General features: G+C 33.4%; 1 protein-coding gene across 1 annotated transcript; it reads left to right on the top strand.

The window, feature by feature from the left end:
• The first annotated feature begins 13,243 nt into the window (after positions 1 to 13,243).
• Positions 13,244 to 46,926, top strand: RASSF9 (Ras association domain family member 9). The gene is made up of 2 exons (XM_079141189.1): positions 13,244 to 13,650; positions 44,626 to 46,926. The coding sequence occupies exons 1-2, from the start codon at positions 13,604 to 13,606 to the stop codon at positions 45,884 to 45,886; spliced, it is 1,308 nt and encodes a 435-aa protein (XP_078997315.1). The 5' UTR covers positions 13,244 to 13,603; the 3' UTR covers positions 45,887 to 46,926.
• The last annotated feature ends 25,163 nt before the right edge of the window (positions 46,927 to 72,089 follow it).

Below are 72,089 nucleotides of genomic sequence, written 5' to 3'. Positions count from 1 at the left end.
GGTAAATGAGAACAAAGAAACATCATATCAAAATCTTTGGGACACTATGAAAGCAGTACTTAGAGGAAAATTTATTTCATGGAGAACATTCAATAAAAGAAGTAAAACTCAACAAATAAACGACCTAACACTACAGCTCGAAGCCCTAGAAAAAGATGAACAGACCAACACCAAAAGTAGTAGAAGACAGGAAAGAGTTAAACTCAGAGCTGAAAGCAACGGAATTGAAACAAAAGAAACAATACAAAAAATTGACAAAATAAATAGTCCGTTCTTCGAAAAAATAAACAAAATTGATAAACCTTTAGCCACACTAACTAGAGAATACGAGAAAAAACCCAAATCACTAAAATTTGGAATAAACAAGGTAATATCAGAACAGACACGACTGAAATACAAAACATAATTAGAAGCTATTTTGAAAATCTATATTCCAACAAAATAGAAAATTTCAAAGACATCAACAGATTTCTAGAGACATATGAATTGCCAAAACTGAACCAGGAAGACATACACAATTTAAATAGACCAATTTCACATATGAATTGCCTAAACTGAACGAGGAAGACATACACTATTTAAATAGACCAATTTCAAGTAATGAAATAGAAGAAGTCATCAAAATCCTACCAACAAAGAAAAGTCCAGTACCAGAAGGGTTCTCATCCGAGTTCTACAAAACTTTTAAAGAAGAGCTCATTCCAATACTTCTCAAAGTATTCCATAAAATAGAAGAGTAGGGAACCCTCCCAAATTCATTCTATGAAGCTAATATCACCCTGATACCTAAACCAGATAGAGACACATCGAGGAAAGAAAATTTCAGACCAATATCCTTAATGAACGTCGACACAAAAATTCTCAACAAAATTTTAGCAAATCTCATACAAAAACATATTAAAAAGAGTGTGCACCATGATCAAATGGGTATCATCCCAGGGATGCAAGGTTGGTTCAACAGCAGGAAATCAATAAATGTAATTCATCATATCAATAGACTTAAAGTCAAAAATCCATGATTATTTCAATAGATGCAGAAAAAGCATTTGATAAAATACAGCACCCCTTCATGCTCAAAACACTAGAAAAAATAGGGATAGTGGGAACATTCCTTAACATTGTAAAGGCCATCTATGCTAAGCCCATTGCTAATATCATTCTAAATGGTGAAAAATTGAAAGCATTCCCCCTAAAAATTGGAACAAGGCAGGGATGCCCTCTTTTACCACTTCTATTCAATATCGTCCTTGAAACTCTAGCCAGAGCGATTAGACAGACCAAAGAAATTAAAGGGATACAAATAGGATAAGAAGAACTCAAACTATCCCTATTTGCTGATGATATGATTATATACTTAGAGGAACCAGGAAATTCCACCAGAAAACTCTTAGAACTCATAAGTGAATTTAGTAAAGTAGCGGGATATAAGATCAATGCACATAAATCTAATGCATTTTTATACACAAGTGATGAATCTTTGGAAAGAATAATTAGGAAAACTACCCCATTCACAATAGCTTCGAAAAAAATAAAATACTTGGGAATCAATCTCACAAAAGAGGTGAAAGACCTCTACAATGAGAACTACAGAACACTAAAGAAAGAAATTAAAGAAAACCTTAGAAGATGGAAAGATCTCCCATGTTCTTGGATAGGCAGAATTAATATTGTCAAAATGGCCATACGACCAAAAGTGCTATACCGATTCAATGCAATCCCAATTAAAATACCAATGATTTACCTTACAGAAACAGAGCAAGCAATTATGAAATTCATCTGGAAGAATAAGAAACCCAGAATAGCTAAAGCAATCCTTAGCAGAAAAAGAGTGAAGCAGGGGGTATCACAATACCAGATCTTCAACTGTACTACAAAGCAATAGTAACAAAAACGGCATGGTATTGGTACCAAAATAGAAAGGTAGATCAATGGTACAGAATAGAGGACATGGACACAAACCCACATAAATACAATTTTCTCATACTAGACAAAGGGGCCAAAAATATGCAATGGAGAAAAGATAGCCTCTTCAACAAATGTTGCCGTGAGAATTGGAAACCCATATGCAACAGAATGAAACTACACCCATATCTCTCACCATGCATGAAACTAAACTCAAAATGGCGTAAGGACCTTGGAATCAGACCAGAGACCCTGCAGATTATAGAAGAAAAAGTAGGTCGAGATCTTCAACATGTAGGCTTAGGACCAGACTTCCTCAACAGGACTACCATAGCACAAGAAATAAAAGCAAGAATCCATAACTGGGATAGATTCAAACTAAAAAGCTTTCTCTCAGCAAAGGAAACAATCAACAATGTGAGGAGAGAGCCTACAGAGGGGGAGAAAATCTTTACCAACCATACTTCAGATAGAGCACTAATCTCCAGAATTTATAAAGAACTCAAAAAACTGTACACCAAGAATGCAAATAATCCAATCGACAAATGGGCTAAGGAAATGAACAGACACTTCACAGAAGAAGATGTACAAGCAATCAACAAACATATGGAAAAATGTTCAACATCTCTAGTAATAAGAGAAATGCAAATCAAAACCACCCTAAGATTCCATCTCACCCCAATTAGAATGGCAATTATCAAGAATACGAGCAACAATAGCTGTTGGCGAGGATGTGGGGAGAAAGGTACACTCATACATTGCTGGTGGGGCTGCAAATTAGTGCAACCACTCTGGAAAGCAGTGTGGAGATTCCTTAGAAAACTTGGAATGGACCCTCCATTTGACCCAGCTATCCCACTCCTTGGCCTATACCCAAAGGACTTAAAATCAGCGTACTACAGAGATACAGCCACATCAATGTTCATAGCTGCTCAATTCACAATAGCTAGATTGTGGAACCAACATAGATGTCCTTCAATTGATGAATGGATAAAGAAACGGTGATATATATATATATATATATATATATATATACACACACAATGGAATATTCCTCTGCCATAAAGAATGATAAAATTATGGCATTTGCAGGCAAATGGATGAAATTGGAGAATATCATGCTAAGTGAGATAAGCCAATCTCAAAAAACCAAATGACGAATGATATCGCTAATAAGTGGATGATGACACATAACTGGGGGTGGGAGGGGTTAGTGTCAGGGTTAGAGTTAGGATTAGGGAGGGGGGCAAGAATGGAGGAAGGAAGGACTGTATAGAGGGAAAAGAGGGGTGGGAGGGGTGGGGGGAAGGGAAAAATAACAATGAATCAAACAGCATTACTCTATGTAAATTTATGGTATGCCTTTATGCCATGTACAGAGAAACAACATGTATCCCATTTGTTTACAATAAAAAAAAAATTCCTACAGAATCCTATTTTAAACTCCATCTCATGTAATGCATTTCCAAAAAGAACACCCTACATAAAGTTATAATTTTTGTGTTAACATTAGAAGCAACCCCAGAGTTTTAAACCAATAAATATAAATCCTTTGTAAAACTTTAAAATGTCCAGAATTGAAGAATGTTTGAATTATTTCTGCACTGCACAGATACTAGCTTCCAACATATTCTTTCTGGCACCTTTGTTTCTGATTCTGATTCTTTGTTTCAGCAAATCTCTCTCAGTATGAATTACTTAAAATACTGTTTAATATCTTAACTGAAAACCTGTTCCATATGCATCTTTATTTATTAAAGGAGAATTCTGAACCATAAAATCAGTCTTCAAAACATCAAACTGGGAAGAATACATTTCTAGTGATAAGAACACCACACCTCTCTATAAGACTTCTATGTTTTCGAGAGAAATTCAGTAGTGTTTTCCGGTTTCATAAACTTTTGATTAATTTTATTTTTAACTGAAAAATTATAATTTCACAATAACAGAATAAATTTCAAAAGTCTCATCATAAAAATTATAGGTGAATATGGTGAATAATAGCTTGATGTAATCATTACATAATGTATGTCTGTCAAAGCATCACATTGTACCCCATCATCAAAATTTCTTGACATTGAATTAAAGCTGTATTTTTTCCTTATACACTATGAAGTAGTGGTGAGATTTGAACCTCAGGAATTTCAATATCACAAATGAACTGAGCAGATACAGAGTTGTATAATTTTAAAAGAGAGGACCGCCCCAGGAGAGCTATGTATTAATCTTAATAAGATATAAAGTTTGGAAATTAATTTGTTCCCTTCTGGATTCAGAATCCTTGGTAGAAACATGAGACCTTGAATGGATAAATTCTAAAGTCTGCTTTAGTCTATAGTTTTTTTGTATTGTTCTACTTCGTGAACTCAAAGTAAGCTATAACTGATTTATGAATTCAGTCAGCCAGGTCTGTTCATGTTTCTACTCTATGCAAACACATGTCCTTGAGGAAGTACATTTATCTCTGGGTCCCAGGTCCTTTATTTATATAATGAAGGATTTATGGGGAATGTGTCTATGATTCTTACCAACTTCAAAATCACCATTGATTCTAGTTTGGCTCTGATTTTGCTTTGAATAAATTTTCATTCATCACATGGCCGTCAACCTCAATTTTCTTGACCATAAAATTCTGATAATATTTTCTTTGCTACTGACCACACCAGGATCAAGTAAGATATCACATGGAGAAATATCTTGTATAAAACACAAGATGACATTATGGTATTACTTACTATGGCAGGTGAATGTATATTTAAAGGTATTTATATATTTGTATGCCCATATTTAATTTTATTAAGCATCTATGTTTCACAACTTTCAAAACTTTCTTGGTCGTTGAGCAATTTCTAGCAGAAGTCAGCCTTATATGGATTTGTCACTTTTATCTCATTAGATTTAACAACAACTGTGGCTACTAAGTGAAGAAATTTGGCCTTTTATTTAGGACACAGGTATCTGACCAACACCCAACGAGTCAGCTATTCAAATACCAAGTTTAATTAATTAGAAGCTATATTTAATGGAAGTACCTATTGAAGCTGGATGAGTAATTAGACACACTGGCTATGTAAGTCCTACAAAGCTTAGGAGTGTCATTCTAAACTTTTATAGAGAATCAAAAGAACACTGCTACTCTAGAAACCTAGAGCTGAAATGGCATCTCTGCTTCTGGGCTTTACCCAAAACACTCAACTTCATTATTTTTCCCTTGCTTAAAACCTCTTGCATTGTTCTTTTTTATTGTGTTAAGTTTTTTGAGTTCTTTATATATCCTGGAGATTAGTGTTCTATCTGAGGTGCAGGAGGCAAAGATTTTCTCTCACTCTGTAGACTCTCTCTTCACGTTATTGATTGTTTCCTTTGCTGAAAAGAAGCTTTTTGGTATGAATCCATCCCCATTTATTGATTCTTGATTTTATTTCTTGCACTTTAGAGTCTGATTAAGGAAGTCAGGTCCTAAGCTTGCATGGTGGAGATTTGGTTCTACTTTTTCTTTATTAGGTGCAGGGTCTCTTCTAGTGCCTAAGTCTGATTCACTTTGAGTTGATTTTTGTGCAGGGTGCAGTTTTTGCTACATATTGATTTCCAGTTTTCTTAGCACTATTTGTTGAATAGGCTATTTTTTTTCTATAAGGTATGTTTTTGGCACCTTTGTCTAATATAATATAACCATATTTATGTGGGTTTGTCTATGTGTCTTCTATTCTGTACCAGGCCTATTTTGATACCAATATCATGCTGTTTTTTTTTTTTTTTTTGTTACTATGGTTCTGTAGTATAATTTAAGTTCTGGTGTTGTGATACCTCCTGCTTCACTCTTCTTGCTAAGGTTTGTTTTGGCTATTCTGGGTCTTTTATTTTTCCAAATGAATTTCACGACTGCTTTTTCTAGTTCTGTGAAGAATGCCATTGGAATTTTAATAGGAATTGCATTAAATTTGTATAACACTTTTGGTAGCATGGCCATTTTTACAATATTAATTCTGCCTATCCAAAAGCATGGGAGAGCTTTCCGTCTTTTAACGTCTTCGTCTTTTAACATCTTCATCAACTTCTTTCTTTAATCTTCTGTAGTTTTCATTGTAGAGGTCTTTCACTTCTTTTGTTAGGTTGATTCCCAAGTATTTTAATTTTTTTGAGGCTATTGTGAATGGTATAGTTTTCCTAATTTCTCTTGCAGTGGATTCAACACTTCTGTATAGAGATGCATTTGATTTGTAGGTATTGATTTTATAACCTGTGACTTTGCTGAATTTATTTATCAGTTCTAGAAGTTTTCTGGTGGAGCTTTTTGGATTTTCTTTATATAAGCATGTCATTGGCAAATAGTTACAGTTTGAGTTTTTCTTTTCCTATTCATGTCCCTTTAATTTCTTCTTTCTAATTGTCTGGCTAGAGTTTCAAGGAATATGTTGAATACAAATGGTGAAAGAGGGCATCCCTGTCTTGTCCCAGTTTTCAGAGGGAATGCTTTCAGTTTTTCTCCATTTAGAATGATGTTGGCCCTGGGCTTAGATAGTAAAAGCTAGGATAGGTAGCTTTTACAAGTCGAGGTATGTTCCTACTATCCCTGATTTTTCTAGTGCTCTATTTTGTTCAGAGATTTTTCCGTGTCTATTGAGATGATCGTATGATTCTTGTCTTTAAGTCTATTGAAAAAATAACCCAATCAATAAATGGGCTAAATAACTGAATGGACACTTCACAGAAGATATACTTATGAAAAAAAAAAAAAAAACTGTTCTCTAATGATGAGAGAAATGCAGATCAAAACTACTCTAAGATTTCATCTCACTCTAATTAGAATAGCAATTATCAAGAATACAAGCAACAATAAATGTTGGCAAGGATGAGGAGAAAAGGTACAGTCCTTTGGTACTGCAAATTGATTCAACCACTATGAAAAGCACTATGGAGATTCCTCAGAAAGCTTGGACTGGAACCACCATTTGACTCAGTTATCCTACTCCTTGGTTTATACCCAAAGGACTTAAAATCAGTCTACTACAGTGACACAACCACATCAATGTTTATAGCAGCTCAATTCACACAATGGTTAAACTATGGAACCAAACTAGGTGCTCTTCAATAGATGAATGGATAAAGAAAATGTGGTACATATACACAATGGAATATTACTCAGCCTTAAAGAAGAATGAAATGATGGCATTTGCTGGTATATGGATGGAGCTGGAGAATATAATGCTAAGGGAAATAAACCAATCCCCATAAACCAAAGGCAGAATGTTTTCTCTGTTAAGAGGATGATAATCCATAATGGGGGTCATGAATGAACTTTGGATTGTGTAAAGGGGAGTGGGGAAGAGGAGGTGGTGTGGGGGTGGGAAGGACTGTGGGATGAGGCAGACATTACTACCTTATATACATGTATGATTACACTACTACAGGTGTGACTCTGCACCATGTTCAGCCAGAGGATGGAGAAGTTGTGCTCCATTCGTGTACAATGTGTCAAAATGCATCCTACTGTTATGTATAACTAATTAGAGCAAATTAATTTTTAAAAATCTTGTTTTTTTTCTTATTTCACAGCTCATGATGCAGACAGTATTTCAAAGGTTTTGTGTTAAATGCCACATCCATTATAACATTTAGACACAGTTTCTCTTGTCATGAGAAAATTTAAGAAGGAACTGCAGAAGTTATATACTCTTTGCAGGTAGAAATAGTAGCTCTGTAATTCAACTGAAGTATTCATTCACCACTAACTTTTGATTTTTTCCTACCTTCTGATATAGACAACACTGCTTTCCTTAATTCCTTTGTAACATCCTGATTGTCTAAGGATTTTCACACAAGTTTTGGTCCCAGTGTTCTTGCCAGCTCTGATTTCTGAGTTCTTCCCTTGTATGCAAACAAAAGAGGTTATTTATTATTTTTCTTTTAATTGGGAATGGGGTTTTGAGTAAATCAGATAAACTGATTTTAACAAGCTATCTAGTTTGTTATTTCCTCACAGATCACCACATAAGTGGTGACAGATTGGCTCACAGTCAAGTAACCGTGTAACGCAGAATCCCAGCTCTGCTGTTCTTTTTTACGCAGGCCCTGGGGAAAACTGGCTCATACCAGCGCAGATGCTGACGATAAATATACTAGTGAACCAATTTAATCATTAAAATGTGCAGAGGAATTACTAGTAATAAGAATACATCATATCTGTATAAGACAGATTTTTAAAAGGAAAAAAGTCCTATTAAACTTGCTTTTAGTGAAAAAGATGCGTTATTTTTATTTTATTTTTATTACTTTTTGCCTTTTTCAGATCAGAAAACTGAGACTGAGAAAGTTAAATAATTTACCCAAGGTCTCTACTAGGAAATGGCATGGCTGTGATGTGGATCTTCAGCCTCTCATGCTTTAACTCCTGTTCCCTGTCACATGTTTTTTGAGAAGTACTGCATGCCACAGCCCAAATTGGTAAAGCTCATATAATAAAGAGCCTTGAACACCTCTCTACTTTGTGCTTATTCTGAAAGAATCTAAAAGGATTATATAAATATGTATACATATGTATATATATGGGAATGAAAATGACATTTTTCATTTTTATCATGTATATTTACGGAGACAACATGATAAGATACACATGTCACAGGAAAGCAGGGAACTGAAACGCCAAACCTTGCTTCTTGTGTTCCCACTAAAGAAACTTTAAAGTCAGGCACCAAAAGCCATGCAAGAGAACTTTATTCTAAGTGAAAGTAAAGAGAAAGTGAGGTGAAAGTAAAGTAAAAGCAAAATGAAGGTTCAACTCCTTCTTCATGTTGAGTGGTGGAAGTTTTGACTTCCGTTGGTTCTTCCTGGAACTGTCATGGTGGCCATCCTATTTAGGAGGGCTTCATCTACAAGTTAATCCCATGTTAATGTAGGCACTGGAATCAATAGCTAATCAGAAGTTACTTTAGTGCACCTGTGCTACTAAAGGAATCTTCCTTCCCACATAAATAGAGACACCTTTAGCCATAATTCCTAGCTTCACAACAACATCAATGGACCCTGTTAAGAGTTAATCCCAATAATCCTTTTCTTTTGATGTATTTTCCCATTAGCTCCTTTGCTTCTGTTTATTTTCTACAAATTAACTACCACCCTTTGCTTTCTCATCTACTTTGGAAGTAGTTTAAAGAAGACCCTAAAGTATTTTAAAGAACACATGTGACCTTGCCATGCATTTCACTGCTCAGTGCCAGCTACTACCAAACACACATATAATAAAACGATTACTAAAGTGGAATGAATAACATAAATATCATTTCACATAGTTACACATGTCTCCCTCCATGGCAGGAGCAGTTATAACATACTTATGTAGCAAAATTCTGAATGTAATACACTGACTGTAGACTTCTTGTTGTACACAAGATCTCCAGGCTTATACAGTCTATGTGCTATGTAATGGATGCCTTGTGTTCTTTGTTTTACCTCTTCCCATTCCACCCCTACCTTTTTTTTTTTTTTTTTTTTTTTTTTTTGTGGTGCTGGGGATTGAACCCAGGCCTTGTGCTCAAGCACTCTACCAACTGAGCTATATACCCAGCCCTCCATTCCACCCCTACTGGTAACCAGGAGGGGTGTTTTTAAAAGATTACTTTTCATAACATATTGGAGGAGGAAGAAGAGGAAATGTTGATGTAAATGGTGAAAGTCTGTGTTAAGATCGTGTGCTCTATATTGTGTATGCATAAGATCTGGTCAATAATTTTGCAATTGACTTGTCTGAAAGGAAGTCAACTTTTCTTAATAGAAACAGAGGTTAGAACCATGCTGTAAAAAATGAACTAGTCTAAGCTGGCATTGTGGCTCAGTGGTAGAGTACTCCCCTAATGCTTGAGGCCCTGGGTTGGATCCTCAGCACCACGTAAATATAAAATAAAGGTATTGTGTCCATCTACAACTAAAAAAAAATACGTTAAAAATGAACTAGTACAAGAATTTACACACTTATTTTCTTGGCTGTATGTGCTTCTAAAGGATTTTCTATCAGAATATGTTTTAACATTGTTTAGTTTTTGATATCAATTCAACTACAGATTAAATAGTCAATTTAATCAAGGAGAATGTTTACTTTTCATTATTAAGTGTAATATACTGTCTTCCATTTTGATTTTTTAAATGTTAATCTAAATATGTAAAATAATATTTATTTTCTATCTCTTATACTCAGAGATGAGCAAAAGGACATTCTAACCATATTCTGTCATGAAACGGTTTAAAACATTTTGTTTTGGAGAAAGTAGGAATCATATAGCTGAATAATCATCATTTTTTAAGAAAGATTTCCTACTGTTTCATAAAGGACTGAACTAGTCTCATAATTTTCAAAGTGCAATTTACCAAAAGCTGAAATGTGTGAATGTTATGTGAATATATGGTGGAAAAGTGTCAGAAATTGACTTATTAATGAAAGATCCAACAACTGTAAAGCTGTGAGATATAATGCATAGATATAATGCATAGATAACAAAGAGATATAATGCATAGATAATAAAGACTGAATGCTGAGATAAAATTATTAGATACTATGAACTTGGTTGATATTATACATGCAAACAAAACCAAAACATTTTGGATTAACTTTTCTACTGCACAAAAATCATACATATTGCTCCTGAACAAAAAATAACTTGGATCTTAATCATTCAATAAATGGTTGTTTTACAACTTAACATCATTCAATAAAGAGTTTAAAAATGCAGTATTTTAGAGTGCTGTATAATCTTTGAGATAGACTATTAGACAACACTCCACTCCACCATTCAATCCTTTATTTACCTTATTTTCAAGTTTCAGATAATTTTTCTTAACACCCTGTACCTGTAACAAAATACTTAGTATTCAGGCTAATTCTATGTGTCAGCATTTTCTATGAATTATTTCATTTAGTTATTAAATGAATATCTATGAACATAATACTTTTATGAAATGAATTACTTCTTTGGGAAAAATGCTTGAGAGAAAAAACTTGAATAAAAGTTTGACTATTTTGAGGTTATTGCTGTACCGGACTAAAATGTTTTTCTTAAAAAAATGACATGACAACTTATACTCCTTATACCAAGCATTATATTCTGACCAACATACTGACAAGAGATGAGCATAATCTTTTTTCAAAATCATCATGTTTGATTTTTAAAATTCTCATTTCAATTTAATTGCATAGTATCCAATTACTAGTGAAATGTGACTGTTTAAAGCACAGTTTTCTTACTTTCTTTGAAATTGATGTTTGTTTATTTTCTATTTAGGAATTAGTGTCCATGTTTTTCATTTCTTTCTGATTTTAACATCTGAAGGACAATAACCATTTGTGTTTTCCCCTGCTTTATTGAGGTATAATATGTACAATAAAAAGTGTATAATTTTATGTGTATAAACCCCTCTGTGTTTAATTCTTACACATCAAAGAGCTGGTCATGAAAAGAATTAATAGGATATATTATGTGAGGGATAACAACATCCTAAATGAACCTTATTTGTGATAAGATGAAACTCAAACCAATATTATGCTAATAAAGATGTAATACTGTTTCCTCTATCTCCATTAAAACTCTTTTATTGAAAAATTCAGTACACATAACATATGTAAATGTGTTAATTAGGGTGGAAACCCGAAACCAGAGAAACAAGGATATTTGCAAATGGAAAATTCTTTGCAAACTAGTGAATGCAATAATTACCTTCATAACTAAATAATATAGCTTTAGGGGATTTTATTTTGAACAACATAAGAATAACTGGGCAAACTTCCATAATAGCTTAAGTCATTTTTTGTAATGTGCTAGCAGAATTAAATGTAGAATTGAAACAAAAGTACAGCCAAGATTATGTGGTTTTGTTGCCTATAAAGATACACATGTATATATGTATACAGACACATATATATGGTATGTAAAATGCCTATGTTTTGTTAATATGCTCATATACATAAACATAAAATGTGATTACTACTTCTGTTACTGTAAAGGTTTTCTCTGGTACCACTGACTATAGGTCTATCTTAAATGTATATGAATTTGTAGACTTATTCTGCCAGGAATATAAAAACATAACAATTATAACATTTGCTTTTGTAATTTAACTCCTAACTAGTTGGTCATATAGATACATATATATGTATATAAAATTATAAAATAATGGATTTTTAAATAATAAAATCACATATAAACAAAGATATATTAAGAGAAATGTACAAAATACAGGGAACTAGAAAGGAATTATGATAATAATGAAAAATTTTTTTTCTGAGGTTCTGTAGACTCCTGTTTGAATCAGTGATTCTAAGAATTATAAAAGACTTTGAGGTCACATTTCGTTTCTGTTATTTTGGTTAGCGTGGGTGGGGGGTGGCTAGCAAGGAAAGTGTGAGCCATTTAGGTGCTTTGCAAGGTCCGACAGCCTCACCAGCTTGAAGTGTTGCAGAGGAGCCCAGACCCTGGGTTTCCGTCCCTCCCTCCTCACCATCAGCCACCGAAGCCCTTGATCAGAAGCGCGGCTGGGCTGGGAGCAGGGGCTGCGGGGGGCGTGGGGGAGGCGGTATTAGCAGGGGCGGAGAACTAGAAGAAAAGTCCTGGGAAACTCTCCGGGGCTTGGCGCCTGGACCACGCTTTCCCGCGCGTCGCAGTCTAGGGCTCCGGGTGCGCGCTGCGCCGGGCCTCTGGCACCCGGCCCTGGCTGGTTCTGCCCTGGCTTCGCAGATCGTGGGTTCGAGCACGGGAGAACCAGGTGGAGTCCGCGCCCCTCCACCTGCACTGCGCACTTGAGTTCCTTGAAGTCCTCTCTCACTTTTCCATTTGAGAAGCAGGAACGAACAGTTCGCTTTTTATCAAACTCCCAGGGGCCTAAAAGCCCATTAAATGCCCAGTCGGACGGAACCCCCCTGCGGGTTCCTGTGGCAGGACTATGACCAGTCAGCCCTGCGCCCTTTGGTCTGTCAGTCTTTGGAAGATGAACTTAAGAGAAGTGGAGTTGAAGGAACTCCTGTAATCATGAACTCAGGAGCTTAAAATCCCAAGTGGTCTGTGAGTCCACCTTGATCCATTCTCCAGCAACACTCCACTTTAACTTACTTTATTGGCACCGGGGCAGGGGATTTTTGCATGGAGTGCACAGGCAAAGACTTTTTGGCCCTCGCCCCTGCCTGCCATGATCAGATTACATTTCACAGAGGGGAGCTGACTGAGAGGTGGGGGTATTTACTTTTAAACCTTTTATGTGTGTTCACCTTGTGTGGTTGGGTGTGGAAAGCGGGGAAAGGGTGTTTCCAAATCGAGTGAATTTCCCATTCCATGGGTATTACCATGCCTGTGGGGTTGGCAGTTCTTAAAGTTTAGCTAGTCTGCAAATAACTACAGAACACAATAGAATTCCCCTCCCTTCCTCTCTTCTCTTTCTCCTCTCTTTTCCTGCTTCCAAACGCCTTCTTCAAGGCTGGAGCTGGGCAGGTCTCCAGAGGTGCAGCAGCCACAACAATCCCGCAGTTCAAAGTTAAGCAGCAGTTGCACAACTTCCAGCAACTCTCTCAGCCGACTGCTAATGAGCTGAAAGCCAGGAACTTCTGAGGAGGTGAAGAGGAAGCTTCCAGACCTCCTCCCTTCACCCTAGAAATCCAGATACTCCCACCCCCAGCCCCAGTTCACTGAGATACAGTTCTTGTTTTTCCCTTGCCGGATAGATCATGGCTCCCTTTGGAAGAAACTTGCTAAAAACTCGACATAAAAACAGGTAAAGTCGTGGGGTGTGTGTGTGTGTGTGTGTGTGTGTGTGTGTGTGTGTGTGTTTTCATTTAATTTCTGAAAAACTGCTTTTGTAGCACAAAACGCTAAGGACTTAGATCTAGTACAATACCTAGCTGGTAAGGATATTTTTCCAGTATTGATGATTGCAGTAGTCAGCATGAACTAATAAGTGAGTGTTTTTTACTCCCTTTTTCCCTTTTGGTCTTTTAATTCCACAGCTAACATCAGTATTATCTCTTCTTGCTCCCTGAACATTTGAGGGTAGTAGAATGACGTTTCATTTGGCCTGAACTGTAGAATATTATAGAAAGGGTTAAAATTTTAAGGTAGAACTAGGATTCATAGCCACTTATTAGAATGAGAAACACTGCTGCTGATATAAATCCTGAAACAATGCTTTGGTTTCCCCTGGGAGAGGGGCATTCCTGAAGCCTGGAAAGTTCCCAAGTGAAAATAGTCTGTAGAGAAACTTTTTGTGAACTGATTCTCTTGAAAATCTTCAAGAAGTATAGGTGGTTTTAGGCACTAAAAGGGGATTCCAGTAGCTGTTTGCCTTAATCCTTATTATTACTAGTTTACTTTGATTTAATTTGATATTTCAAACCTGCAATGCCCACAATATAAATATGTACTTAAAACAAGTGTTTGTGTGGGCGGGCGCGTGTGCGCGCACACACACATACACACGCACATACACACACACGCACATATACATACACACACACACACACACACACACACTTTTCTTGGGTCAATATGTGCATTTAGGTCCTATGAAACAGTTTAACTATGACTCAAATACTACACTTTTATGCCCAAAAAAGTGAGAATAATTTTAGAGATGAGTTTTATTTTTCAATTCAATTTGTTTTGGCACAGGGGCTTTGCTGATATGCTTCTCTCAATCACGCCTGTCTGTACTTGTCATAATTTGCCTAGTGTAAATTTAAAAGGATACAATTACATCGTAGGAAATGATATAATTATTTTAAAGTATCTGCATGACAATATAGTGAGACACTTTAAAGTAAATCTTCATATTTTATTTTGTACACAACTATCTATTTTAAAAATTCTGTTTCTTCTAACCCGTTCCAAATGAAATGATCATTTGATTGGTTAAATTTCCTTAAAAACTCAAATAGCCATAGTGAATACTGTAAAACTTTCTAAAATAGTATTATTTGATAATAACATGATCATATATATGTTATTTATGGAATAATGCTTTGTTATGCATTTTATAATGAAAAGGTTTGAGTATTTTCAAAAAATTAATAGTGGTTACGCAAATATGTTTGTGTTTTAATGGTGACAATGTACTAAAAAATATTCCAGAATAGTCACAACCAAAAAATTCTTTTAGGTGATTTTTCTGTAGTGCTGTTATTGTAGAATTATTTTAGCATCTGGTTAAATGCCATCAAGATATGTAAATAGTTACTTTGAGAAGTTTATTATTTTATAAAGCAAATTGTTTTTCTGGTAAATTGGGTGCTCAAAGTTTTATTTGAGTTTTTTTTGTAAAGTTTTGAAGAATTGTCATTGGTATGCCAGAGAACAGTGCGATAAATTTTGCATGCTACCCAGTGACTTTCCCTTAGAAAAAGTACGTAACTTCACTTTCATTACATCAGTATTGCCACCCACCACCTATTCTTCCCATAAAACTAGCTATCATTCAAGAAGGTGAGTACTCAAACATTGTTAATCTGATATTTTCTGTGCAAAATTATGAAAAGGTAGAAAGAATGAGTTTCTCTGAGAAAACAGAAGGTGATGCTTGATAACGAATGCAAGTATTTTGGCAAAGGTGGTTGATAATATTGCAGATATTCTTCAACCACTCTAATAAGTGGTTACATTCCTTTACAGATTTTTACTTTCCTAACCAGTAAGAAAAAAAAAACAATCCACAGCTGTGGCCAAGAACATAAATATATAAATATTTCAACTTAAGCAATGAATAATTATTAGGATGTATTGAAATAGAATTAGTGTATTTTTGTTTGCTGGTATTTAGTATTGCTATCTATGAGGTCCTTTTTTTTTTTTTTTCTCACCTTCTCAAAGTTAAAACTATAGACCAAAATTAGTTACATTGTTCGTTTATCCATTTCGGTTACCACATTCCATGATAACTGAATAATCCTACTTCAATATAGAGAGCCAAACATTTTTTCTGAACAATGAATTATTTGCTCTTTTACCAAAAATGTAACTGATGATAAAACAGTCATTTGATAAGTGCTAATGCATTTCATTATATATAATTTGTTATAGAATACCAAAGAAGATTTTGAGTAATATATTTGTACTCTTGTGATACATAACTTGATAAAAGAACACTTTGTATTTTATATTTTTATATTTATCAACTGGAAAAGTGCACATTGATGAAAGGAATATTGGAAATTTGAGATCATAGCATTTAGTTTACTGAATTTTTTTGCTTGTCATTTCATTTTCATTCACTTTTGGAGTGATATAAATTCCCCAAGATTCAACTTCATGAGATAGTTCTGTAATTGTTTTTATAATAAACAGATGTTTGAGAGTTTTGGAGATGAACAAGATGGAAATAATACTTCAAGGATGAGGCATGAGAACTCTTAAAAACACAAACTAGAAGGCTTGCAGGGAGGGTGGGTCCATATGTCTAGACAAACCTATGTTTTCATGCATAGGACAGTGTCTGCATGTGGAGGATCTGTAATACAGTTGTTTATTTAATTTTGTAAGTGAAAATTATAATTTGCATTCAAACTAGAACATAGTAATTATTTTATTCCTTAATCATCATGTGATGCAAGCTGGCATTATATAAAACTGAATGTTTTATGAAGTATTGATGGACATTTGATATAATCCAAAATGTAAAATGTGATCAAATAATTAAATGAATTTGGACATATGGTGAATCTTACACTATCAGATATTTTATTATAAATTTTAGAGGCATTTAATTTAAAACTACAGAAAATAATCTTCAGGAGACTAATTTTTGATCCCCAAACATGTTGAGAATAATACATGGACCCAAAATAATTGTATTTGAGCATTCAAACTTTTTAGGCTTTTTATTTCAAACTTTCATATAAATAAATGGGAGCCAACCTAAATTTTTTTGTTTATAATCAGAGTTAATCTCTTAATAGTTTCTAATTATAGTAATATTTAATTGAAAGAGTACAGTTTTAAGAGGGTCTTTTGGTCGTAGGAGATAAGATTGTTTACTGTGGTTCTAGAATATTAAAATATTCTGTCACTAAAACCTGAACAGATTGGTATATACCAACATATTGGTTAATCAGTCTTTTGTTCAGCAAGAATAATAAAATAGTGGAAACCTAGATATCATTTTCAACAAACTATTTGAGTTTCTGAAAGTGTATTGTAAGTCACTAAGCAGCCATTGTTTCCTACCTGAATGTCAAAGAAGTAAATAATGAAGCACAGATTCATTTGATACTTTACATTCGTGTGAACATTCAATAATTGAATTGATTATTAACCTATTTAGCTATTCAAAAAGACTCCATTTGCAAATGTGATTGTTTTTATGTTAGATTTTATTTTCAAGATAGTAGTTGCCTCACAACTTAATAAGTCTCAAAAGCAATCACAAACTTTTCTTAAAGTTAAGAAAACTGCAATGTCACTATAAAGCTTTTTGAAACACTTAGTGATGACATATGATTCCCTGGTGTCTTAACTAATAAAATGGCGGGGTGGGGGGAGCAGGTGGGCACAGAAAATTGGTTAGAACTTTTGCCAAGCTTTGCTAGAAACAGAAAATTAACATAGTGAAACAATGTCTCATATATTTGTCAGAAATTTGAAATTAATTTATTATGTGATTAGCAAGATAAAAGAGTCCTGACTACAAAAAGATGTAATCTAGTTTTAAAAGGCCTCCATAATAATTTTAAAGTACTATTTCAACTTCTGTAGGCTTTGGCTTCTGTAACATCATGTCTTTCCTTGACTTTTCCTTAACATAAGGATATATCTGTCATAGGCTATACCAGATGTCCTCATAATACCAACCCCAAATTAAAAGGACCCCCCCAAATGTACTTGTTATTATCTTATAATGAATATATTTGAAAAAGGTATTGCAGCTGCATTATTTTATAATTAGTGAATAAAGTTTGCATTAAAATTTCTTTTTGAATGTATTTGAACATATGTGGCCAGTTTTTCTTTTTTTCTTTAATCCAGGTACATTATAGCGTCACCATAAATAAATCATGTAGTGACTGCTTCATCAGAAGTAAGAATTAACTTTTGCGGTTAGGGTAAAAGTTTTTGGCAAGAGGAATCTCTTCTCCCTGTAATTAGAAGTATGGTAATTTATGAATTCCACAAAAAAGAAACATCATGTACTATTTCATGTATGCTTCAAATAAAGATTTAAAGTGTTTCCAAACCTGGATTAAGAAATGCTACATATTTTAGTATGTAAAGATTCATACTTCTCTGGAGTTCTTGAAAGATATTTGCCCTGATGATACCTAGTGATTTAAGTAGTTATTAGTTGGCAGCAGACAGAACCTTTGGGGATGATGACTAGAATGCTTTATCCCTGGCAAAAATTATTCCAAGAACATTGGCAGGGGTGAGATTGAGCTCCAGATTAAAACTCGAGTTGCACTCAAAAATACCGAAGTCAGCTGAAAATCTACTATGTAAGATGTATTATGTGCCATACCAGTGCATGGGACTTATCAAGGAAAGAAGTTCTTAGATCAATTTTTTGGAAACAAGTTTCAAGAAGTTTGTAACTGTTTAACAATTTAATTTAGAAAATGTTTTCTGTAACTTAGGAAGTTTTGATGTTATTTGATTGTTACACAAGTCCAGGAGACTTATTGATAGCTCTAAGTAATTCATAAAAGTGTAGCTCTTTTTTACTTATTTTTTTTTAGTTCTGAAAATAAGAGAAGTTGGAAGTAGGGGTATGTGTCTGTCTCTTCCAGATATTTGTGGATACCAGGTTTTGACAAGGAATCTGTTGTCTCTAGCACATTGGCCTTCAGTAAAGAGTTCTCATGATATCCAAGCCCTGCATATGTCAAAGGGAAAAGTTTGACACACTTATGTGTTCTAATCTTCTTTAACATATACTTGCTTATGGTGTTTTTAAGTACATTCAAATGCGGCATTGGTAGAATACAATGTTTATGTCTTAAGAGTTCATTGTTTACTATTTTTAATAGATTTTTATTCCTTTACTGTGAAACCAATTGTAATATACCTTCTAGAGAAAGTTCCTGTATTTGTTGTGAAGCAATTACAAATAAAGGTGATCATCCAGTACAAAGTAATTATTCTATCTAAATGGAGTTGGTTTCAGTAAGGTATTTAGTATTCCCCATGGTAAACAAGATTTTCAAGAATAAGAGTTTCAATGGGAATTAAAAGTTCTAACAAGGAACATTTTCTTTAAAGGTTTATATCTGCAAGCTGGAATACCTTCTGTTTTTATAAATAAAGTAACATAAGATTCCTATAAAAAATTCTCATTAAGTTGCATGGCATGGTGATGCATTGCCTATAATCCCAGAAGCTTGAGACTGAGGCAGAAGGATCCTGAGTTCAAAGCCAGACTCAGTAACTTAGCGAAGCTCTAAGCAACTCATTGAGACCATGTCTATAAATAAAATATAGAAAAGTGCTGGGGATGTAGCTCAGTGGTTAAGTGCCCTGAGTTCAATCCCCAGTACCTAAACAAACAAACAAATAAACAATCAAACAAACAAAATTTTCATTAAGTATAGATAAATGAGAACAAGGACCTTACCTGTCTTGTTCTGGGCTAGATAACCAGTGAATAGGTGCTTAAGAAATACTTGATAAGTGAATAAAAGGATTCAATATATACTCTCAAAATATAGCTGACCCCATACAGTACTTGAGTCAAAGCGGTAGATCAATATACTTTTTATTAAATGGGAGCTTGGGTAACTTTAAGGATGAATCCATAATTGCAAGACTGACCTCTCATCATCTCTCTTTCCAGGCTCAACTCCTTACCTTCAAATACTAAAGGTCGTACCTGACAAAAAGATGCTATGGGAAAGTTTACTGGGTTTCTGATTAGAAAAAAGAAAAAAAAAAGATTCAAACAGGAGAAATGTTACTAGTTCCAGTCTGGCAATGTTCTTACCTTATTTCAGGAAGACTTGGATAGAGAGCTATGTGTGTACGAGTGAGGTTTGGTGGATGCAGTGTGTGGCCACCACAGACCCCACTGCTGCACGTGGAACATCTACCCTTCTTCTGAGATAAGAGGAAAATATGATCAGGAAATATCTATTATCTCACATGAAAGGAGGATTTATATTCTCCCTGTCAGATTTTTAGTTATAGAACAAAGGAAAAGTGTTAGAAATAGGCAAAAAATTTCTGTCTAAGAAGTTGAACTCTCTAGTGGCCTTGACTTCCAGGCAAACCCCAGCTGTCAGTACTAGTTGTGTGCCCTGGGGCAAATATTTAATCTTTCTAATACAATAACAACAATAATTATAACATACAAAGGGAAGCCCAAATTTTACAACATTTGTGTGTGGAGAGGGAGCTTGTATTCTTGTAAAAGAATATACAAGTATCAATTTTTTTAAAAAGTCTAAATACATTTTGGGGCTGTAGAAAGTGACTATGAAAATGAAGATATATAAAGAGCTAGACTGTGAAAATGAAGCAGCCTCATTAATTTCAGGCTAAATATACCTTGACCTGCACTTCTTATAACATGTATTATTCTTGTGATTTACAGAAAGCAACTCATTTGATGTTTTAAAAAGTGCTGTGGGGGTACTATGATTTCTCCTATTCCACTTAGGAGGCAACAGTGCCTTAATGTGACCCAGAGCAAGTGCAGTAATTAGTAAGCGGCAAAAACAGGATTCGAATTCATGCTCTAAGTCATTATCTTCTTGTGGTCTACTTAGGATTTAGTTTTCTCACCTTATAAATAGAGTTACTTCTAAACCATTAAGTGTTTGTAATAAACCTGATTATGTATGAAAGCCTTAGCTTAGTCCTACGACATAATAAAAGCTCAATAATAGTAATTCATTATTCAGGTCTGTTTTGATGCAAAATGCTATGAAATATAGCTCAGTTTTTGATACTTAATTATACTCTGATATCTGGGCCTTTGAAATCCAATGTTCACTCGCTAGAATTTCTCTATCACCACTGATATCTTTAAACTCTAGATATAAAGAGATTGTACATTTTTTAGCATAATTAGAAGTGAGTCTACAAATATTCTACACATTTCTTTTAAAATATTTTAGTTTCATATTTATATTATAAAATGAGAATGTAAATATTTGGCAGGGTCCCTTTCATGTCTAAGATTCTATGATTTTAAAATATCCTTTGCTGAATTGACTTAAATTTTATTTTATCACTTTTTTTCTTTCTGAAAAGAACTAAAGAAAAACTGGAATTAGAAACAGAAAAACAGATTTTTTTTTTTTGTAACTTTACCAAAAGCACTGATTATTGACACGTAACCTCCACCAAGAAAGTTAGCATTATGGTGAAAGTCAAACATGTTTATTTACAGGCTTAAAAAAAGGTGTAATTAGTTTATAAATGATAATATGTGAGAATTGTTCAGTATTTAGTATTTGCTAAATCCTATTCTAAGTTCAGCAACATAAGTATATGAGTTTTATGGAACATAAAATTGTTATTTTATTTCTTTAGGATTGGTAAACTGTGTCATGTGTACTGTACCAGACATGCAAAGACATAACCCCATTCCTAAGAGATTAAACTCCTAATTGGAGAAAATAGCATTATAGTTAAATAGCTCATGCATAAACTTTTTTTCTCAAACTCACTCTTCCGTGGGAAATGGTCTTTGACAAGGTCCATAAAATCATAATCTTTACAGTACAATTAAGAAAATGAGAGTATAATCTCTTGGAGTATGGAAGGCTGCTCCTCTGTAGAGTAGGTGCTCAGTAAGTGGTGGTGATAAACTCTAACTCAAAGTCTAGGAGAGAAGACTAAATGGAAGTAAAGAAAAATAAAAGGTGAATCGTCATAATTAGGAAGTATTTATTAGACACCCACAGGTGACAGGCTTGGACAAGAGAAGGGAACACAACGAGGTACACAAAAATATCTAGGAGGGGGCTGAATCACACACAGCAAAGACTGACTCAGATAGGATAATCAAAAGAGAAAACCTAGGAACTAGGTAACAATACGGTCAGTTTGGCAAGCATCCATAATCATGGTTGGGTGGAAAACCATGTTGTACAATTGAGGTTGCAATGGAAGTGTTTAGGAAAAAATTCAGAATGTCTTTATATAACAGTGTCAGATTTAAAGTCAACTGTAGTGGACTGTTCTTCATTCCAATAATAATATTAAATTGTTCAGTTTATCAGACCAAGGAATTAAGTTATTTGATCATTTTATGTATGAATCTTTTGAATTTTAACTTGTTAATGTAGATGGTGGACCAACTTAAGCAAATTTTCATGCCCACCAGTTATGGTGCATGAGTGATAGAAGTTTGGTGTTTGAAGCTTATTGATATTCCTCATGGTGATGAATGGAACATTTTATGACCACCTCAAATATCTTTAGTTACTTGTATATTGTTTATTTTGATCTCTTTCAATTGCACTGGGATTCCCTACAGTTATGGTTAACTGAGGAAATCTGGAAACCAGTAGGAGAGCATTAGTTTTGAAAGACCAGTCTCTCAGCAGTGGAGCCTGAAGATCTTTATTTTTAACTATGCAAATAAGACCTCACAGTTGCCTGGAAGCTTGGAGAGATGCTATAGAAAAACCATAGATAAATTTCATGGAGCAGACCTATAGTATCTACATTTACTTATGAAGAAAAGAGTGCACAATTAAAAAAAAAAAAAAAACATGAAAAGCTGTAGAGGACCTTTGAGATTCTAGCTTTACTAATAGTGCAGGAAGCTTGGCACATTCTAGTGGAAGTTGGAAAGTATTTGTCTTTTTTTTTTTTTTTTTTTTTTTTTTTTACTTCCTGTCCTACTCTCATAAAGTCATTTTTCCCCAGAAATATTAGAAATAGTCATAAAAGTTTGAAAAAGTTACTTTTCTCTAAAGTTTGATCATAGTAGTTTTACCTGTAATTAGAAGAACTTACTATAATCACACTTTAGAGGATTAAGTTAAATGGTGACTTGTGCAATATAATGCTTTACATAGTCCATGCATACTTTGGTTTTGTTTCTGAATATATTTTAGCATCTAAAAGAAAACGGTTATAAGCTATCCTGTTTTCTCAGATTTGTGATCTACGTGTATATTTAAAAGTACATACATATGCCTACATATATAATTATATATATATATTTATATTTCCCTTGTTATGATGCAAGATTATGACTGATGATCCAAAAAATCTAAAAAAATTAATTAAGCACTACATTTTGGAGTAATTACAAAAGGTTAGTGATAAATCCAACATGGAATATGTTTTTCATCACCTTGATGATTAACATACACACAAAACATGCATAAATAATTTAAAAATAACTTTTTTGAAGTGTCATCATAAAATTCATGTATTCAGTGCCAAATATTTATTTATTTTGTAATATACACCACATTATTCTAGATGCCAGGAATAGAGACAAAGACAGTTGAAGTTTCTACTCTCATTGAGTTAAGTATATAGTGCAGTGGTTGATGGACAATACAAAAACAATAAAGGTAAACAATAAAGGTATGAAAGTATTTAGATAGCGATGATGGCTACAAGGAAGGAAACCAGAGTGATATAATGAAGAGTGCAAACTGGTCTGAGTACAGGGGACTTTTCAGTTAAGACTTGAATGAGCAGAAGGAATCAGTTTGTAAGGCTCTGGAATGAGATGGTTTTAGGCAGATGGAACAGAAAGTCACTGCTATGGAACCAGGCCTGGAGTCATAGAAGGAAAGAAGAGCAACAAGTAGAGAATCTAAGACTAGGAGGGGGAGTTGAGGACCTAGATGAGGGTATGGTTATTTAGCTATTTGTGAAACACAAGGAATGCTGATTATACTTTAAATGCAGGGAAATCAACCAATGGGTGCTTAGCTGGGGGAGTAGACAATTTTTTGATTTTTAAAAACTCAGCCTGGCTACTATATGGAGAGGTAACTACAGTGGGACCAAAAGAGGAAGAAAGGAACCCAATCTAGAAGCTATTGTAGTGGTTTCAGCAAAGGATGACTCCTTGTGGGATGACAGTAGAACAGAAAAGAAAGTGGCAAAATGGATGAATCCACTTTGGAAGTAGAACCTACAGGATTTTTTAATGAATGAGAAAAAAATTTAAAACAAAGATGATCTGAAGTTTTTGACTTCAACAACTGTGAAGTTTACCAATTCTAAATAGGGAGACATTAGTACCAGAGCAGATTTTGGGAAGAATGGGTGAGAAATTAATGATTCTACTTCAACTTTGTTATGTTCTCAGATGCTTACTAAGTATCTAAGTGGAGGTGTTTAGTACAATATTGCTGGCTGAAGTTCAAGACCAGAGATATAAGTACACTGGTATGTTAGGCAACAAAGATGGAGTAGTATCTCTCTACAGGTTTCACAAAACAGCAGCAGATTTAGACCTGAATGAGATGCAAGATTTGCATACAAAAAGATGAGAAAAAGAACATTGCACAAAGAAGAAATAGGAAAAAAGACAGTGTTTGACACTATCAGTGTAGTTTATGGAAAGCCAGACATTATTTTATTTTGCACTAGAAGCCCTAAAGAGCTGTGAATGAGAAAATAATATGATTATTATATAACCTTTTAAACAATTATCTGGATGAAATATATAGAAAATATTTATACAGTAGAGAAAGAATATGAGTAGACCAGTTAGGTGTAATTTAAAAAGGTCTCATATAAAAACTGAAGAAGATTAGACACAAGAGTCAACATGGAGGCAGAATTTATAAGAATTCAAAATTTATTGGACAGGGTTAGAACCAGGATGGAAAAATGAATCAATGATAACTACAATTTTGGTTCTGAATAACTGAGGATATAGGTGTGTCATCATGAAGAGCACGGAAAAAAAATGGCAAGGATAATATTTGTAAGAGAAAAACATTGAGGTGACGAGTGAAAAATTTAAGGTGTCTCTTGAATGTTTCCAAGTATTCCACCTTCAAACACCTGGTGTTTGGACATGCTGCACCTGAGATGGGACTTTGAAAGCTGCCATTCATCCAGCCTACTCCTGTCCCTACTCATATCCATATGGGGCTGATTAATATGGAGCACACCACACCTGTAGTGGGGCTTTAAGGGCAAAACACACTGGTTTCCAGTCAGGGCCTACAGGCTGACTAATCCTGTGTTAATCCCACTCAATGGACATGAAACAGCCTTCCTTTTAATGATTCTTTAATTATTACCTGTGGTTGAAATTGCTTCTGCATAACTTCCATTAGATTATAAGTCTCTTTTGTGTAAACATTGTTATTTTTACCTTTTTTATCTCCTAGAGAACCCTATATAGAAAAATTTTTTATAAATACTTAAGTTCAAGAAAATGTTTTATTATTTAAAAAATAAAGTGTATGGTTTTGGTGCAGATAAATGATCAAAACCATGAATTCTCAAATCTGGGGGGTTAAAGTTCACATAATAAGTATTTTATGTTTTGCTAGCAATAATGTCACCATCTCAACTGCGCACTCTGTCATTGCAGTGTGGAAAAAAAAAAAAAAACAGACAATCCATAATGAAATGGGCGTGGCTGTGTTTCAGTAAAACTTTATTTACAAAAACAGTTGGTGGAACAGTTATAACTAGGTATAATTTTTCTGATCCACTTGATGTAGGTTAATCACAGTAGATTTAAACTATGTTTATCTAGACTTTTATACTGAGAAATTTCCTTTATTTACCTCTTTAAAACTCCTCTCATCCTGTCACTCTCTTCCAAATTACCAAAAAAAAAAAAAAAAAAAAAAAAAAAAAAAGAAAGAAAGAAACAAACGAACAAACACCCTTATTATGTTGAACCTTTAGGTTTCAAAATGAAAGATTTGTCCAGGACCTGACTGGAAAACTAGTAAAAAGGAAGCATTCTGCTGTTGTGAAGTATGCCCTCTTTGATTCTATAGAAGCATCAGAGTGGATTCTTATATCCATCTGGGGTCAGGATCTGGGGTTATTCAGGGGCATTCAGGGAATTTTCCCAGAGGAGGCAATATTTGAAGCATAGGAAGAGTTAATCACAAGGAGAAGGAGAAAAAAATGACTGGTTCAGGATAAGGTTGTCAAAAAGCCTAGAGTCAAAATATTAGCATTGCAGAACCAATCTAGCCATTAACAGGGTGATATATATGACAACAAGCTTGACCTGTCATATATTGGCATGGGGTAAGAGATGACTAATTCCATGTATATAGTAAAGAATTCTTGGCTATAAGTTGGAGGGGTCAGATCATGGAAGAAAACCTAGGAATGGGGAAAAGAAAGTGAAAAGAAGGGAGAAAGAAGAAAGAGATTTAAAATGAAAGTCTTGAGCCTCATTAAATATTTTAATCAAGCAAAGTACAAAACTAGATTTGTAGTTTAAAAAACAGCAGCCTAGTAGTCTTGTAGGGTACAAATGTGATGTGGGTAATATTTTATAATTATGTGACATGTAATAGCTTACTACAGTAATATATAATAAACCATTGTCTGAATTGTAATAGTAAAGATGGTGATGAGGGCAGATATTTTGGACATTTAATAGAAAGGATAAAGCAGACATAGTGCCTGTTTGTTAAAGTCAGATGAAAGAGACAGAGGAGAGAGTCCATATAGATTTCCAGTTTTCAAGTATGGGAAATGGAGGGGATAGTGATTGTCTTCAGTAAGAGAATATCAGGAGATAGAATAGTTAGGAAAGGGAGAGAAGATAATGAACCAGTTTTGATGTGTCAAATTTGAGGTCATCCTGGTTATGCAAATATAAATATAAAGATATAAAAAAGAAAATTGGAAATATGGGTCTAGAGTTCAAGGGCAAATAATTAAATTTGGCAACTTCCTCCAATTGTTTGATGTTGTGAGTATTGCACTCACCAAGAAGAATGTGTGTAAGAAAAGAGTTAGCCCAAAACTTTGGGGACAGGAGCTATATCCATTATCACTTACACCATGGTAAAATACCTCCAAAATTAGTTGCTGAAAATATTAACAGTATTTTCCATGACACTGTGGATTGGCAAGGGTTTTTTTTTTTTTTTTTTTTTTTTTTTTTTCTGCTAGTTTCCTGGACTCTCAGAAGCAGCTGGTTAGCTGAGAACACAGTTTGCTGAGAGCACAGTTTTCGGGTAAAACAACTGAGAGTTCGGTTCTCCCTTTCTCTCTGTGTGAGTGTTCATGGCAGGCTTTATCATGAAGCAGCAGTCTCAGGACAGCTTCCCAAAGGGAGAAAGCAGAAGCTATGCTTTTTTAAAATTTGAACTCCAGAATTTGTACAATATGGCTTTTGCCACTTTCTTCTGGTCATCGAAATCTCAAATTCTATTAAAGCTGTGATAAAAAAGAGACCCCTTTTTTTGATGGGAAGAAATACAAAGAATTGGTGTCCATGTGATTTTGTCTTGCCTGATACCTATACCTGTTGAATATGTGGAAGAAGAAAGTTCCATCTGGGAACCAGGGAGGAAGCTGGAAAAGTAAAGGAAGAATTGCAGGAGAATGGCCTCTTTAGAGTCAAGGACCAGAAGGCCAGAAGAATGGGAAGAAGGGTCACAACACTTCATGTAATAAAGAGATCAGATCAGATGAGTTCTGAAAATGACTACTGCTTGGCAGTTAGGAGGTTCCTCATAACCATAAGAGAGGGGTCTACTTGAATTAAGCAGGGTAGTGGTCACTTTGTTATGAATGAAAGAGTCCTTGGAAAGTGTTCAACAAAAGAGAAGGACTATGGATTGCTATTTGAATTTGTGAATGAAAGATTTTTAGGGCACAAACTGGTTACACCAAAGGTTTTTAAATGTGACAAGATAATAAAAAGAATCAGAGCAAAAGGAAGGAAATAAAAAGAAATTTAAGGAAGGATAAATTATAAAGCAAAGTCTTAGAGTAGGTGGAGACAGAAAGATCCAGATCATTAAAGATTCAGATCATTAAAACCTGGGGAAGAATAATGGACATGGAATATTTTTGATATAGGTGACTAGTGTTTCTTAACCATAAAGTTAGGTATCAAATCTCTCTCCCTTTTCTTAATAAAATGATATGACAGGACCTACCATACTCTCATTTCTATAAATTATCAATTTGTAGTTACTCTTTAGGATATTTGTTTGTGGTTAATGTGTAAAACTGATTAATTAAGATAAAGTTTCCAACTAGAAGTTATTGTCATTTCTTATAGGGTGTTCAGAAAATGAAAAGCAGGGATAAAGGTGCTCACCCATGTTTTCAATTCTCTTCCTGGATAATTCAAATTCCTGTTCATTTCAGGTGTTATTCAACAATGCCAACATATCTCAGAACTCATTTAAAAGATGAGGAGCAGATGGCTGCAGGCAGATACAAGCAGAGAATCACCATCATTAGGGAATATCTTCCACTATGAAAGCAAACCAATTATGGTTTTGGCTATCCAAAGGAAAACTAATGCTAATAGTTAAAATAGCTACAGCTATCATTAAATGAAATATTTAATGGTAACTTTCCTTTTAATAGATATGCTTTGTTGTTATGAAATATTTCTCCAAAATATAAATGAGTAAGGAAACTTTACATACTTGTCAGGTACAGGCACAGGTGATACCTAGAAGTAAACACTAGAATTTCCAATGAGATTAGTTTCTCAGCATTCCATTTGGTTAATACTACATGTTAAATATTTACATTTTGATTATAATCAATTTCCGGAATTTGAACCAAGGGTTTAGTTTACTTAACCTCCAGGAGTCTCTAATGCACATTCTTTACACATTCCCTTCCCTTCCTCTGCTTATGGGAATTATATGCTTTAGCTACTCTGTGGTTGTGGAATGTCTGGGGTTGTTCTTATCCTGCTTGACTGGTTTATGCTTTTACTTCCTAAAATATTAGACTGACATTACTAGAGCATGAAACTGGCAAATACACACACATGCACAAACACACATCAAATTTTAATTTTCAGGTAATCTTTTACCATTTTATTTTATTTATCAATTTTTTACTGTTCCATTCTTCCACAGAAAAATTGATTTTCTGAAGGGCTACAACTTTTGAAATACTTTAAAATATTAGAAGTATGCATTGGAAGAAAACTATTTTTTAGCACTACTTTTCACGCTTCAACTATCAAAACAATGATTTGAATTTTCTTAGTGACCTAGAGAAAGATTTGTATTATTAATGGGTGAAGGTTCTATGTTTACCTCTTCTTAGGACTGGTACTTCTGTGACCCAAAAAATGTTGCTTTTGAGAGCATTTGCTGCAGAGTGGGTCAAATTAAATGGAGTTTGTTTGTGGGTCAGAGCTTCCATGTTATTTGCCTGCTTCATTAATTTTAATTTTGATTAAATTTTATTCTCTCTGTGTGTGCATTAATAAAAGGCAATCAAAATTGTCATTTAACATTGCTTCCTTTTTTGTTGTTGTTCTGGGGATTTAACCCAGGGGTGTTTAACCACTTAGCCACATCCCCAGCCCTTTTTATGATTTGAGAAAAGGTTTTGCCAAGTCGCTTAGGACCTTGCTAAGTTGCTGAGACTGGCTTTGAATTTGCTATCCTCTTGCCTCAGCCTCCCCAGGTGCTAGGATTACAGGTGTGTGCCACCATGCCAGGCTTACATTGCTACATCTAATTCATGTATAGCATACTTGCTTTACTTACAATGACTTTAATTTTCCTGAGGTGATCATGATGATCATTTTTCTAAGTACAGAAGACAGTGAAACAAACTTAAAATAGACTTACGAGGTCAGTGCCACTTTTAAAGGTTGGGAGCAAGTGGGAACATATCATGCTTTAGAACTTAATAAAAATAGATGGTATGAATCTCTAAAACTTTAAAAAGACTTACAACGCTCTCCTGAATTGTTAATCCATGCGTGTCTTTTCAAAGTTTGTAATGGTTTTGATAAAAGAATCCATCAGCATGTTTTATAGAGAGCTATATATAGTCATGAGTTGTTTCAATAAGAGAAACATTTTAATTTCTTATTAAATGTTGTGGCTTACAAAGATACAAATGCCGTGTTTCGTTTCACATAGTAAAAAACATAACTGAATTTGTGTGTTGAAAATGTTATATGTAGATCATGAATTTTCTGAAATGTGCCAGGAAGGTCAAATAAGTCTAGGAAATATTCTACACTAGAGTCCTTTTATATATTTTTTTAAATTTTTTAGGATAACAATAGCATATTAAATCTCTCAGAATTGGCAAAGTAAAGGATTTCACTGTGCTTACTCATGAATAGGCAAACTTTCTGTCTGAAGGGCTAGATAGTAAATAAGTTAGGATTTGTGAGCCGTAAGATCTCTTTGTCAACCCCTCAACTTTGTCATTGAAGAGTGAAAACAGTCACAGACAATACAAAAACGAATGAGCATGACTGTTTCAGTAAAACTTTATGAACACTAACATTTAATCTTATGGTTTTCAGGAGTCATAAAATATTCTTCTTTTGATTTCTTAAAACATTTAAAAACGTAAACCAAAAACATTCTTAGTTCTCAGGTGGTACAAAACCAGCCTGTGGGCTGGATGTGGTCAAAGGCCCATAGTATGCTAACCCTTTGTTAGTCAAATATTTTCGAAGTTTATTTGAATGTAAAAATATTGACTTAACACAAATTTACTGCAGTTGACAAGTCTAAATAAAAAATCAATTTACCAACTTATGTCTTCCAATTTTTAGTTTTCAAAACTAGCAAAAACATTTAGCTTTGTATGTTTGTGTGTCTGGACAATGCGCCCACTTTTACAGGCAATGCACTGATGTATTCACAAATACGAACCTGGGGTTGCAGTGGTCTTCACTGAACCACAAGGTCTTCTCATTCCCCTTCCCTTTCCTCTTCTCCATGCTGCTCCTCCCCCTTCTTCTTTCTCTCTTTTCTTCTCTTATTCTCCTCCTTCTCCCTGCTCCTCCCCCTTCCCCTTCTTTGTCTTCATCTTTCTGAAGAAGAAAGGGAACTAGCAATTACTAAGTGCTAATTGTATATGAATCACTGGTGCAGGACCTTCATGTATAATATCCCATTTGACATTTATTACAGTCCTTTGAATTGTGTTATTTAGATGAGAAAACTGAAGCCTAGGAATATGAAATATCTTCCTCAAATAATTTTTAAATGATTGACAGTCAGTCTATACAAGAATATGATACTGTAAAGAATAGTTACAACCATGGGGAAAGAGTTCATACTTTAATTTTAAATAAAATCAGTAAGTGTGAAATGATCTGTACTTATTCATATGTAAGATGACATAATTTTGGCATATCCTTTCTTTTCTGTGATGAGAATTAAGTAAGCAAACAACATAAAAATCACTTATAATAGGGCAAAGGACATAGAGAACACCTACTAAATGTTGGTATTATTAATACTGTGATGTAGAAACATCATGTATATGAAAAAGGTATAAGGAAATAAATATTGTCTCTAGGTCCTGTGATAAATAGGTTATTTTGAATTTTCTTATTTAAAATCTTGTTTTATTAATTTTATGATAAACTTTATAGTATAATTAAGAATGAGTGAAATATTTTTTTAAATGCTTAGCTTAACAGACTATGGGCTGGATGTGGTTAAAGGTCCATAGTATGCCAACCCTGTAGTTAAAGTCCATCTGATTCCTTCAATTTTACTACATTATATTTTTTTTTTAGTTTCCAAGTACTATGGAAATGAGAAAAACTTACCTCTTGGGGACTTTGTTTAGCCCAATTTATATTTTTAAAAATTGGATCAAAATTTTATCCAGGCATCTGTCAGATAAACTGCAAAGTAATTTTATAGGTGATTCTTAAGCAAGTAGAAAATCTCAAAACACCAGAATTCCATGGATGAAGGAGTCTCCTGATTGCCAAGAAAGTAAATCTTTCAATATTGCATTGATCTGCATGAATTTATAATATATCAAAGTAGATGATAAATATTCTAAGTTTTTCTTATGATGCACACTTTTTTTTTCTCAAAAGATTCATATTAGATTTATTTTATTTTCAGGAAAAAAGCTCGTGAAATATACCCATCACTGCATTAGACTTAGTGTCTGACCAGTGGTCTGATTCAGGTTAACTCGTTTATCCAAACTTATTTTTCCTCACTTATTAACTGGAAATAACATTGAAAAAGCACTTCATTTAGTGCCTCTTTTTCCTAATCTGTATAATGGATTGACAACAGAAACCTATTTGATAGGGTTGTGATGAAAATTGAGTTTATGTGAATAAAGCACAAAGAACAATGGCTGGCAATGTACTGAGCATGTAATAAATGTGACCTATTATTATCCAGTGCGCCCTTTCACCTGTCCTCCACTGCTCTTCTCTCTAATCACCTCACTTATTAAGTACCTGTTCCTCAACTACCAAGCCTACAATAATCACATTAACCCACAAGTTCAATGGGTCTGCCTCACAGACATGATTCAAATCCAGCATCTTTCTTCCACCTTAACTCCTTTGAACCTCTTATTCAGTCTGACTTTCTACAAAGGATTGTTAGAACTAAGCGCTTTGAGACAACTTCTATGTCCTTTGATTATTTATATAATACAATTTAACTGATTATTATTTATCTATCTTCTCATAACTTTTATAGCATATTTGTTCAGCATGTATCACATTACTTGTTTAATGTTTAATATAGTCCTGAGCTCTTAAAAATCTCTTTCTCTAGACATATATATATATATATATATATATATATATATATATATTTTTTTTTTTTTTTTTTTCCTCTTCCCAGCCATAGAACAATGTCCTGGATATCAAGATATTTTTATCTTCCTTTTTTTTTTTTTTATCCTCAGCATTCATGTACTTTTTGTAAAACTAAAGTTCTATTACAATTGAATGTTGAAGCAAATTATAATAATTTATATGCTACAATTCAAAATGGATAATGTGTTTAGAGGTAAACTAACTTATAACTGATTAAATTGATTTATGTAGAACTTTTTTAAAAAATCAAAGATTTAAGCATTTATTCTTAGCCAATTTCATCTCTAGATTTTTTTATTTTTGCATCATACTTTCCTTTTATTGGGAGGCCAATCATTCATGCTATACACAATTACACACATTTCTTATCTAATAATGAAATTATAAGTAATTTATTAGATTAGTTATAATTGCATTATAATAGACTGCCTTTATTCTGACTTGTTTTGCTAATGCTCTCAATTTCCATCCACTTTCATGCCAATGACAGAATTTCATTTTTCTCTCTCACTAAATAAAACTCCATTGTGTATACATACAATATATTGTTTATCCTTGAGTCACAATTTTTAAGGAAATTGATTATGAGTTAAGAAAATACTTGGGATACAATTCTCATTCCCTTATGGGATAAGAATTTGGGTGAAAATCATTTATTTACATTTTACTGCAAGGATAAAACCATTCTGTGACACTCTCTCAGCTGAACCGCACAGTGATAAAAATTGTAGAATATTTGTAACACTCTGTATCCATCAATCAGAAGACACGAATCACCAGACTTGTTCTTTTTGGTGGGGGTACAACGTTGTTTCCCAATTCATGTAAATAATGACTTTAAGACATTATTAGATTCCAGTTTGTCTTCTGAACAACCGAAGCACGGTAATGTTATATTCTGTGTAGTTTCACTGCTAAGTATATCACAAAGCTGTCTGTGATTTATCTGATCCTGTTTTTCATGCCTACAACTCACCCAACAATGACTAAATGAGACAAGATTTTTAATTTCTCTGTCATTACCCACAGTTGTCTCTGGGAATTTCTCTCCTATCCTCTAAAGACTATAGATATTGTCTTACCCTCCTCTTGCCCTAAACATTGAGTGCCTAGAAATCACTCTTACTAACTCCAGTCTTTTCTTGTCTCTTCTATCCTGGGCAGAATATATAAGAAGAAAGGAATAAGAAATGCAATGATGATCCATTCTGCTCATGCCCAACTCCTAATGCCATGCTGGCATTTCACCAGTGGCCTTGTCCATGCCCATCACATAATATTATTCACACATTTTCTGATCCACAACCTACACCCCATATTTAGTAAACAGATGTGTACATTCTATTTCTAACATTTTATTTTCATTTAATTTTTGCTGTATTTTTTGTTGAAGCATTATTTTTGTATACAATTGTGGGCTTTGTTTATACATTCATTCATATATGCACACAATATTGCGATACAATTTGGCCAATATCATTCCCCAGTATTCACCCTTTCCTTTCCCTCCATCCACCCCTAGTACCTTTCTTCTGCTCTACTGATCTCCATTTGATTTTCATGGGATTCTTCCCACTCACTTTTCTTTTCCTTTTTCCTCCCTAGTTTCCACATATGAGATAAAACACATAACCCTTGACCTTCTGACTTTGACTTTTTCCACTCAACATAATGTCCTCAAGTTCTACCCATTATTCCTGCAAATGGCATGATTTCATTTTTCTTTATGACTAAATAAAACTCCATTGTGTATATAAACCACATTTTCTTTATCCACTTGTCCATTGATGGACACTGAGGCTGGTTCCATTGTTTGGCTATTATGAATTTTGCTACTATAAACATGAGTATGCATGCATCACTATAATATGGTGATTTTAATTTTTTAGTAGAGGAAAGGGAGTAGGGAGAGGAGGGAAGGGAAAGGGGAAGTACTGGGGACTGAATTAGAATGAATTATATTCCATGCTTTCATAATTTTGTTGAAATGAATTCTAATGTTATGTATAACTAAAAAGAATTGTTAAAAATGTAATTCTTTAATTGTTTTAATTCTTGTCCCTTCTATCCTTCTGTCCCTTTAGGATAAACACTGAGGTGTGGTACAGTTGGCTCACATGGTGGTTTCATTCTTAGTCTTTTGAGGAACCTCCTACTGATTGCCATAGTGGTTGTGCTAATTTTTAATTCCATCAACAGTGTAAAAGTTTCATTTTGCCCACATTCTCTTCAACATTTATTATTGTCTATGTTCTTGATAACTGCCTTTCTGACTGCAGTGAGCTGAAAACCAGTGTAGTTTTGATTTACATTTTCCTAATTGCTAATGATGTTGAACATTTTGTCATATATTTGTTGTCATTTCTTTTTATTCTTTTGAGAAGAGTCTGTTTAGCTCATTTGCCCATTCATCATGTGTGTGTGTGTTCTGGTGTTAATTTTGTTGTTTTCGTTGTAGATTCTATATATTAATCCTCTGTCAGAAGAACAGCTGATAAAGGTTTTTTCTTATTCTGTAAGTTCTCTCTTCACACATTTGTTTCCTTTGCTATGAAGAAGCTTCTTAATTTGGTCTCATCCCATTTATTAACTCTTGGCATTATTTCCTGCGCTTTAGGGATCCTATTGAGAAAAACACTGCCTGTGCCTCTATGTTGGAGTGTTCACCCTACATTTTCTGCTAGGGGTTGCATTGTTTCTGGTCTAATTTCTAGGTCATTGATCCATTCTAAGTTGAGTTTTGTGCAGAGTGAGAGATAAGGGTCTAGTGTCATTCTTCTACATATGGATAACCAGTTTCCCCAGAATCAGTTGTTAAAAAGGCCATTTTTTCTTTCATATGTATTTCTGGCACCTTTGTCAAGGATGAGATGACTGTATCTATGTGGGTTTGTCTCTGTGTCTTCTATTCTGTGTTTTTATTTGGAAGATTTATTAGTCTGTCAATCTAAGTTTTTCTAGAACAAAAATTTCCCTGGATGTATGTATTTTTACAGTATTGAAATGCAAATAACAACATTTCTTTGAACCAGCTCTGAGTTTAACAGGAAGTTCAGTTGGGCTACATCAGTAGTAATAACCATAAAGATTGGCTATTTAATGAAAAAGAACCAAAAAAAAAACCAAAAGGTTTCTATATTTTATTAAATGTCTGCTTTCCTCAACAATTATGTAAACTGCTTGAGATCCACAATTTTCTCCTTTTACTTGTTATTTTTTTATTTCATGCATGTTTTTGTCAACTTTTTCATTACTGTGATCAAGGGACCTGACAAGAACAACATAGAGGAAAGGCAGTTTATTTGGGGCTCAAGGTTTCAGAAGTTCTTTCTTGCCTTGGGGTCAAAAGCTATGGAGTGAGTTGTCTGTTAATGACCTTTACCTATTAGAAGCCAGGAGTACCTCTAGGCCTGATGTGAAAACTGAAAATGCCTACACATTACCAAGTTTCTCCTGGAAGGCAAAGTCTCTCCTGGGAGAGGATGACAGAGAATCTTCAGTTTAAAGAATAAATAGTAATAGGAAGGAAGCAGATTCTTGTCAGTGTAGCTGGCCAGGACTCAGATATGCTTCCAAAGCTTCACAGTACTTTATTCTTCAACTGATGGAGGCCTCCATCACAGTCTCCTGGCACAGACACCACCAATATGTGGATGTGTAAAAGTTCTAACTGATTTCTAAACATGAAGTCTTGTGTGTGTGTGTGTGTGTGTGTGTGTGTGTGTGTGTGTGTCTGTGTGTCTGTGTGTGTGTATGAGGGCATGCTGATACACATGCTAAGGATCAAACTCAGAGCCTTATGCATGCTAGGCAGGCACTCTACCTCTGATCCCAGTCCTCAAGTGTTGTGCCTAGGTTTAGGCACTAAAAGTATTTCACTTAGAATCATTCCTGTGGATGATAGCATTTACTATCATACTTTCCAGACTGGCCTAGGAAAGAAAGAATAGTTAATGTAACTCTGGAAAAAAATTCATCCGGGGTTCTGAATATTTTTATTCACATCTATAGATTGCATTTCAGTGTTCATAAAGAATACTGGGTTTGAGAAGTATATTTTAGAAAATAATTATTTTTTATTAACAATTTAAAATTAATTTTGAATGTGGGATCACTATGATAGAGTTACCCAGCATTAATACTTCAAATTTCAGCTAATGTTTAATGTCTACTATGTTCTAGAAGGAATTTTGCTCTTTGATTGATTCTCTTGTGTTCCAACTTCAATGCCTTTTCCTCTGGGCAACTGAATGAAGAAGACCGAATTTTATCCATTTATCTTCATTTTTCTTTGCCTTCACTCAGAATCACTTTTCTATAAATCCCTGTTTTATTGGATCTTCAATTTGGCATTGCAGTGTCATAACTTGATACATTTTATCTTACAAACTTGAAGATTTACATTGTTAATTTATCCCCTGATGCTTTGTGCATATTAATAACTTGATGGCTAATATGTTGAAAGAATAATTATCGTACAAATATTGCATTTTTAATTTAAAGTCAACTCAATTATCTAAAATTAGTTATTAAAGGAGAAATATTTTAATCCCTGATGATAAAAAACTAATATAAAAATTCTCATATTTAATTTACACTATTAGTTCAGAGTGAACATGGAAAAGCACCTATAAATGTCAAGATTACAATTAGCATTTACATCCGCTTAATTTTATGATGAAGATATTTCAAAATGGAAACACATAAACAATAAAATAGTAGAAGAGTAATCAGGTATATACATATCTTTCCAAGGAAGTATGCACATTAGCACAAGTAATTGTAATCAGAGAGTTATAAGTCAGCGAAAGATTAAAAACATGCTTGGCTCATTTATGATGCAAAGTATTTTGAAAAGTTAAGAAGGTAAATATTTATGGTTTTTAAATGTCTCTTAAAGGATTATATTAGTAGTGTGCATGCAAAAGAAAAATTAGTTGAAACAGATAGAAAATATTATGGAAAAGGTTAGAAAACATTGCTAAAATAGTATTGTTAACTACTATTGTGAGTTCACAAGGTCTACTGAGTAAGAATACAAAAACATTCTTCTCGAAGTAATAATATTGGTAATTTTATTACTGTAGTTAAACACCTACATTTATACCATGTATTTTTTACAATTGTCAAAGCTCTTTTATTCTCTCTATTTGATATTTGTGGTAGCCTTTCATGTTAGTGAAAAACATGCACATTGCAGCATTACAGTTGCTGGTTCAAGGGATTTGAAAAACTTATCATAATTGAAAATGTCTGTTAATGATGGTTAATATGAAATAAAAAATTTACATTTCAAGTTTGGTTATTTCCACTATTTTTGCAAATATTTATAAACAAATCTCAGTGAAGGAATTAAATGAATATATACTATAAAATGTGATTATTTTCATCATGATACATATTAATAATTTCCGAAAATATTTATGATTATAGACTTTTTAAGTAAATTCAAAAGAAGTATGCTGTTACAAAACTATATTTATGTGAGAACACTATATATTTAATATTATCGCATTTAATATAGCATTCAAAACACATGTAAGAATATTATGTGCATGAGATATACCATTAATATATACTATATAATTATACCTCTAGTATAATGGGTTTTGAATCTGTAATAAAATCTGTTGAATAACATTTTAAATTACTTTTAATTCAGTTTTCATTCACCAAAACATAGTAAAAGATAATTGCATGAAGTAGTTATGTGTTGCTGGGAATCAGTTTAGATATGACTAAAAGAGTAATTTTTGTTATCAGCCATTTTGAAAAACCCAACTAGTTCAAATCAGTTCAAAACACAGCTATGATATTTTTCAATTTTTCAAAATATTAATTTCATTGTAAAATTCATTGTTATATTGATTATGGTGTGTTAATTAGAACCAAAATATAAGATACCCTACTTAATTACAGGAGGCAATATCTTAAAGAGATATTGTTATTAATTAATCATTTTTGCCTGCTTAAAGTAGACGTCTGGTAAATTATCTTGTTCTATGTGATAATATAGATAACTGAGTCAAATCTTACTAGCCAGATAGTTTATCCAAGAAACTTCATTTATAATAAGATGTTATGAATGCAAGTACTATACTTTTAAGCTATAACCTGACTAGATTTTGGCTTATGAAATTTCATATCTACTTGCAAATCACAGGAGTGAACAGGTATTCAATTAAGCTAATATTCCAAATTTAACTGGTGTGAATTAAATTTGAATATGGTGATCACTTTATTATAAAGATATAATTTTAATAAAATGTTTTTAATCTATAACACATAAGTATTACATCTTGAATCCTTTACCTTATATAGTTTTTTATTTAACATATACTTGGAAATAGCTATGGTTTTTCTATATAATCTACCAACAAGATGTCCACCTATTGGTTATTCCTTCCTAGGGTATGGATAGAGGATCCCTTCCAGAGCCACTGTCCATATTAACCTTACTGTCTACAATCTCCTTGTCCCTGTTCCCTCAGCATTACAAACTCAAATACTTGAGACTTTGAATACTTGGCTTTATACTAGATGTTCAAACGGAAGAATAATAGAGTTAAAGGAAGGCATACTTATATTTTACCTAACAGTGTTCAAACCAGGACTCTGAGGATAGCTGAGGAAATTCTATGGGAAAAACTCATATTTAATTCATTTAAAAAAATAACCACTGATGTAATCCATTCATAAATTGGGAAACTGTTATAAGATGGTAGTCATGATGGCTATTCTAATATCTTTTAGGGGATTAGTAGTAGGCTAGCATCAAAGCCAGAGCTGCAAGGAATGCTCCTACTTCCTAACTTTGTCAATTTAGGCAAGTTGTTAGCCACACCTTGTCTCAGTTCTCTCATCTGTAAAACAGGGATGATATTTGTAACTACCTGATTGATGTTGCATTTAAATCAGAGCTTATGTGTCTCAAGCGCTAGATCCAAATCCATTGGAAAAGAACTGTTTATTACATTCTATTACATGACTAACCAAATTTTCTAATCTGTTTGTATCTTCAACCTTTTCGTTGCCTGCGTTTGTAGATGTTACTACTTTTAATAGAAGTAAAATTTCAAAGGTGGGGAAGGGAACAGCTTCGTTAGTCCCAGTTCTAATGTTAAATTATTTTATTCACCTCAGATGACTAGGTTTGCATGGGGCTGTAATCAGATCAAAACTATTATTTCTTTAAAGCAATGGTGATTTATTATTTCTAAATCAGCTTAATTTTTGCTTCCTTTCTATATTTTTATTTGATTTTTTTTTAAATGAAATGATGCTGAGGGCCTTAAGTCTGTCAGCTTAGTATTTGGGCATCACTAATATAACAAGAAACTTAGCACTAGAACTGACAGTAAATGAAGTGTTCTCTTCCCAACCACAGCACCGTTTCCCACAGTATGGCAGAGATACTGTCCTATAAATCACACATATCTGTATTGTACACATTTCCCATGAAAGTGCCATCCACCGAGGAGGTACTCAGGGAATATTTGTTGAGTGAGTGGATAGAAAGTCAGAGCCATATTATAAAATAACTACAGTTTTCAAAATCCTAAACCTGCTATAAAGTAGACTCTAGACATGACGAAGCATATACAAGTTGTGGGAGATTTTATTGCCTAAATTCTGTAATGAATGGTCATTACTTTTAAATGTGTTCTGTCAAGTGACAGAAGTTTTGAAAATTACTTGGTTTGAATAATCATTGTAAAAATTTTCCAAAATATTTAGTAATAGCTGTTCTGAAATAGGTGAGGACTCTGTACAAACTTCTAAAAAATTAAAAAGGAAGATTTGGAGCCAGTGAGACTGTGAGGTTTTTAATAAAGGCACAAGTTGTCTATATGTAACATGGAATTAATAACATCTTTCTTGACTATGCATCACGACCAGAGTACTACTTATCTACATGATTTGAAAACTAACAGGTCTCTAGGGGATGCCACAATATAGACAAGAATCTGGTCCTTACAGAGCAGGAAGCATCCTAATTGGAATAAGGGTCATGGAAGTATCAAGAAATTGCCACTTGTACCATTATTGTTATTCTACTATTCAAAAGGGTTTGCTGCTCCGTGCTTCTCAGTGTTCAGAATTTCAGTGTAGGGGTGAAGAATTTAAGTCATGTGTCATCCATAGCTATGGGGTCCTCTCTCCCCATAGAAGAGAACAAGACACAGGGATTATCTGAGAAGACAACAGTAAGAAATTTTGAATATATAAGATATTCATCAGCTAAAGGGAATGCCAAGCCCAGTCAGAAAAATTTTATTACTGCATCAGCTCGGGAACAATATTATGCTTTTCAAGAGGCACAGAAGGCAACATATTCAGGCATGCTTTCTTCCATGACGGGTCACTGGGAGAAGTCCTTCCCTGACCAGCTGAGTATTCTAAGGGAACACTTTGGTTCCATTGGTGTCAGAATGTATGTGATAAAGTTCTTTTAAAAAGTAGAATTTTTTTTTTCCAATTAAATCCATGTATCTATCTAAATCATCACATTTATAAATTTGTTTTTAGAGTATACTGGTGAGGACTGCAGACCTTCAAACCTGTTTTCTTGATTGAATTTGAATCCTCATGGTACCACTATGTGACCTTAGGCAAGTTGCTAACATCCCTAGAGTTTTTTATCTGTAAAATGAGATTAATATTATTCCCTACACAACAGAATTGTGACAATTAAATGACTATATATATATATACAAGCACTGAGGACAGTGTCTAGAATATTTTAAATGTTTTATATTTGATAGTGTCTATCTTCAATGCCATATATATTATAGGAATTTTTTAGAGTTTATCCTTAAGCACTAAAAAATAGCATGAAGATGTCTTTGGTTTAAACATAACAACTAATAGCATTATTATCTAAGGTTGATATTTTTTAATTTTAAATAATTTTTAATTTAATTTTACTACTATTTACAAAAGCAAATATGAAATTAGTTTTAATTTAACATGCAGTAAATGCAGAGTCTGAGTACTACTTTTCAAATCATCCAAACAAGTATATGCCTAATTAAATAGTGAAAAAAAAATTACAGTAATTTTCAATATTGCATACACACAATTGAAACATGCCAAAGTAAGGATTTACTTAGAGATAATTTATGCTATGTAGTCATAATACAGACAGTGGTGGGTATCAGTTACTTTGAAAACATGTTTTTTTAGAACATTTAAATTTACTATTTTTGTACTATTGTACTATTTTTCAGAATATAAAAATAATTTTAACATCCCAAATTCAAACCTACTTTTTTTACTGCTCAGAATCATTAAATGAGGAATTATAAACATTGGGTATCCCATTTACTCCAAAATATATTATTATATTCTGAGTCATTGAATGCAAAACATTGTGTGAGACAACATTTACAATTCAGCATGGATTGTAAGTAACCACTTATAATATTTTACTGGCTACGATGGAACACTTCACTTTTACTGGATACTCTTCATTAGGAGCTAGACCTCATCTTTTATATTTCTTAGTGTTGTTGATTTATTCTTCCCCCTTTAGTAATCACTTGTTTCACTTCAGGAGTAGCCAAAATGTAATAATTAGTTCATTTAAAATAAATTTGATAACATAGGATTAGTCACTATTGCTACTAAACTATAACCCTATAAATTCCTAGTGGTAAAGATTTTGAAACCAGGAAAATTGTCTTTCGTACGTATTTCATGGAGTCATTTGCTTTGAGGGTATTATATAAATAAAGTGATAAATGAGTTTGACTCAACTTTTACAAGACAGTTTCTACTCAAAAACTCTTATGTCACCATAAATCGTATGAGAGTATAATTTATTTCATATCTCTTGTTTCTTAGCACTCTTTTAAAAATGTATTAGGAAAGACACAGTCAATTTGATTCATAGTCATGATGGGAAATATGATCTTGAAAATTCTCCAATAAGTATGGCTCAGAATTCGTGGCACTTCCTTGCTTTTCTTACTCAAGGAAACTGTTTTCCCCTCTAGAAAACTATTTTTCTCCTCAGTTCTGTGGCTTGAATATGGTTTGTCCCCCAAAACTTCATGCAGTAGGTTAATCCTCAAAATCATGTGCTAATTGTATTAAGAGAGTGGAAGCTTAATCCATCTGTGGTGCTCGAGATAGGTTATTGGAAAGTGATTAGAATTAAATAAGGTTGTTCTGGTGGTTTCCGTGATTTTATTTTGGTGGTTTTATAAGAAAAGAGAGTGAGACAACACATAGACATGAAAATTTGATATCTCTTTCCATATGATGCTCTGTGCCACCTCCAGAGTCTGTAAAAAAGAAGATCATCATCAGATAAAGCCGCTAGACCTTGCACCTCCAAAGCTATGAGCCAAAATAACCTTATTTTTTTTAAAGTAGCCTGCCTTAGGTATTTTATTATGGTAAGGAAAAACAGACTAAATACATCCTTTCCCAGTTTTATAAGAGAAAGTACTATCAAAACAATATGTGTATGTATGTTCCAACTCTGACCCCTTCGTACTATGTCTATTGCTAAAACTCTGCTCCAGGAAACCATCGTCTTTCTCTTAGACTGCTTCAATAGACTTCCAGCTTAGCCTTCCTCCACTATTTTTCTTTCTTTTTTTTTTAATATTTCATTCACAAGCAGAAACCAGATACATGAAAAATATACATACATAAGGTCATGGTTCTCCTTTGCTTAAAACTTTACAGTGGCTTTCCATTAATACTGGAACAAAGTCCGATTGCCTGCCTTACTAAGTTCTGCAGTATGCGCCTTTTCTTTGAACTCCATTGCCAGTCATTTGACCTGTCCCTCTCACCTTTGTAATCATTAGCATCCAACTAGACTCATGATCTTTTTGTTCCTTGAACACACATAGTGATATACTTATTTCTTTTCTTTCTCCCTGGAATTCTTCCCTTAGGTTTCTGATTAATTCCTTTATGCCCCTAATTAAATGTTATCTCCATAGAGAAGTTTTTCCTAAGCTCTCTGCATAGAGTTCTTCTTCTAAGACATTTTCTACACCTTCATCCCAGTTTTCTTCATAGCATTTACTGCTGTCTGATCTCTATCAGTTACATATTCATGGCTATATTTTTGTCCTTTGTTTATTACTCTATTTTTAGTATTTGCAGACGTGTCTGGTACATAGTTGGCATATATTAAACACTTCCTGAATGAAAGAATGACTGTTTTCACTATTGGACTGTTTTTGCTTTTATGATCCAATATCATCCAGTATCATCTTCCTTTCTGTTTTTGTGATCCTTTAATTTTTAGTCTCCAGCAAAAATATTCCTATTTTATTTCCTCTTATTCATCTCCTCTCCAATTACTATCTTAACTCTATCAAATCTGACTGTGAATATATTGTGGTTAACTTGTAAAAACAAAAGTAGCTTTTTTTTTAAAATTTTTACAGACTGCATTTTGATTCATTGTACACAAATGGGGTACATCATTTCATTTCTATAATTGTACACGATGTAGATTCATACCATTCATGTAATCATACATGTACATAGGGTAATGATGTCTGTCTCATTCCACCATTTTTCATACGCCCCCCTATTTTCCTCTACAGAAAGTTCCTCCAATCTTCTTTCATCTCCCACCCCACTACAAGTGAGAAAGCCAATCCCAAAAGACCAAAGGCCAAACGTTTTCCCTGATAAGTGGATAATTCTTCAGTTGTCTTTGATGACAATTTGCTCTTTCGAGGACCCATTAGGACATTTATAAAAAAAAAAAAAAAAAAAAAAAAAAAGAAGATCCTTTCCATAGTTGTTGTTGGTGGTGGTGTTTTTCTTCTTCCCCCTCCTCCTGCTCCCTCCCCCCATCATCATCATCTCCTCCTCCTCCTCCTCCTCCTCCTCTTTCTTTCTCGTCTTCTTTTCTGGGATTAAGTCTTCTGAATTTATATAGTCACAGTCTCAAAGTGTATCTCTCATTAAGTGTAAAATCCAAAAAGGGTATTAATGTTAAATTGTCTTTGTGAGTTTACGCACGTGATGACAGAAATATAAAGTGCTTTGTTTTTCTTTCAGATCTCCAACTAAAGACATGGAATCAGACGAGAAGGAAATTGTGGTTTGGGTTTGCCAAGAAGAGAAGATTGTCTGTGGATTAACTAAACGCACCACCTCTGCTGATGTCATCCAGGCTCTGCTTGAGGAACATGAGACAGCATTTGGAGAGAAGCGATTTCTGCTGGGGAAGCCCAGTGACTACTGTATCATAGAGAAGTGGAGAGGCTCTGAACGGGCTCTCCCTCCACTAACCAGAATCCTGAAGCTCTGGAAAGCATGGGGAGACGAGCAGCCTAATATGCAATTTGTTTTGGTTAAAGCTGATGCTTTTCTTCCAGTTCCTTTGTGGAGGACAGCTGAAACAAAATTAGTGCAAAACACAGAGAAACTGTGGGAACTCAGCCCAGCAAATTACATGAAGACATTGCCACCAGACAAACAAAAAAGAATAGTCAGGAAAACTTTTCGGAAGCTGGCTAAAATTAAGCAGGACACAGTTTCTCATGACCGAGAAAATATGGAGACATTAGTTCATCTGATTATCTCCCAGGATCATACTATTCATCAGCAAGTCCAGAGAATGAAAGAGCTAGATCTGGAAATCGAAAAGTGTGAAGCTAAGTTCCACCTTGATCGGGTAGAAAATGATGGGGAAAATTATGTTCAGGATGCATATTTAATGCCCAGTTTTAGTGAAGCTGAGCAAAAGCTAGACTTGCTGTATGAAGAAAATCAGATTCTGGAGGACCTGAGTGAAAGGGATGGAATTGTACAGCTGGAAGAACGACTGAAGTATTACAGAATGCTCATTGATAAGCTCTCCACTGAAATAGAAAAGGAGGTAAAAAATGTTTGCCTCGAAATAGGTGAAGATGCAGAAGGTGCAGCCACTGGCGAACTGGAAAGCCCTAATTTGGAAAGTGTTAAGGGTGATTTGGAGAAAAGCATGAAAGCTGGTTTGAAAATCCACACTCATTTGAGTGGCATCCAGAAGGAGATTAAATACAGTGACTCACTGCTTCAGATGAAAGCAAAAGAATATGAACTCCTAGCCAAGGAGCTCAATTTGCTTCACATTAGCAACAAAGATGGATGCCAGTTACAGGAAAACAAAGGGAAGGAATCCGAGGTTGCCAACAGCAGTGGGGAGGCTCCTCCCTTTACTCAAAGGGCATTGAACATGTACACAAATGACACAGACTCGGACACTGGCATCAGCTCCAACCACAGTCAGGACTCAGAAACAACTGCAAGAGATGTGCTGCTGTTGTCTACATAATTCAAATGGTTCTTTCTGACCTGCTTTAATGCTGTTCATGTTGGTGTAATTTAGTAGGAAACCATTTTAAAAATAACTTCCTAAAAAAAGTGTAAATCTTGTTAAGGTATTCAGTCATTAATAAAAACTAGTGAGATTCGTTGTTTGTTTTTGGTATAAGATTTCCAGTGTGCCTTTAATTATAATAGGTTCATGCAATGAACTGTGTATTAGGAATGCAGCAGAACTAGCTTATTTAATGGGAATTATTTGATAACCTCCTATAGCTTCTATAGAAAATGAAATATAAAAATGTTAAAACAATTCCCAACATTACACAAAATATTGAAACTGTACACATGAAGAAGTAAAATTAAAATGTGCTACAGTATCTTTTTCCACTTTTTATAAATAGAATGTTTAAATCTGTGATGTATATGACAGCTATTATGTTGTAATTGCATTCATTCAAATTTTGGTTCTTTTAGCAGATTTTACAACTTATGTCTGTCATTTCCTTTACCCTTCTACCCGTTTAACCCTATGCAACATGTAGATCTTGGGACTTGTATAAGTCCTGGCAGAGGATCAGAGTGGATAGAGTTGAAGCCAGGCTCATCTGCATAGAAAGAGTGCTTTTTCTAAAGAAACATATTAAGAGTTATACATTGGCTTTTGCTGTCTGGTAATCTAGGTCTTCTAATCAAAGCAATGTTGTGTTCAAGTTTATTCTTTGAGGGATGTATGGTGTCAGATAAGAAATCAAAGAGCCATAGTATTGTTTCTTTATTCTGTCTACCTAAGTTGAAGCGATTAAACCAAGTTGAAGTGATTAAACTTAGGGTTCCTCAAGTGGATAAAATAATGTTCTGTGTACCAAAACTATTAGCATTTATCTCTGCATACATAGAGGAAAACTCACATGAACAAAAGACTTATTTTGTATGCTATCACCCAAATCTGTCTTCATAGTACTTTATCTGAGGCCTTAAAAATGTAAGGTACTTAAAAAATGACTAGCATCATTCCAAGCATTCTAGTAAAAATCCATGAAATTGAATGGATTATTTAGGTTCTAGCTTCACCGACAGTCAGTATAGTGCCGGACTACATTTGCTTGCCTGATTTTAATTAGGGATTTATTTTCTCCCTCTTGCCCTTATTTCTCCTTCCTTGTTTCTCCTCTGCCTGCTGCCTGCCTTTCTTCCTCCTTTCCTGACTCCATTCCTCCCTTCCTTCCTGCCAATGAACACATGAGGTAATTTGGAAAACCGTTTTATCATTTTTGTACTAGTAATTGAGTCCTTCTGCAGTTTATTTTTTCTTTAGCCGACACTTGCCCTAAATGTCTGAGTATGTAAGTAGAAATGTTATTTTGTGTAGTTTAATATGTGGATATTGGTTAAGATGCCCATTACTTCCCATTTCTTTCCTTTTATCATACTGTAGTACAGGTTTTAAATCAGTATTCTTTCCTTTTGTTTCCACTTTTAAATTTGAAAGTATTTGATTTTTAACGATTTTATTGCTGAAATATTTTTATCTTGTTCTTTCATTCCTCCCTCCCTCAGTTTCTCCAACCAACTTTGAGATTTAGAATTTCCATAGTGTTAGAATTTTCAGGAACATGTTAACGTTTCTTATATCAAGGTTTTTGTAGGCCATATTAGATGTTGGCTGGCAAGATGGGAATTTAGATTCCATGGAAATAGTAATAAACATTAATTAATAAAGCTAACATGGGCTTTATTTTTTAAGAAATAATCGAATCATTCCTATAAAAGAAAACTTTACCTGCCTAGTAACTATTAAGTCCTTAAACAAAATGGTAAGCTTTTGACATATTCATTGTTCACTGCTAGGGATTAAATTCAGATCATCATAAATGATAACCCAGTTGTAAAGTTGTTTTCCTACAATGAAAGTAATCCCTTTGGATTACTCTTGTGTTTAGTGAGAAAATACAGGAACACTACCCATCTCCTTATGTAATCCCTCTAGTTACTTGAATTCAAAAGAAGTTCTGAAAAGAAATAAGACAGGAAAGATAATTTCATTTTAGAAACAAGTAACTTCTATTTTTATATTACTAAGTACAATGATGCTTTCAAAAGGTCAATTCTTCTATATTTTATAGCAAAGAATGTTTAAAACTCTTGTTAAAAGGCAGAATTATTGATTTTTAATTTCACTTTAAAATTTTGATCTGATCTTTAGTTACACAAATATGTCCGTGCTTTTCATCATTATAATATTAAGCCATTCATTAGTTAGTAGGTTAATTTCTAATTTAGAGATATGTATTCACATATTAATACCAATAGAAATATTAAAATTTAATGCCCTCATGTCTTTATATTGTGGTATTCATTGTTAAATAATTTAATAATGAATGGAGTTATGAATACAGGATTTGTTAAAAGTTTAAGGCTTTTATTATCAATAGAGACTTTAAAATATTTATAAATTCCTCAATATCATGACAGGTTAACCATGAAATGGCTATATGTAGCTAGAAGGAGCAAATCAAACCCAATTCCTTGTTCTACATTTCTATAACTAGACCTGGATTTTCACAGATGGTACCTTGGTCGTCCTTCCATTGAGGATAACTGTTTTTATTTTCCTTTTTCTTCATTCGCCATCTACTGAAATGCTCCCATTTTCTCCATGCTTAAGTGCGCTCTTTTCCCTAAAAATGTTTGTTGCATTCCATCAGTCGTAACCTCTCATTTCTAAACACATGAATGTTTTAGATGTGCTTCTCATTTACTTCAGCATTTATATTCTACGCTGGGTTGTATTTATTTATGTGCTTGTCTAATTCCCCTTTCTGAGATAATTTTTATCATACTATCTTATCTTGCTAACTTTGCTCTCTCCCTCCAACTTTGCCCCCTCACTCAAATTTATAACTGAATCGCTGAAGTTTAGAGAGGTGTGACAATTGTTGTCTATAATTCTTTTACAAGGTAAATGACTTGTGCATTTTATGCATAAATATGCATTTCAGCAGGCATAAACCATCAACAGGAATTCTACCTATAAATTTTGGGATATAGGCACTGAATCTTTGGGTTATTATGTTTTTTCAGTGTGGCATGATTGTTCATTGTACTGTAATGTGATGTTTGTTTCAATACATGTATAGATTGTGTAATGTTCAAAACAAAGTAAGCATTAAATTTTAATTTTATTTTAATTCACAGAAATGATTTAAGACAACTTTAATACTATCTTTTTAAATAAAATTAATTGCAAGGCTATAGGATTTTTCTCAATATTTTGTACTTATAAGAAAAATATGTAGAGTTGGGTTCGAAGTGATGAGACACAAAAACACTTTGAAGTATCTTAAATAAAATATATATATGTTATTTCTCATTATACAAATAAATCGTCCCTCATTAGTGTGTAGAAGCTATTCTAATCTGTTAGATTTTTATTTTTATATTTATTTAAACACTTTGTGTATATAACAAAATATATTTCTGTGGCTACATTTTATAATTTTTCAAAATAGATTTACTGTTATCTATTTAAATTTGTTTACCTAGTGGCAAAAGAATATCTTGTAATTTTGATGTAAATTTTTTCAAAAGATGAGGCTATTTCTTTTCATTGCCTGACTGGATTACTAAACATGATGGGACAAATATAAATATATATCATTTCTTCAAGTTGTTACTGATTCAGAATAATAAAAGAAATAATTTTACCTTATCATGTGGTATTTTCTTTTTGGGTGTGTTAATTTGCTATAGTAAAAATAAATTTGATGCAAAGTTTGTACTATATAATTGCTAAGCTCACGCACAGGTTTTATTTTAAGATCAATTATTATTTCGTGACAGTATGAACATATAGCAAATAAGACATAACAAAACTTATTGGGTTTCGTACACAATTGTCGGGGTCTATCATGGAAGAATGTCATAGCTTTTATGCTGATTTCATGTCTTTGTTTTTCTTGTTTTGTTTTTGTTTTTGCCTTTTTAGAATGAAATCACTTTAATGTGAAAATATTCAAAAGGAATAAATCTTCTCTACTAGAATTCATTTTGTCCTTTTTCTTATATCTCAAAATAAGTCTTCAGTTTTGACTTGTTTGAATAACTAAATCACAGGAGCCATAAAGAAATTCACTGGTTCATTCTATAAATAACCTTGAAATTATTTTATTAAAGATTGTATATAATGTCCAGCACACAGGAATAAGTTAATACTATTTTATAGGTCAATATATTCTCAGTAGTGAAAAAAAATGAGCAAGTCAGTTTCTTAAGGTAGATTTAATTTGTGTATTCAAAAGTGGTTGGGATAGAGAATCATAATTTTTAAGTTTATAATTGATAAGTTCATTCATATCTGTTATGGTTTAGATATAAAGTGTCCCCCAAAAGCTCATGTGTGAGATAATGCAACAAAGTTTAGAGTTGAAATGATTGGGTAATGAGAGCCTTAACCTAATCAATGCATTAATCCACTTGAATGATTTAGCTGGGTGGTAACTGTAGGCAGGTAGGGTGTGGCTACAGGAGGTGGGACCCCAGGAAGCCTGCCTTTAGAGTTTGTATTTTGTCTGTGGTGAGCAGAGTTCACTCTGCTTCCTGGTTGCCATGTCCTGAACTGTCTTCTTCCATGCCTTTCCACCGTGATGTTCTGCCTTACCTCAGGTACCAAGCAATGGAGTCAGCTGTTCATGGACTGAAATATCTAACACTAGGAGCCCCAAATAAATGTTTTCTCCTCGAAAATTGTTATCGTCAGGTCTTTTGGTCACAGCAGCATAAAAACTGACTAAAATGATATGAGAAAGTGAACAAATTTCAGTGATTACCTTACTAATTCAAAATAATTCAAATCTTCTATTATTACGTAGACATATCAGACACCTTCTACAGAAGGCTGCTATAGTACATTTCATACATTTATCTCTCTATATACATACATATACACATATGTATATATAGAAATATATTTAATTACATAATTGTATATAATGAGAATGGATTTCAGGTAGTACTCAAATTATTAAAAAAAAGGTACATCACAAAAAGTACCTCTCCCTTCTGTTGCCTAGATGCCCAAGTATCCTGGTTCAGACATTACAAATGTTAACTATTATTTATGAATTATATGTATTTACATATGTACATTTTTATATTTTTCACAAAGTGTTGCTGACTATACAGACTGTCTGCTTCTTGCTCATTTTACTTAACACTTGTCTCATTCTGTTATGGGGCTGTTCTGGAGATGGTTCTCTATTGTTCTATAGAGATTTCTTATCCTGTTTGATGGCAGAAGTTTCCTGCAGTTCTATTGCATCAATTACATAATTTATTTAACTAGTCCTCTAAAAGTCAATGGGCATTTAGATGGCTTCCAATCTTTACTATTATAAATAATGTAACCTTGTTAATGAATTTCTAGGATGCTAGATTGCTAGATATAGAAATATTGCCCGAAATGGTGACAAATGCATTTTTAATTTTAAGAAACATTGACAAGTTCTATGAAAATTCATTCTCTATGACCTGAGTTGAAAATGTACTCTTTATACCCACACACTCACTATGTTCTTTGTTTTGTTTACTTGTATATTTTTATGCAAAACAAATTTCAGTCATATAGTTGAATTTATGGATTAATAACTAATGATCTCCCTTTTTTTTTTTTTTTTTTTTTTTTTCCGTACTGGGGGTTGAACCCAGTGGTGCTTTACCATGGAGCTACATTCCCAGGTCTTATTTTTTATGTGGAGACAGGTCCTGCCTAGGTTGCTCAGGTGGGTCTCAAACTTGCAATGCTCCAGTCTCAGCCTTCCAAGTCTCCAGGAGTTCATTTTTTGTCATTTTTGCAAAGGCTTTTACACTATATGATAAATAATCTTAAAAATAAATTTCTCTCATGCTTTTTTATAGCATATTCATATCTTAGTTGCAAATTTTGGAGTCATCTGAAATTAAATCTTTTTTAAATGTTTGAAAATAAGGAGATAAAGGGCAATAACTGATTTTCTTTATGTGATTCAAATTTATCTCATGTCACTTAGTGAATAAGTTTATCCCATTGTTTTAAAATGTCATCTCTTTTGTGAACCAAATTCTGTTGTGTATTTTATCTATGGCTGGGCCATTTGCATCACCCTCTTAATTTGACTGAGCTGTGTAATCATGTTCTAGCATTATACTGTCTCACTTGTGAATTTATAAACCTTTTAATATTTAGTGTATTAAAATTATTTATATATCCCTATTATGTTTTTCAATATTTTTCTATTGCCCTTTCTGATTTTGCAATATTTGCTATCATCTTGCACACAAAAATAATCTGTAGATACTCTAAGTTGGAATCATTCTACATTTATAGCTACCTTTAGGGAGAACTCTCTCTTTTGATGCTGACTTATTGCCTGAGAACACTATATATTTCTTCTGGCCAAGTTTTCTATTGTGTTCCTCAGTAGCATTTAAAACTTTTCTACATTTAGTTCTTGTAAAAAAGTATTAGATTTTTAGTTTTTAGGTTTCTTACCTTTTGGGTTTCATTATAAATGATGTTTTCTCTCCCCATTAGATAATTCAACTAGTTCACACCTCTTACATGAGGAAATTCTCTGTTGGTTGCTTGTTTTAAGCCCATACATTAAAACTGCCTTTGATAAGACTGTAACTAGAGGGAAAAGATAAAATAAAGCAAGAAGTTCTGGAAGTTTGACACCATGCTAAAATGTACTGCCCAGGAGAAAATAGGATATATAGGATATATACATATATAATTTAGGATTATCCATTATAGAATATATATATATATATATATATATTTGAAGACATAAAGTTATTTCAGTAAAAAAAATTATATTTGGTCCATTGAATTGATCAACTTCATAGAATGTAATGAATTTGGACTACTCTCTTTTACTCTCATACACACAGACTTTCTTGCTTATGATATTTTAATGCACACCAGAAAAATAAACTGCAAAAAAAATAGAAAGTCCTGTGAAATTTTGAACAAACTACCTTTGCTTACCTCGGAAAAACACACCTTTTTTGACCAAAAATATTAAGATCAAAAAATCTGAATGCAAAGAAGTCTAATATTTTTACTCTTCTGTGTATAATAGAATCTGTGAAGTGTAACTAGTTATGTTGTAATGGCCATAAGATAGATGAAAATAGAATGGCTGTTAATGTTGCACCATTGGTCAAGCCATATCATTAAATGGCTGCAAAAAGAATGTTTACATAAGAAAAAAAATTAACCTACATTGTAACCTCCAGTGTTATTCGGCAGTGGCATTAAGTGAGGTTTTGCTAGGAAAGTTTTTTGAATGCCAGAATTTCTCATTCATTGTAGAATATTTAGCATTCCTAGGTCCCTCATGCTGTATTTCATTAGCAACTAGGACCCCTCATGTTTAGGGACAAGCAAAAATGCCTTTTCCTCACTCACTTCCCAAGAATCCATTAGAAGCCACTAGTGTAAATTTGCAAACAATTAAATAGTATGGATGTTGAAATATTGCTAAAAGAAAGTAGCACTTATGTTTAAAAAATAAAATTAATAAAAGAATCAATGGCATAGGCTGTTAAACACTGAGTACAGATGCACAGAACATTCCACATAAAACAAATTCAGATCCTTGTAGGTCAAATCCAATAATAACTTAAGAGTATGTGATATAAATATAAAGATGAATAATTCAGAATTTTTAAAAATATTTTTAGTTGTAAATCGACACAATAAATTTATTTTATTTATTTTTATGTGATGCTGAGGATCAAACCCAGTGCCTCGCATGTGCTAGATAAGTGTTCTACCACCGAGCTACACCCCCAGTCCTAATTTAGGGTTTTTAACAGAATAATTTTCACCATTTCCATTTGTGAGGAATTCAGGCAGTTCAATTATCCATTGCCTTAACCATCTCTACTGAATGTTTTTACTAAATAGTGAAACAATCATACCAATTTCAAGCACTACACATTGGAATGCAATTCCAATGGTACAGCTCAGCAACCTTCAGATTCAAACTTATGGGCAGTATCTCTATAGTCAATAGCAAATAGCAAGAAAATATCACAACATCTGTGAAAATGCATATATATGAAAGTACTTGTCTTATCTTTAAAGATAATAGCAAGCTACAAGCCTAGTACTAAAATGTTAGTAAGTCATAGGACATTATTTAGGTTACTTCAAATTATTGCAGTTTGTAAATGATAATACTGATGGCTATTAGACCATAGAACAAAGAAAAATATTTTAAAATAAATTAATTAAATATTTTTAAATAAATTAATTTTAAAATAAATAATATAATAGAAACTAAAATCTTGCATAGCAAGAAGCAAATCTATATGGAAATGGAAATGCATAATGGTTTGCTAAGAGATTTTATACTAAAGTGATGATTTAGGACACAATATGTTCATTTTTCACCATAAATACTTCAAAATACAGAATCTTTATCATTTAAAAACAATACGAATATTTCCTGCATACAATTTCCTTCTGCCTTTCTTATATTTTACTAAGACTCTTTTAAGACTATTATGGGCATAAAACACCTACAGAGTGATGAGTAATGAATGACAAGGAACCTGCAAACCTGAACGCTATAAACAAGCCATTTGAATCTAGAAGCCAGGTTCATACCTACAAAATAATTTTAATGAAGGAAAGAAAAAGTTGAATTAGTTAAATTATCCAAGATAATACTTTATATGGATTTGGAACATGCTCAACAAATATTACATATTTCATAACTATTACATATTTAAATATTAAATATTACATATTACATCTCTATTCTTTTTATTTTATCTTTGTGTGGGATATTTTATCCTCACATGGGATAGTCTACAAGTGATGAAGGAGGGAATTAATACTCACAACTCTGCTTCTCCCAACATTTTATCTCTCATTTCTTTCCGAATTAGTTAGGGCAGGACTGTACGGGTGTTAACTTCAGCCTTAACAGACAGGAGTTATGGATGTGTGAGCAAGTATTCCCAAAGTGACTGAGAGAGCCCAATGACTTGGAAAAAATGCAAAAGTCTCTAGAGTACTAACCCAAAGGTGATCTGGAAAAAAGAACACCATTTGTGTTTCCAGAACAGAAAAACCATCCTGGAAAGGGAGAGATATTTATCTAAGGGAACGATTTTTATCTTTCCAGTATCTAACAAAAGATAAATACATCACATTTGCCAAGGAATGTTAATAAAATGAGACATGTACCGAGGGCACTAGCACAGTTTCTAGAACACAAAAGTTGTTCTCTAAATGTTGACTGTTGTTATTGATAATAATAGAAGTTAAACTTCTACCCATGTGTAAAATATTACTTACGTATTGAATTTAGAATGAACATAACCTCTTTTCCTTCCTTTTCTATCACATAGCACAGATACACTGGTACTTTTAAGTATGCACTTTGAAATTAAGGTTTTTCCATTCCACATTGTAGTTTTAAAGCTTTTTGATTTTTCCATTCTAAGTAGCATTTGTCACACCCCAGGAAAGAGATTAGGAAAATTTTATATCTTTGCAAAACTAAAATAGATTTTAAATTGCTCATCAGCATCAAATTTTATATACGTGAAGACGTTTCTCTTCTAGTAAGTATGGGTGCACGACATTGTGGTTGTTGGTTACTTTGCTGTTTTTCAGGTTCAGCTCTTCGACCAAAAATCTAAATTATCTTTAGGAGAAAGAATCCAAGGTGGATAACAGAGATAAAGATCTCTTTTTCATATCTGCATATACCAAACCTGAAATTATCTTCCAAATGATTACAAAATACAGAAATGTCAAATACTCTGAGGAACAGAAATTTCACTTGGGCTGCCGGTAATAACTTTAACTGGGATTTTATCATTCAGAAGTAGGACAGACTGAGGAGGGCTCTGTCCTGAGTTGGAGATTTAAATTTTAGGTCAACCTGAGTCATGAGTCTTTGAGAGAATTTCTGAACTCGTCTCCACAACAAACCACAAAGGATGCCTGTTGAAAATAAAGATTCCTGAACTTCACCCTGGAGAATATGATCAAGGAGGTCTGGATTGCAGCCCTGGCTTCTGTGTTTTTAAATAGCCACCCAAATGATTCTAAAGCAAAATCATTATTAATTCTAGCAGAACTGATGACTGAAGACTTTGCCATGCTGAGATAAAGTGATATGAAGAACAAGCATTCCCAAGGGGCCTGAGAGGGCTTATTGGCTTGGGAAAACAAACAAACAAACAAACAAACAAACAAACAAACAGAAGACTCTAGGGTCCTGAGCCAAAGGTGATCCGGAAGCCAAAACTTGTTCAAATTTTCTCCAGAACCTATGGATACTCAAGGACGGAAAGTTTGTTGTCTTAAATAGTGCTTAATATAAGGCGAAAATTTTGGATAAAATTAGGACATTATGGGAACATCTACTATCCTATGAGTACTACAGATTGTTTTGTGTGCCTTATGGTCTTTTCCTCAAGTACACCATTAAAAGGATAATAAATTGTATGAAGTGTTGTTTTTCTTAGTGCAAATTATATGTACTTTATTCTGTAAAATAGCTAAGACAGATCCCCTTCAAGAACCCCAGTTCAAACATAAGTTTCAGTCTTGATTATCTGTGAGATTTTGGTCAAATTATTCAACTTTTTTTTGCCTGAGTTTTCTCAACTGTAAAATTGACTGATGATAAAATCTGAATTTTTGAGATGCTTAAAGGATAAGAGATGTACCATGAAATACAGCTTCCATTTCATTTGGTATACAGTGGGGTTTCATTACCATGGTAGTTATTATTAATATAACATTTTCATAATTTTATTAGTCTTAACTCTCTTAATTAAAAAAAAGGATGTGTTGTTAAATTTATATCAAAAGAAATAAAAATTCCCAAGGGGTTGAAAAGTAAGCTAGTCCCATAGTTCTTGCTGTCAGTTCTTAGGGATTATTCCTAGTATCCATCTGTGTATGCTACTGTCATTTCTGGGTATTTATAGAATTCACACTATGACATAAAAATTTACACAATGTGGACTATGGGTAGAGCTCAGTTATAGAGTGTACACTGAACATTTGCAAGGCCCTAGACTCAATTGCCAGCACCAAAACTGATTCTCTTAGCATATTTTATTATAGTCCAGCATTGAAGGAAAAAAGTGTGTGTGTGAGCAAGAAACAAACAGAAATAGAGATAGGAGATGACATATAGTACAAGTCTTGTAAGCAATGTGTGTGCATTTCCTTAAAGGATAATTCCATGCTGCTTTTTGATGTGGGCCAACAACTGAAAGTTTTGTAAAACCAAATAAGGTATGATAAAGGTGCACTGAATTTGATCTTTAAAAAGATTTACTATCCACAGATCAGACAATGTAACTAAAGTCAGTAGAAATTGCCAAGTATCTCAGAATAGATGAGAAAATTTTCAAAAACAGAGAGGTTGGTATGAATTACTTATGTGTCCTAAAAACTCTCTCTCAGGCACCAAATGACGGTTTGCCAAAAATATCTGAAAGTTTCAGGAAAAATTAATTTCTTGTAATATTTAAACTAATTTTGTTAAGAAATCAAGTTATAGCTAAAAAAAAGAACTACAGATTTTTTTTTATATTCTGTTTTTCCCAAAATAAAAAACTCAAGTTCATAAATATATATTAGGAAGGCCCGTATTTTATATTCATGTGAAGTAGTCATAAAAATGTTCAAAGTGAACTAGAGCAACTTAGGGATTCTTAACAGGAGAACTTAACTTCTAATACAACATAGAAAAATAAAGTTAGGTAATTGTTGGTTAAAAATACTATAGCATGTACCATTCCCTTTATTAATAACTGCTTTGAGAAGTCTGCATTATTATAAGTATAGTACTGTACGTTTTATTATTGCAATGGACATTTTATAACAGAGAACTTCAAGTGACATAACCAATTACCAAAAGAGACATACAAAATGTTCTAAAGGTTTTTTAGTATATAAATGTAGCAGGGAAAAAATAAATTATAATGCCAAGGAAGACTTCATCCAAATTGTTTCTGATAGTAAGTTAGGTACTTACACAGAGTATAAGTACACTGACAGTGGAGTAGAGAATGGGACTTTCTAAAAAGAAAGTGAACATGGAAAAAAATTGTCAAATATGAAAAAAATAATCCCATAATATGGATTTTTGAGCCTCAGGAAGTGATGTTAAACAGGTGATTTCCTGTGAGAAATTATCAATGAATTTTGAGGTGTTATATTTTAATTTAATTTTTCCTTTTCTGAGCTTCACTTACATGTCATTATCCTCAAATTTCAATAGTATTCTTGCATTTAAGATATTGCATTAATAATATTTTGGAGAATGAAGAAGAGGATTCTAAAGTCTATCCATTGGACAAAGTAGAGGTGAGAGACAAAACCAACTCAAGGAAATAAAATGATGAGCAGAGAAACAAAAATAATGTGGGAGAACTCAGAGGATAGGTGAAGTGTAAAATATGGAAAAGTTAGTCAAAATGGATCAAGGACATAAATTAGACCAGAAACCTTGCAATTTCTGGAGGAACACATGAGTTCAACACTCCATCATATTGCTGTTGGCACCAACTCCTTTTAAAAGACCCCTGAAGTATAAGAAATACCACCAAGAATCAATAAGTGGGATGACATCAGATTAAAACCTTCTGCTCTGCAAAGGAAACATAAGTGTGAACAGAGAGCCTATAGAATGGGAGAAAATCTTTGTCAGCTGCTTCTCTGACAGGGAATTAATATACACAATATATAAAGAACCTTAACATCAAAAAAATCCCAAATAACCCAATCAATAATGGGCAAAAGAACTAAACAGACATTTCTCAAAAGAAGAAACACAAATGGTGAAAAAATATGTTCAACAACTCTAGCAATCATGGAAATGCAAATCAAAACTACACTACGATTTCATCGCCCTTCAATCAGAATGGCAATTATTAAGAACACAAACACTAAAAAATTCTGGTAAGGATGTGGGGAAGAAGATACGTTGATACATTAATACATTGTTGGTGGAACTGAAGACTAGTACAACCACTCTGGAAAGCAGTAGGGAAATTCCCCAAAGGCTAAGAATGTTATCCCACTTTTCAGTTTTGTCCAAAAGAACTAAAATCAGCATGCTGTAGTGATATAGCCACCTTAAATGTTTATGGCAGCACAATTCACAATAGCCAAATTGTAGAATCAACTCAGATGCCCATGGATAAATGAATAGATTAAAGAATTATGGTATATGTACACAATGGAGTTTTACTCAGCCATAAGGAAGAATGAAATTATGGCATTTGTGGGTAAATAGATGGAAATGAAGAATATCATGCTAAGTAAAATAAGCCTGAGTAAGAAAATCAAGAGTCAAATGTTTTCTGGAGTATTGACATCATAAAGACATACGGCAGATCACTATAGTAGATATAGAGATAGACTGAGAAGGGATGGGAAAGGAGGGGAAATGGAGAATGAATTTTTTAAAATCATGCTATGTGCATATATAAATATACCACAGGGAATTTCACCAATAGAAAATAAATTAATAGATGAGCAAAAGGAAGATCAGGACAGTAGACAAAAGAGAATGTGGGGAGGGAGGAGGAGAGGGCAAGGGGGATTATGAATGGAATTCCATCTATGTATGAATTCATCAAGATAAACCCAACTCCTGTGTATAACTATAATGCTTTTATAAAAGAAATACAATTTTCTGGATTCTGTATTCTTTATTATTATTCTTTTTAGCATATGGAGGTTTTAACTGCCATATAAACATACAAAAATTTTAAGTCAGTTGGTCTAAATTTAATTCTACTCTGCAAAATAGGCTGTTTTGGGGGAATATCTATATCTATATATCCATCTATCTCTATCTATCTATAAATATATATATGAAAAAGTTACTTCTTTCTTTTCTTACATCCTTCTTTTTATGCTTATGCAGAAGGTTCTGTACAATATGCCTACTTATTACTGGTGAATACAAATTGCTTCATTGATAAGAATCTCACGAAAAAGTGAAACTTTACAAACTTTAGTCTTTAAAATAAATATAATTAGACTCAGAAAAATGTATTAAACCAATGATTTTAAAAAGATGTTTGTCTTCAACACCAAATACAAACAAAACACATTACTACTATTTGTAAACAGAGCTTTCAAACACACCCCAGAATTTTCTTTTTAAAAAGAATATTTGCCTTATCTCAGTGAAGTAACTTGCTATTTATTTGAACATTGTTTGAATCACTACAAGACACTAATAATTCCAAGTCTTCATGATTCTTGGATACTATAAAGCCACACTATAGATTGGTATCAAAAGAGGCATATTTGTTAAAGACTTGGCAAACAAAACTGAGGATGTAAATATAAGTTAATAAAACTCTCCTAATGTGATTTCAAAGAAGACAAAATGTAAAACCTCCAAAAATCTAACAGAGGAAAATAAACATGAAGCAAAAAGGATAGAAGCAGTGAATTTCCCTGATGTTTGATAATCCTAGGAAATATTGGGGAAATACATTTATTCCCTATAGTACATAAGTGTAGGACTTCAATTGTTTTTATTTGAATATCAGAATGAAAGGTAACTCCAGAAGGTCAGAGAAGATGGGGATATAGACAGATCTCAAACTAAGGCAAAACAATTTTAGAAAGAAACAAGTGACATTTAAATCAAGAGGTATTTTAGAAATGAATTCTACATATTAGTTGGGTTACCTACAATCTTTAGAAATATTTATTGCAGTTTTTCAAATTATCTGTAAATAATTATCATAGACATTTTTTCATCTTCCTCTGATTATTACTTCAGTTGAGCTGGATTGGAGGTAATTTGTGATTCAGTTTTGACATGTAAGGAGTTACATTTTGGAGTTGGAGAAAACACCAGATGTGACCTTTATCATGTTACAGTTTTGAAAAGATTATTTTAGCAACCAACATGGAGGGGATATATATGATAAAAATCCCATTCATAGTGTTAAATGATCATTTTGGCAAATTAAGTTTAGCACTATTTATTTAAGCAAAGTAAGGATTCATAAATTAAAGGACACCATGCACCAGGTTGAGGAAGCACTCCCAGTTATGTAGATAGAGAATGTTTATACAGAGAAGTTGACATACAGAACCATCCTGATTCCTTACAGTTCAAGAATTGCCTTATTTATACACTCTTAGCAGTTTCCTGCCTATGACTGGCTGAAAGTTTGGTTGCTGTGATTGGTTAAATTTCAGTTACTTGTAACAAGATTATACTCTCAAAATAGATCTCAGGTTATTTACAAATAAGATTAGGTTACACTCTACTACATAGAGAGACAGATTTAGGCCAAATTTAATTTAATTTAATATAACAGGAAGATTATTACATGATTATTATATCACACATTAAATATGAATGCAATGATTGAAAACAAAGAGTTTCTAAATTAGAAGATGAAACTATCTGCTCATCTTGAATTTAAAATATTTCAGACTTTTCAGATAGACACGAAGAAATAAATAAGCAACTTTCCATATATAATAGAATTAGAGTGTAATTTAGGAGCTGAATACTCAAAGTCTTGATGCAATGATGTGCCGTTCCAAATAGTCTTTGACTGTGTTTTGTGAAGGCCTCCATCACCCTGGAAGCACAGTGGAAACCTCCCTGTCAATCTCAGTCTCCACCTTACTGCACTGAATACAGCCATCAGCTATGCTCACGGGTGGTCACTACTTTAAGCTTTACCTCACTATCTTACATTCATAATTAGAGGCCATGCTTAGAGTATTCATCATTCCTTGTAGATACAAATTAAATGAGGCTTGAAGAGTGTATGTTTTCTCCATGCTGAGTAATGAGTTTTTATGCATAATGCCAGGGGAATTTCTGTAGATGGCTTGAACAAGAATATACAAGTCAGGGGAAAAAAGAAAAAAAGATTAGTTATATCTTTCCCAGGCAATCAGGCTCAGATGTCACATATGTAAATCACCCTTCTGCTTTCTCCTCCTTTAGCCTGCATTTTGGGAGAATTAACAGTTAACTTCTCTAGAATTGTTAACCAGATGTTAGTTATCCAAATCGGACTTCCCAGAATATCCTTAGACTCCTCACTCTGTGGTTAGTTATCCAAATCAGACTTCTCAGACTACCCTTAGACTCCTCACTCTGTGGTATGCTCTCATTCAGTGTCACCAGGGCCCTTTAACCTTTGACATCTGTGTATTCCCCCCACTTTCCCTCCCCCCCAAAAAAATGTTTTTTTTTTTTTGTTTGTTTGTTTTGTTTTGTTTTTTCTATAGTAGCCTTTTTTCACTTGGATCAGGGAGAAATTTAACAATTCATGTAGTTCAAACCTCTCAAATTATAAGAGTAAAAGGAATTGCACACAGCTTAAGTTTTACAGGTAAATAATAGTAGCATTGTTAATGAGGTTTAGATACCTGAATTCTTATCTCTCCACAGGTTGTTTCGAAAAAATTGGATTCCTCACAATGTTGGTACTACTGGATCACTTGCTGGCCCAATTCTGAAAATAAATAAATAAATAACCTACCCAGATGCAGCTTAATTATAATATTTTTCTTAGTGTCATTTTATTCTTTGGAAGGAAAAAAAAAAGATAAGGAAACAGAAGTGACAGAAAAGTATCATGTAACTCCAAAAGAGCTTAAACCAGGAACTGAATCCTTCCATAACTCACACACTATCTAGAGATTTTAATGTAAAGGCGGGGTATCATGTTTTCTTTATTTATCTGTCTTTCCATCCTCCTTCATTGGAAATACAATGATAACTGACAAGTATTTAATAAAATTTGACTGAATTCAGATTACATCAGTCATTTGATAACCAGTTGCACAATTAGAAAATATGTACTTTCTCACCTTTCTGAACATTTCACATTTTTCTGTATATTTACTACAAGAAAATCAGCAACTGTTTTTAAAGGAGTGTAAGAGGAATAGGTTTCTAATGTTTTATGTATTGGGCATCCTTTATGTAAATATAATTTCAGACATAACTTTAATTTTAAAATGTCTCATTGGTGTCTGTTCTTATATCACAGATAATATATCTCAGTACCTGTCGTCCATGATTTATGAGCACCTAACAGCAATGTATCGCATTTAAATAAGTAGCTTCCTTAGTTAAGAGTTTTCATTATCACAGTGTTTCCTCAGTGATTATATTATTCACTCCAAGCTTTATGATGGCAGAGATAGAAGAGCCTTCTTTTCTGGAACCACATCAAGAAAATTATCTCATTCATTCATTTGATCAACAAATGTCTGTTGCTAGAGGCTCTCAGGTTGTCGGTTCTTAAATCTTTGAGAAGGGAGTAATACAGTCATATTCCAGAGGTCCTCTGTGAAGCTATCCTATGCAGCATGAGTCACTCTGCCAAGTCAGCCGGCCTGTTTCCCTCATCCTACCCTTTCTGCCACTCCCAAGGGACACCATGGGAGCATTTATGCTGGGTGAAATCTCCAAACCAATTTGTTTATTCAGGTTCTCCCATTATAACCCATTATAGAAGATAATTAAAAGTTGACTGTACTATAATTATAATAAAGACATCTTGGGATTTAGTCTGAAAGTTAAAGCATACAACTCTAGGGATGGGTAAAGAAAACTTGAATAGGCCTGAACTTCAGGTAGTTTATTCAGCAGAGAGAGGGAGGGAAGGAGAATAGGTAATAGCATGTAAACTAAATGGTAGAAGAACAAAAAATCATAACTAATAGGAGCTTATGGGTGGCCTCTGCTGCTTTTCTTCTTATGTGATAACATCCTACTGGATGTGAAAATAACAAAATCTCCCTTACAAGTTAAGGTGTTCAGGCACTGGTTTGGTTGCAAACTTCCAGCACAGAGTATAGACTGCAAGACAAATTTCTCCTGTTTCAATGGGAAGCCAGTCACTTTGTACAAAGGAACCTTCTGTTACCTATGTTGATCAAAAGTTCAAACCCCCAAAGAACTTCAAAATCAACATAACTTGAAGATTTTGCTGGCAGCTTCCAGAAAAATTATGAATATTCTGATTCTAACAGCTGCAAGAGACATCCGTCTTCAGCTGCATTACGCTGTCCGCTGCATGACACAGGAACAATCCATGTTTTTCCAAACAGGAGACTAAAAGTGTTCTACTTCCCTGGCTTTAACCACAATCTTCGGTGGGTTTGAAGAACACTATTTTACCTGAGCCAGTGGCATGGTCTCTGCAAGGCCTTCAGTTTTGGTATCATGGAAATATGCACATTCATAGACTTGTAAGAGGGAATCAGTTACCTTGGACCAGAAGATGGTTCTTCGTACATTTAGTGGACATTATGTGCTTCATAGACAAATGACAATTAGAAAAAGCCTTCTGTCAAGTAAAATCAATATAGTATGAGTGAAATATTTGTATGTTTCTAAACAACACCTGACCTTTGCATGCTTCCTGCCCCAAAGACTTAAATCGATGGTTTATTTTGATAACACTTATCTTCCAAAAACCTAAACTTTAAATCAAACAAAAACAAATAAAAAATGACAGCATAAATATTGCAAATTCAGGTTAACTCTATGGAGTTTTTAATAATTTAGTTAGCATGCACAATCATGAAAGGGAGAATCACACAGTATTTTTCATTTTGCTGTTTAAACATAAGATGCATGCCTAGGGTGACATGGGACAATCTTACCTTATCTTAATGGTTATGTTTTAGAGCAACACAAGAGATTCTCTTGTTGAATCTTTTCTTTGAAAGCAAAATGAAACAAAACACTGAGGGGGAAAAAAGGAAATTGCAAGAGTTAATTGAACATTTTAAATCTGGGAAAAACACATTGGCACAATATGTATAGTACATATAATGATGATCTGACCTTTTTATTATTATTTCCATTAATTTTTTTTTTTTTTTGCAGTGTGGGGAATAAAACACAGGATTGTAGACATGCTAGGTAAGTGCTATATCACTGATCTACATTCCTATGATCTCACTTAAAATGTAGTACTTCTTTGAAGGTTTATAAAAACTTCAAAAAGCTTCATTCATACATGATATCAGCCCACAATATCTCATGGAACACAGTTAAAGATAATTTTCTTACATTTTACAAGCACATTGTTCTTTTTCTTTTTCCCCCAGAACTTCCATGTGTTTAACATTATAGATGTAGAAAAAAAAAAAAATAATGCTTTCCTTTCCTACACTATGCATGCATTTTGATTTTCAAAAAACACTTAAATGTCATCTTTTCCTTTTATCTTTCCTTTCTTTGTTTTGCATTCTCTTTTTAAATGCTGAGTTACATGTTCTGTTTTTACTTCCAATTTCTGCCACAAATTAGAAGCACCCATGAAATCCTTCACAATTTAGTTAATCTTTGTTGGGTGCAACATTTTGCTTTTTTATTTCAGTAGAGATTTCATGATTTATTTAGTAATATGAATTCAACAAATATTTGATAAGCCTGCAATGAATATAATACATATTAAGTATGCTGGTGGATACAAAAGAAGTATGATTCAAGACAGGAATGCATTCTCTAAGAGCTTATTGAGGAGGCAAGAAAAACAACCATAAAAGAGCTGAGTGATGATAATAAAATGTAACATGATAGAAATTTAAGGAAGCCCTTATGGAAGCGAGAATCAATTAGGAAAAGAATCTAATATTATTTAGCTAAGGATTTTGCAATCATTATCTCATTTCAATTTCACAACTCTTGAAAGAGATTATCATCTCGATGTTATGGATTAAAACAAACAAAAAGTTGAGGTCAGAAGAGGATAATCAAATGTTCCATAATAAATAAAACAACCATATTTTTAACTTCACTTGTGATGTCAAAGATCTTATCTTGGGCTTGAGTGTCTTAGAGAATTATATGAGAGAGAGTAAAAAAAATTAAAAAATAAAAGACCACCATAAACAAAGGAATACAAAGATGAATGAAGGAGCAAAAATTTGAGAAGCCTAGTTTAGGTAGACAGATTTGGGAAAGATGAGAAAGAAAAGTTCAATGAACTTGAATTTAATTTGATTAGGCAATGAAATAATCAAATTGTTTTCTGAGAATATTATTCAGGAAGCGTATGATGAATAGTAATATTGCGAAAGTCTATTTGGGACTCAATGAGGCATTTTTAAAAGGTGGCTGCAGTTGAGATTAGGGAGAGATGTGAGAAATACTTCAAAATTATGTGTAGAAAATTGTTTAAAAATTTGCATGAGAGTGGAATAATAAAAAGTGACCAAAAATATAAAATTATAAGTTGATTTGTAGTTCATATAATTAGGAACAGATAAAAAATTAAAACTATTATTTACTGATTTGGCAGCCTTATTAGAATGGAAAAAACAGTTGTCAGGAAAAAAATCCACCAGCAGGGCCTTGGCTGTTCAATATGACTTTAAACAGAGAGATTGTGAAGATCCCAATATCTAGACTACACTCAGACCAATAAAGTCAGAATAACTGGAGGTAGACTAGTCATCAATAGTTTTTAATTCTTCCCAGCTTGCAGCCAAGGTGGAGTAGCACTGCCATAGAGGATGTGATTGAAGTCATGAATACAAATGGGTGAGATCACCTCTTAGTGGGGTCAATAAATACACACAGTAAGTGCTGAGTCAGCAAAGCAGACAGAGTTGAGTCCCCAGACAGGTAGGAAAAACTTGATACTTACTGCAAGATGTTAAAGGCCAAACAATAGGAAAGGATACTCAATGGTCCCACTGTTCACAAGCAATTCAAGTGGAGACTGAAAGTTTTCAGGTGCACTGATAAGTAAATTAACTGTTGAAGAAAGAACCACTTTCAAGAATGCAGTGAAGATCGTATTACCATGGATTGAGAGAAGCAATGTTGAAAAAGGAGAATAAGTTCATGTGAACTAGTCTTTGGAAAAGAAGTGGTCCGGGAGCTGGGGAAGAAAGAACACCAAGGAGTTTGTTATTTTACATTATGATAGACCTGTGCACATTTTAAAATGAAGAAAAGATCAGATGTTCAGAAAGGTTGAAGATGTATATAAAAGGAAAGATTGATGAAATCAACTGCTAGAGAATGTAGGAGACAATGAAACATAAAATGCAGGCAGAAGATTAGCCCTGGCAAAAGAGAAGCTTTGTTGCTGCAAAATTAAGTAGGAAGAATGACAGGATTCTCTGAAATTCAGAAGACAAGATTATTTTCTTGTTTCAAGACAGGATAAGCACTCTCAGAAAACTCAAGAAAATGTAAGTTTATGTACAAATTTTGGTAATGTTATCAATAACACAGAGAGAGATTTCATAGCAGCAGGAGGACTTGGTGAGAAGAATTTATTATAAACCTCATTAGCATAGTTTTGACATACCTTTCAATAAAGCTCTGTGCTTAGTGAAGTTGGGTATAGGATAACTGTGAAATAAGATTTTTGTTTGAATAAAAAATGTTCGGAGACTGACAAGAAATATAGAAAATAGAAGTATTTTATAGGACTAGTAAGCATATTTTAAAAATCACCAAACCTGGAGACTTAGTTGGTTATGTTGATAAAGAAAATCCTGAATGGGGAAAAGAAGAAAGTGCATTGAAATACTGAGATGTGCAGTAATTGGGAATTGTTTGTTCAAGTAAAGAAGGAAAAGAAGTATTTTTTTCTTTCACTAATCTAAAAAAAAGAAATGAAGTGTTTAGGCCAGGTTTACAGTAAACATTCAATTACAGAGAGATTTAATGCATTTCACCAATAGCAGATAAAGGTCCAATAAACACTTCCTTTCTAAGATGAAACTGCCTTGTATTTGAATACATGACCAGGGTAACTCCACATCTTGTACAAACACAAGAATGGGATCCTAAATAGAATTAGTTATACTCTATGTATGTATAATTTGCCAAAATACATTCTACTGTCATGTATAACTAAGAAAAACAAATATTATTTTTAAATATAATAAGATTCTCTATTTTTAATCCTCATTTGCTGAAAACTGAACATGGTCTATTTGACACAAAGTTTCCCTTTCCACTGACCTCCCACTTCCAGTTTTGGAGGTTTTGAATTAGAAGTTCTAGATTGACAATGCTGACTTCGACTTCTAATTTGTAATAGTTTTAGTTATAACCAACTCTTTCCCATGACCAATGTTTCCTTGAGTGTCTTGATTTCAGAAATGTCTACTATTATATTGTGAGACAAATATACTAATTGAATTTTGCTGAAATATAATAGTAACCCCTAAAGCTCTGGTGATATTTGGTGCTGTTTCTTTGAAATGCAAGGTCTTAGCTAAATAAAAGAGGAAAGGTTTACTTATCACTGTGGAGAAAATTTTTTGGAGTGCATCAAAGGAAAACACTGTGAGTCACACACACAGAAAAAAGTGATTATAAAGTTAGTGAGAGATTATGTGGGCAAAGAATTATCGCAGAGATGTGCCAAAGGGGTAGAGAGATAGCTCAGTTGGTAGTGTGCTTGCAAGGCCCTGGGTTCAATCCCCAGCACCACAAAAAAAAAAAAAAAAAAAAAAAAAAAAAAAAAAAAGAGATGTGCCAAAACCAAAATAAATAGAATAAACTGTCAAAGAGAGATAAGAAATGGAAAGTTCTACAGAAAAGCAGCTTCCTTTAGAAACAATAAAATAGAAAATATGGAAACCAATGGAATACAATAAACAAATCATGTTTGAATTTTAAAGATAATATACAATAAGATATTTCTTATAACATCTCTTTACATTAAAAAGAAAAGGTTTAAAAAGTTTTGATTGCTCAGATCTGGGAAATGATGCTTTTGAGAGTTAAGAACATTTTATTTTGGAAGAAACTATATTTTGCTAATGATAAATTTCTCTTCAATCAAAAATAAGCAAATAAAAAACTCTTTAGGAAATATCAGAAAAATTACTTCCAGTCCTATGCATATATAGATTTATGCAAAATTATGTAATTAATATTAGTTATCTATTGTATATAACAAAATTCCAAAATTCAGAAACAAAAACAATACAAATTTGTTTTTTCATAGTTTTTGTGAATCAGGAACCCAGAAACAACTTAACTGGTTTTTCTCCTTGAGAAATTCTCACAGGGTATAATCAAGATGTTGCCTAAGGTTGCAGAATCACCTAAAGTTTCAAATTGGAAGACTACTTTCTCAAGATCACTAACCTATGAAAAATATAACTATACATCATATTTACTTTAATTATACATATAACTCCTATTAAAGAAATGGAAAAATTTATCTAGAATGAAGTCCACAAAGTTTGAAATGAAAGTGATTAATGACAATAGTTTGAAACAATTATATTCAATTGCTACAGAGTAAATTATAAATGCCACTATTCCATTCACTTTTTCCTTGTAATTATCTATTCTTTCAGGCAGTAACTCTTTGAGTCACCATATTTTTATGAGGACATGACAGTGAACAAAACATTATCCCTGTCCTCATATAGCTTATATTATGGTGAATGGTGATAGGAAATAAATGAATATTCAGTGAGTTAGATGGTGGTGTTTGCTATGAGAAACCAAAGCATTTTACAGGAGTGTGGTGAAATTTATATAAAATACATGAAGGAAGCAAATTAGCAAATACCTGAAGTTGTGCAAATAGTAGGGCACAGAACATTTCAAACTGAGGGAGAAAGTACATGTTATATTTTAGAGATGAGTTGTCCCCCAAAGCTCCTACATTAAAAGAAGTGAAATTGTTAGATTATGAGTGCTGTAAACTAATCAATGGATTAATCCACTTGAAGGATTAGTAATGTGACAGGACTATCATATTGGGTGGTACTGTAGGCAGATGAGAAGCCACTGAAGAAGGGGGCTACTGGGGGTGTGTCCTTGGGGATTGCATCTTTTCCTGTCTCCACCACACCCTCTCTCTTTCCTAGAGACTACTAGGTGAGTATTTTGAGTACTTCTCTTCCACCTCACCCTTTAGTCATGATTTTTTGTCTGACTAGGGCCCAGAGCAATGGAGTTAGCTGACCATTGACTGAACCTCTGAATTGGACCCCAAATTAACTTTTCTAAGTTGTTCTTGTTAGGTATTTTGGTCACAAGGCTGAAAAGTTAGCTAACACAATGAATAACCTCAAGTGTAGGAAAGAGGTGCTTGCACAACAATAAGGAAGAGAGGGTGGCTGGAAACATGGAAAAGGGGCTTAGTGATTGAAACTCTGAGAGATAACTTCAGACTAGATTGTATACAGCTGAAAGATCATCAGAAGGTCTACCAGTTGTATGAATATGATAGGAAGACATAGGAGACAGGAAATCTAAATGTCAATGGGATCCCTTGGGAAAATGCACACAAAAGAGAAAGGAGGAGGTGGGGTGGATAGGGCAATAAAATACAGAGTTTTACTGCTGTTAAACTTCAGCTGAATTATCTAATGAAATAATTCAGGTGCAAAATGAAAGTAGCTTAAATGCGTGATAGCAGAGGACATGATGAGGACTGATCAAATTTGGGATATACTTGAAGTCATTGTGGAATTTTTTCCAAAAAATCTTGGCTGTGGTTTAAGAGTTAAACAAAGGAGACTTTTTCCTATCCTAAATTAAATTGATTAAATTATTCCTTAATTTTGATTGAGGGAATTTTATATGAAAAGTTTAATACTGATGTTTCTTGAAATAACTTTTTTTACTGAATAAAAAAAGATAAATATTGCCTTTTTAAATCCCCCATGTTCCTTTTCTGATTCAGAATTCTTTACAACTTTAATATCAAAGCATAATATTCTGATTTCTAAAAGATTTTTTTTCTCATGAAGCATTCTGGGACAGGATTATCCAGGGAAAATTCTGCAGGGTTAATTCACAATGTTTACTGTTTATTTCTAATATGGGAAAAGTCTTTAAAAAGTTTCGATGGATGATGCTCACAGTATATACTTAGGACAAATGTCAAAAATCCTAATAATCAATTATGGATCCTGGAGTGTCACACTGACAGGCTCAATCTTCTTCACAGTTGACTGAGTTACTTTGGTTAAATGTAAAGATTTTTTTTTTTTTTTTTTTTTGGCAGCAGAGATTGACCTAGGTGCCATTAACCTCTGAGCCACAATCCTGATCCAATTTTATTTTTTTTACTTTGATTCATTGTATACAAATGAGTGCAACTATCATTTCTCTGGTTGTATATGAAGTAGAGTCATGCCACTTGTGTAATCATACACGTACATGGAGTAATGATGTTTGTCTCATTCTATTATCTTTATTTCTCCCACCCTTTCCCTACCCCTTATTTCTGTCTATACAATTCATCCTTCTTCCAGTTCTACCTTACCTCCCCCCTCCCAATATGTAAAATCAACCACTTGTCAGAGAAATCTTTCAGTCTTTGGTTTTTGGGATTGGCTTATTAGAATTGGCATGATATTCTCTAACTCCATCCATTTACCTGCAAATGCCATAATTTTATTCTTTTTGGCTGAATAATATTCCATTGCGTATATATACCAAAGTGTCTTTATTCATTCATCTGTTGAAGGGCATCTAGGTTGTTTCCACAATCTAGCTATTGTGAATTGATCTGCTATAAACATTTGATATGGCTGCATCACTGTAGTATGCTGATTTTAAGTCCTTTGGTTATAGGCAAAGGAATGGGATAGCTGGGTCAAACAGTGGTTCCATTCCAACTTTTCTAAGGAATCTCCATACTGCTTTCCAGAGTGGCTGCACTAATTTGCAACCCCACCAACAATGTATGAGTGTACCTTTTTTTCCACATTCTTGCCATCACCTATTGTTGCTTGTATTCTTGATGATAGACATTCTAAATAGGATGAGATAAATCTTAATTTTGATTTGCATTTCTCTTATTACTAGAGATGTTGAACATTTTTTTCATATATTTGTTGATTGCTTGTAGATCTTCTGCTGTGAAGTGTCTGCTCATTTCCATAGCCCATTTATTGATTGGGTTATTTGTATTATGGGTGTAAAGATTTTTGAGTTCTTTATAGATTCTGGAGATTAGCATTGTATCTGAAGAGTGTGTGGCAAAGATTTTCTCCCACTCTGTAGGCTCTCTCTTCACATTGTTAATAGTTTGCTGAGAAAAAGCTTTTTAATTTGAATCTATCCCATTTTTTGATTCCTGCTTTGATTTCTTGTGCCTTGGGAGTCATGTTAAGAAAGTCTGGTCCTAGACCAATATGATGAAGATCTGGACTTATTTTTTTTTCTATT

This window comes from Sciurus vulgaris (genome assembly GCF_902686455.1).
Source record: "Sciurus vulgaris genome assembly, chromosome: 5".
In the NCBI taxonomy this organism is placed as follows: Eukaryota; Metazoa; Chordata; class Mammalia; order Rodentia; family Sciuridae; genus Sciurus; species Sciurus vulgaris.
The sequence above is the reverse complement of the archived record's forward strand: the minus strand, read 5'-3'. Positions and strand labels throughout refer to the sequence as shown.

Coding starts and splice junctions, on each gene's coding strand:
- RASSF9 (XM_079141189.1), top strand. CDS start 13,604: ATGGCTCCCTTTGGAAGAAACTTGCTAAAAACTCGACATAAAAACAG. Junction 13,651..44,625: donor AAAACTCGACATAAAAACAG/GTAAAGTCGTGG, acceptor TTTTTCTTTCAG/ATCTCCAACTAAAGACATGG.